Below are 72,089 nucleotides of genomic sequence, written 5' to 3' on the forward strand. Positions count from 1 at the left end.
CAAGTAGAGTCAGTAATTTCTTCATGATCTTTTGCAGGAGTGGAAATTTTCTAGTCTCTGTAGTATGTAAGTACCTTACCAACCCTGATAACATGTTTCCTCAGGTGAAATGAGATAAGGAATAGCATTACCTCCCCTGTTTGAGGTGGAAAAATGAGACAGAGGAGACTTGCTGGAGTCCAGATTTAAGTCAGCTCTTTGGGCGCCCACATCTATCTCAGCAGCATAGACACCACTGTCTCCACCTGTGTGTGGATGTCCTCAGGCAGACAGAAAAAACAGGGCTCTGTTTTCTTCTCCTTTACATTTTGTGTATGTTTGACAGCGTCACACTGTAATGATGTAGTAGGTTGCCTGCAAATAGTGTGCATCTGAAAGTAGAAAAGTTGCTGATGTGCTTTTAGTCAGCTAAATCCTCAGTTAAATGTGCCAGCCAGCTCTGGCTGCGTGGGATGGGGAGCAGGAGTGAAAGGAATTAGATGGGGAAGCAGTGAGCTGGGAATACAGCTTCCTGAGACAGTGCTGCCTCTTTCTTATTTTATATTTAAGGCTCAGCTGATGTGGATCAAAAAAGTTACCTGGGGACAATTCTGAATTATCTTATTCCAATGAGAAACCTCAGGTAAATGCGAAAGCCTGGAGGCATGGCACTGGGACCTCAGCAGCCTGAGCCCAGTCCCAGCTGAGCAGTGCAGTTTCCTCTGTGTGCTTTGGAGAGTGAGCAGCAGTGGGATGTATGACATGAGCGTGGAGTGGTGTGTGGGAAATTGGTATGTCACTTGTAGTGTTAGGCTTATGTTTTGTCATGAAATTATTTTTTTCTAAAGGATGACATTGGAATATTATTAAAGACAAGTTCTGCATTGTGGATGGCTCCTGTATTTGCAAGTGAGTTTATCTGTAAAACAGCAGGTGATGCTGCTGTGATCCTTAAATGTGTCCCATGTGTCTTACAGCCCAGAGGAAACTGCTGTAGTACCTATGGGACACCAGTGGGCATCTTTCTGCTCATCCAAATGGAAGGGTTTGGTGGTCTAGACAGCCAGAGGGGTCCCCAGTTGCAGGGTCTCTGTACCTACAGCATACGCCTCACATCCAAACTTGAAAGCAGCCACAGTTCCCATCCACAGCTGTTGATGCCCCATCATTAGAAGTGTTTGAGGTCAGGTTGGACAGGGCCTTGAGCAACCCAATGTAGTGAAAGATGTCCCTGCCCATGGCAGAGGGTTGAATGTGATGATCCTTAAAGATCCTTTCCAACACAAACCAGTCTGTGATTACTCCCTGTGCAAAAGTCTCCCAGGCCAGAAAAGGGGTTTCAGTATTTCTGTGAGCAAGCAAGATGAGCCACCCTCCTCATAGCTCTTGTAGGCATTGCAAGGGAAGAACGTAATTTACCACAGCATCATCTCAGGTTATTCCTGAGGTAGCAAAGCTTGAGCAGAGACCCATGAGATAGAGCTCATCTTTTCAAATCCAAGCCCATGTCTTTCAGCTGCCTCACCCCAAGACAGATGTGCTACACCCAGCCTCCAGAAAACCTGATTCATGGCTTCACCCACCGCCCACTGCCAGCAAGCCAAGGATTTCCATTGACTTCACTCAGTTTTGTGGCCAGCCCCCGGGACTCAAAACACATTGCAAAAGGCCAGTCCTCTGCTGAATCTGTCAAGGGTCTCCTGTGTTGTTAGAGCCAGTGGAGCCTTGCTGGTTGCTGCCCATGGGGAATTTGGCCCTACGTGCCATTTCTAGTGTGGATGTTGCAAACTGACTTCACCCTATGTTCGTCTTGTGCTTCTTCTTTAGCTTGGGAAATGAGCTGTAATTGAGAATGTAGCTTTTTAGATATCAAAGCCCATTTACATTCATTAAGTTTATGAAACGATGGTTAAAAATAAAACCTAAAATGATGTCTCTTGGGTTTTTGCTGATAAAAAATATGTCAGACTTTCTGGAAAACCCTACCTCTGGGATTACTGCCAAGTGTTTGCTTCTCTATTGCTACCATATTTTGACCTCAAATTTTCTAATTACATCACAAATATTATTATATCATGCAAATTAGGAAACTGTTAACATAGTTCAGGATAAAATAACTGAAAAATAACAGGCTACAGCCACTTTTCATTACATTCTGAAGGTCTTAAAAGTTCTGAAGTACAAATCCTCAGTCCTGTCTGGGTATTGAAGAGCAGATTACCTCACAGCAAAGCAAGCTGGTTACTCAAAGAAGCTGGCTAATCCATGAGACATTATTTCTGTCCTCTTCTGTTGGCATCTTTTGTAACAGTTTATTGACAATGATTTGTGTCCTGTTGAGTAAGCTGTGTTTGTATAACGCCATTGGCACTATATTAGTTGAGACCAAGGGTAGTCTGCCTAGTTAGTCACAGCTATCAAATGCTTGGAACTTAATTTTCACTGTTTTCTGGCTTAGTATCTTTAAAAAATATTCCGCTGCAGGGTAGAAAAAGACCTAAATAATCAACAGCATTGTTTGCAGGACTGGACATGCATTTGCAGCCAGATGAATATGTTTGATGTGCTCTTGCAGTGGAAACACAATGACATCTACTGGCCAATGCAGATGGCTGTAAGAGTGTTTGCAGGAGGGTTACGTGCAGAAAACAGTGCAGATTCGACTCTGTGAGGAAAGGGGATGTCATCCTTCTAAAAGGCAGGATGACAAATCAGAACATCCAGAGATATCTCAAGTAATACAAACAGAAATTGCAAACCAGAAAATATGAGGTATTTTACTTATGTACCACTTGCTTATTGTTAGTTGGAAAACAAATAAACAAACAAGCAAAACATTGACCAAATCCTCAGATGGTGCAAATTTTCTCTATTGTCTTCAGTAGTGGCTGTCAGAGGAAAAAAGGAGTTAAAGCAACTTACACTGGGTGCAACCAGCTGAAATCCACAAACGACTTCCAAAATGAACAAAAGCACCTCCTTTGCTCTTATACAAGAGATACGTGTAAGCAGGGGTTTCTGATATCCTAAAATGTTACAGTCCTGATTTCTGCATGGCACTCCTCTTAAGTGCATTTTTCTTTTAACATGATGTGATCTCTGTAAGTCTTGTGAAGAAAATTATACCTAATCAACGCCAAATGCATAGTGCTCCAGCAGTAAGGTATTTCTCTGGCAAATAGTGTTATTAAAAATAAATAAAGGAGGCAATCAAAACATGTCTGTTTCTGAAAATGTGAATGCTAAGGATAGCAAAGAGAATAAATTTCCTACCAGCTCCCGTGTTCCAAGTGTATCAAGTCTCTTGTCTTCCGTCAGCTCTGCTGCTGTAATTTTTAGTTCTGTTGCCTCAACAAGATGATGCAGTTCAGCAGAACCAGCACCTCTAAAATCATCATACTTGTTGTCTAAAATGGGTGGGCTGTGCCAATTTACTCAGTGAGTGGCACTGGGTTGGAAATGTTACACAGCTGTGGTATCAGTGTAGCATTCGAAAGAGTGTGGATCCACTGTGTGGAAAGGAAGGCTTTGGTTCCAGTTCATGGAAGCAAATCAATCCAGAGCTAAGGGACACAGCACAGACTAGATCCAGTCCAGTGTTGTACAGGCTTCTAGGTGCTAAGAAGAAAATCTAGGCTGTCCAGAAATAGTGAATATTGTGCACAGAAGCAAGAGCAGCAAATATGAACAATGTGTTGATATAAAGTTCTGCGTTAAAGGAGGTCACCCTAATCCGTGGAGACTGGAGTACCATTACACACTGATTTTAGCAGGAGTCAAGGAAGTGCTCAGACTGGAGCCGTATCTTGTATAACATAAGCAAGCAGTCCAACGCTCTGTACAGCGTTGTGTGTTACTCCCTTACTTAGATTTCATCCCTTACAGAGGAGAAGAGGGAATGTGAGCAAAGGGGTAGGGATTTGACCCTAATGCCACAACCCCACCGCTCAACAATGGGCTTTTCACAGTGCTGTTTGCAAGGAAGAAAAGGGGAGAGGGAGGAGGCAGAAGGAGAAAAGGCAAAACAGAAAAGGAAAAAATGGTAAGGTGTTACTGGTTCAGCCTGGGATTATAAAGATCTAAAAATGGTCTTCCTCATAGCAATAAAACAGAAATCTGTAATAGAGATAATCTGACAGTCAAAATATTGTAGAAAGTTCTTGCCAGACCATATACAGCAGATGTATCCTTCTGTACATCAGATTTAGGCATCCCCTCCAGGGGATGCAGGGATGCTAGCAATGGGACAACTGTGGGCTGGATTCCCCTCCTCAAGTAATTTCAGCGCGTCAGAATTGGCATTTGATTCCTGACTGGCAGCATTCAGGATGCAGGACAAAACAGGAATGTGTGTATCTGCGAAGCTGCTTGTTTGGATATGACATCCTGGGTTTTGATTCTGAATGGCTATATTGTATTGAGGAAAAAAAAAATCAAGAGCAGGAAAATGTCTTCCATATTTTCTGATATGTGTAACTTCTTTAAATGGAGCTATTATGGGATGTGAACTTTCATGTTCAACGCAGTGATACCTAATAATGAATAAAAAATAAATCAGATACGGATTTCTGGGTTGCTGTCCTGTGTTACCATGCCATCCACGATTTCTGCAAGTGGTCATGTATGCTAGTGGTTTTCTTACTGCAGTAACCAACCGAGATGCAGCCTGAAAACTAAACGTGATACTTGTGTCCATGTTTAATGCTAACATAAACCTTCTGCCCTCTGGCAGGTGGCTGGACACGTGCATGTGTCCATAGGTGCATTCCACAATAATTCTGGGTAATAATCAAACACTCTGAGGAGTCCCCCTAGTTATTCTCTTCCCTCATTTGACTTTTTCTTAATTTCCCATGAACTTGGTTACATAGAAACTATTAAGAAAAAATTATTTGTTCAGATAATAGAGTGTTTTTTTTTTTTTTTCATCCAAACCACAAAAATCTGCTGAATCTCTTGATCAGCAAGAGGACAGTCAGTGGTAACCTTTGTTCCCCCTCTGAAAGGCACTGCATTGCCTGGGTTATTTGTTTAAAGAGACACCGTGACAACAAACTGGGACCTAAAGATAGTAATTGTAAACATAGTTTTTTTTAACAAACTGGACTCATGGAGATATTTCTATGTTTATCATTTCCAGTGGATACAGGGGATTTTGGTGTATCTTTATTACAAATAAACATCTTCCACTCAGCCAAGGCATCCCAGCCAATGCAGCCTTGTGCTCATGCATGAAAGTCAGGGAGTGAAAATGAGAAATTCTTTACTTAAACCTGAAATGAATCAACCAGTTTTGTTTGTCCAACTTGGGAGAATGAGGAAATACAGACAGGCGGTCAAATATTTATGGATTTATGAAAAATATTGATAAATTCTCAGAAATTAAAGGTGGGAGGGTTGAGCACCCTGGTTAAAAACACAGATGGAAGAACATGTGTCCTCAGGTGTGCCAGATCACTGCTATTGCTAGTTAAACAGAGTGGGGAGGGGCCTTTTACATCATTTTCTGTTTTCTTGTTTTCAGTACAGAGGTCTGCTTGCATATGTAGATGCATAAAGATGCACCTTCTTCACATATGTGTGTAGAGATGAACCAGAGAGCTTTACATGCTGCAGCCTCCACCTGGACATACTTGAGGAGCAAGCTGGTGTTATTCACATTTGGGTGCTTACTTTGAGATGTCCTGAAAGAATCTGCTCTTCGGGAGCACAGAGCCTGTGCCATCATTAGGACACTTAATTCAGACACTAGAAGCGATGAATGCTTTGTTTCAAGCCCTCAGAGCGTTGTCTGTCAAGCCTAAAGACAGAACGCCTGTGGGACAAGCAAAACTGGACACAGGAACTCCTGGGTGAGGGGTGAATCCAGGAGATGCAGGTGAGGGTGAGGATGCTGAGGCTGCTCTGCTCTTGCCTTGACCTCTTGTTGGCCCTGGGTAAATTGTTCATTTTCTTTAGGAAGCAGGCAAAAAGAAGACATCTGCTGAGGAAGGGATGATTTCTAGGTAGTGAATGAGCAAACTGTGGAATGGGTAAACAGCATAGCTATGCTAATTACTTCTAGCCGTTTTTAGTCCTCATCTCCTTTTAAACATGCTTTTTCACCCTGTGGCAACACTCAGCTCCCTGCCTTTGGCCCTGCAATGTGGCACAGTGCTGGGATTTGACTTACCCCCACCTGGAGGTGAGATGGTGGAATACAAAACTTCTATGTTGCTAAATAGCTAAACACAAACAGCCGTCTTTGACCCCTTCCCATCCTTCACCACCCTGAAAAGATCAACCAGAGAATGGAATAGGATGCATGTTAAATATCCTTAAACTTCTGAGCATCTCCCGGTAGGTGGTGTTCATATGACTTCTGAATGTTTCAGCATATCTTTAGTTCTCTTTGATTCTTCTGAGGTTATATGGGTGGTAACTGGCAGAATTATACAAATACAGTCTTCACAGCTCAGCAATCCTTGGATCCAGATTTGGAGTTCAATGTGGGTGGCATAGGAGTAAATGCCAATAAGAAGGCTAGGACAGAGTTGTTCCAGAAACTAAATGACTCAGTATAGAGCCTTTGCAAGCTGCAATTAAAGAGCCAGAAGAATATTTTGTAACTATTAAAGTGTAAGGGGGGAAACCTCATTTTTTTGTAATGCTGTTTATTTTTCCTCTTTAGTAAATGTTTTAATCTTGCCTTAAGGCATATTTCTGTTACTTAATGTCAATCAGAGACAATCGGTATCTTTCAAGTCTTTTGCTGCTAGTGGCATTTGCAACACTCCTGCAGGAACATCTTTCAGTTCATTTTAGGGTTAAGACTTCAGATCTCAATAGCTGCATGTTCCCTTTGTTGAGAGAGCCTCTGCGGTGTATATAGAAAGATTTTACAAACTTCCCACAGACTTTACATTAGTTTTGTATGGGTAACTTATCACATGATGACAAGGTATTGTCCAAAACATTTTAAATAAAAGCTGTCACATTGACACAGCGTGGATAATACAAAGTTGTGCAAACCTCAAAGACAATATGAGCTATTGGGTGACGCACTGAATTGAGACCCAGGAAAGTCTTAAGTTATTGTAGTGTCTCTGCTACTGTCTTACTGAATGCCAGGTTTGCAGGATGTCTCAGTTTCTCAAGTTTCCCATCTGTTGAATGGGAATGCAGCACTCACAGGCAATCCTGATGTAGCTGAAGGCACATTTTGAAATGAAAGAATGCAAAGCAATCAGTGAGTGTCAAGTACACATGCGTGGGATACAAAAGTACTGGAATGAGTTACCAGAAAGAAAAAACCCCACCACTCTCACTGTATTAAAAACCTTAAAAAAACTGACTACAAAGTAAAACTGGGAAATATGGTTTTGGTACATTACTTCAGACTGCTACAATAACAAAAACGTTTTGTGTGCACTCGTGCACATGTGTGTCTATGGGCATACATATGTGTGCTTGAAGGAACATGTGGATGTATGTATATGTATATACATTTATATAAAAATAGGTGTAAGCATATATATGCACACACTATTGGTGTGGCATATCTGTGGCATCCCTATTTTTTTGCTTGTACAACAACAGCACATGTATCATACAGACAATAGCTGAGCAGGAACTGAATGCAGTTACTGAGAGCAAGAAAAAATCGTGTTCTAGAATCAAAAAAGCAGTTTTTTACTTTGTTTTATTCTTTTTCTAATCAATCAGTAGTGTTAAATATTTCTAAACTGGCTGTTTACAAAATGTCAGTAAATTTGATGTGGTCAGTTTGGTCAGCTGAAGAGCTGAGCTCAGGATCAGACTGTATTATACACATATTTCATGGGATTCATACCTTCAGATTTCTCTGAGCTGCTAATGAAAAAACAAGAATCAAAAATTGCTATAAGCAGTTCCACAGGGAGGGAGGAATGACCCCAGATTTGCACCATTATCTGTCCTGCAGTCATTGTCACGACTGAGTTTTCAAGACAATTATCATATCCCAGTGGATTTCAGAGCTTATTAAATGCAGTCCTCCTGGGAAGGCTGAAAAGAAGGGGTATTATCTGAAGACCTGCTAGACCAACAGACTTCAGACCTGCATGGGTAATGTTGCCCCTGGCTCTGATGAGGTATAGCAATTTTCAAAACATGTCGGAGATGCCTGTGGATTTTAGAGCACTTTGAAATCCAGGTCTTAAATGAGAAGTTTTGCTCCCAGGGCATAACTTTGAAAACAGAGTGCAGGAAGACAGTAAATGAGTCACAGCAAAGCCCTCTGGAAGCTATGAAGAACACAATTTTGATATATGAAGCTGAACAACAGAAGTGATACAATTCTTGTTCTTTTGAAGAATTTCTGAAGTATTGATCCCCTCCAGTACAGCTCAGGGTATGCTTGTGCTGCTCTAAGCATAAAAAATAAAAAACGATCCCTCAAACACAGTAAGACTTGCCAGATATTAATGTTGGGATATTTTTTAAAGGTAGGCTTCATTTTGAGTATCCATTTCTTAAACAACCTGACGTTTGAGATCCAGAATGTACCCTAGAACTGGACAGGATTCTCCTATTTGTCAACATGATGCAGAAAACTTTTGAAGTTTTGAAGAGCTCACAAGAAAATCCTCTGTCCTACAGAAAGTTCTTTTTACCATAAGCTCCAAAAGTACATCATTGTGCCATTAAACACTTTGCTTTCAAGACTCATTGACAAGGATTTTAGAATACACATTGTTTTTTCTACCCTATTGATTAATATAAGAATGTTACAGTTTATATATGGTGAAAAAAACAAAATAGGAGAATAAACGATGCTATGACACTTTGTAGTTGCTATCTTCCATTGGTGGAAGGTCTCCAACTTTCTTCTTTTGAAGAGATTGTGACCATCCTACTACCTAATATGTTAGACTGAAACAATTGATAATTTTTTTCCCTAGAGCTTGCTTTTGCAATTGAAAGTCTTTGTGCTTTTATAGCACCTGGAGCTGCTACTGTTCCATAGCATACAAGAACAAATTATTGTTCAACATCTCAGTGTAAAATCAAATCTCAAAGAAGTAATAAAACAAATGCCACTTTCACGAATCAGCAAGGAGTTTGTGATTGCTAACTTAGCTGTTTTTCAGTCTAAAAATTAATCCTGTGGCACCTTGTAAATAACTTTTGTTTTGGTTTAGAAGCGCAAAGCCATAATTCACAAAGCAAACAGCAATAAACTCATTATTAAAAACCATATTTCACAGATGTGATCTTTTCAATACTGAGAAATGTAGCATGTCTTTTGATCACTACCGATCCTGCCTTCAGGTGGTTTGGGAAGGGGGCGGAGGGAGGAACCGATGAACAGTGATAGTGCTGTTGGATGAAACGGGTTTAAGGAACCTTGACTATTTATGTTAAAGCTACCTTTTTTTTATGTGGTATCCTATAGTTCCATCCTGAATCTTAACCATTAATACATGGATGTTATATCAAGAAACCACAAAGGAAAATCTTGACTACCAAGAAATGTAATCCCAAATATTACCAGATCCAGTGAATAATAAAGCCAGGATGACAGGATGAGTAACCATACAGATGCCCCCCAGCCTGCAGTGTGATGCTGAATTTCAGGGTAGGGAATACAGCAAACAGACATGAACAGTTACAGAGCTACCCAGTTTTGTGTTGGATTTGTTTTCCTGATTGATTACAACATCAGAAACTGGATAGGACAAGAGATGACTATCGAGTGCTTCGCATCAAAGGTGATGCCAAGTGTTTTAATGCAAGGCCAGTTAAGTGTTTCAGTACTTGCTCAGTATGTTAAATTCTCCCGGGCACACTGGGTGCATTCGTAGGGCTATCAGAGGGCTAGGAAGAGCCTGAGATGGGAAATGTGCTTTGCTGATAGCATATTGTTTATGCCAAATGACGAACAATGCTGGATTATGCATGCTTCATCTTAAACAGCAATGATCTGGATTCCTGAAATGCTAACAGTTTTATAGCAAAGCCTTGAAACTGAAACCTGTAGCCTCTGAGGAAGGTAAAAGGAGAAATCCAAACACCCTCCAGGGATGACAAAATTCATGTTTGGCTTTGAATTTTGCGGCTCAGCTCTGCTTTCTGCTCTGAAGCGTGCAGCACGGTCTGGGCGCTCGCAGCTGCACCGCCCATGATCAGTGCAGTCAACTGCTTCACTTCTCTCTCAGTGGGAGTGTGCGGGCTCTCACACCAGTATGACCCAGGGGGCTCATGCTTTGCTTGTGGCATGTGATCTGTCATCTATATATCTTAAAAAATTGAGAAGGGATTCCCAATTGATCAGCGATTGGTTTACTCAGTGGAGGGAGGGAGTAAGAGAAAGCAGAGTCTTGCCTGTCCCCTTTGCCACAGTACTGCTGCCAAAACTGAGGCAGCCACACAGAGAACTGAGGAAACTTTTAAAACTTAATTAGGGAAGAAAGCAAAGAAAATAATACTACAGTGTGTTTATTTAGAGCTGCAATGCTGCCAGAGAAACCACATAGCTTGCATTTGTAAGCTACGCTTTTCATATAAAACATATTTAACTAAAACAGGAGACAGGAAGAAGCTTTCTTCTAACTTCATTTAAACACATATTTCTGTTGTGTTTTAAATTCCCCTTGGGTTAATGTGAGGCTGGGCTAAAACCTTAGATGTGATGTCGCCTAGCTAGTTTTACTCCCTGAGTTCAGACTTGGGCTTCCATCTGGAGCTCCCAGGATCCATGGACACCGTGGCTCAGAAGGGGCTCACTTGTGCTCCCCTCCTGACACTCTGAGGCTGAGCTAGGGTTTTGCATTCACACATGTATGATCTTCTCTGCAGCTTTTCAAAATATTATATTATTTAGATTGGACATCTCCCTTGTTCTGTTTCCCCCCTCTGTTACAGCCATCAACATAACAATTTCTGTGCTCTTTTTGTGTTCTTCTGGAAGGAGTTTTAATGGATTTGTGGAAGCATCTTTGCATGGCTTTAAGTTTTACAGTAACTTACTAAGTGAACCAGGAAACCAAAGTTTTACCCATGAATGATGCACATTTTATATTATATTTGAAATAATAAAACATGATTTTTCAAACTGTACATATGTGAATTAACAGAAGAACATTGCATCTTTTATAGAATTTTAATGCGGTTGAACAGAATAGCACATGCAGCAGAGTAACCAAGTGGATTACTAGTGTATTTACCAAAAAGATTGTTCATAAAAGGAGAAGACACACAGTGATTCTAAATACTGACATTTTCAATTCCAGTTTGAATTTTCAAAAGTGGAAAATTGTTTTGTAACACAGGCAATCTTTTGGGTGTTTTCTTTGGATGTTGAAAACAATAATAGCTTAAGGACCAAAAAAGATATCCAGCTCACAGTCTGATTTGGCTGCCTATAAATGAAGGTGTAGGATTTTCCTTATAAATATATCTTGCTTGTCATTACATTGAGTTTTTATGCTCTTTAAACACTCTACCCAAAATTTTGATTTTGGATCAGTTCACTGAATTGAACTCTTTTAGAAAATTTCAGCTGAACAGTAGCTCTTTCTGAAAATGAAATTAGAGAAAATCCTCACAGGTTCTTTGCAAGCTTTCTCTCTTTCACAGCCGCTTACCTGAGAAGTGTTGGTGCCTCTGTGTTTCAAAATCTGGCACTGGACTAGAGAGAGGAGAGTTGCAGAGAGGAAGGTCGGGAGCAGGAGGGTCCATGTACAAGCCTGGCACTCCTCTGGCATGAAGCTGCCTACATTTGGCTTGCTGCAAAGCTCTGCTCGCACATGTTCAAGCAGAAACTTGATAGAGTTTGGCAGCTAAATTCTCTGAAGATTTTGAATGTACTTGGCATCTTTCAAGTCTGCAGGAGGCAAGCAGAGCTTCCTCAGGAATTACTTCTTTTGACTGTCAAAAAAATGTGTTTTGGATGATACAGATCATATGCTTCAGATGAAAGAACAAGAAAACCTACAATGAATGAGCAGCTCAAGCATAAGCTGAACCAAAGCAGAACTTTCTTTTAATGTCCAAAAGCTATCAACACGCCAAGCATGCAACTGAGTGAAGTCCAGAAACAGCTGGCTGTCTCTCCCTTCCAAAATTGTCATGTACTTTATTTATTTCATAAGGAATACTTTCTATTTGGTTTCATCCTACTATGAGATGCACACACGAGTACCTGAAGCCATCCTGATGAGTTACACCAAACAGCATTTATTACGGCCGCTTTTTTCCCCACTGAAATGGAGCTTTTGAATAAAAACCATCTGTCCCGCTCTCACTACAGCACCCTGCTGACCAGCCTGAGGCTCCCCAAGCACAGCCTGTGTGAAGAACACCGGTTTCACCTAGGTGAGACATGGACAGTCAGTTGTCTCTCCAGCCAACAGCAAACATGGCTGGTATCTTCATCAGCCTGTATTTCCCCAAGCTCTGGGGAAAGAGCTGGTCCATTTTTTAACAGCATCCCCGCATAATAGATTGCATGCCCAACTTTTTGGTTGGTTTTGAAGCAGACTGTCCCATGCTAGGACTGACGTTACTTCTGTTGAATCAGGGACAAAGCTCTACTCCACTTTGACAGAGGCAGAAGCATCCTGTGAATCTCTGATTACCCATAGCTTTTTCTAAGTCATTTATGAAACTATTCATTTTTCAGTTGTTTCCCACAAAGAAGGGATAATTCTGCGTCTTTTTAGTTTACGAGGCACACTAGAAGATGCCGCAGAATATTTAGCAGGCAATTTGTGCCGTCATAACAGATCTTTGGCTTGGCTTCTGAATCAGAAAAGTCTGCAGAAAAATCTATTGGTCTGGAATAGTGTGCAAAAATGAACTGTCTTGAATCTGTTTGAATATTTAGAGAGTTTATTAAAAACTTCATAGCTCTGAAGTAAGAGATGCAATTTTGTTGTGATCTGCACAATGCAAAAATAAGAAACATGGGACAGGCCTGTATGCTCATTTTTTTTTTTATAGCAGGAAATCAGATTGTAATTTAACATTTATCCACAGCTTAGAGAAGAAGATTGCAGATTATCCTGTTTTGTTAAACAGATGACAATACAATTTAGCTTTGTCAGGAACTACCAACAGTTCTGGAAAGGAGTATCACGCCACTGCATTCTATATTTAATAATTAATTTTGATTCACAAAAAGAACGCCTCTCAAGATGCTCTTGATAATTAAAAAAATTACAGCAATTATAACAGCTCAATAAATACTTCAGCTTCAGCTTCTTTAGTCAGAAAAAAAAGGAACATGGAAATGCTCCTCCAGTCTTTCTACATTTGGAGTTAGGACTGTAGCAAACAATATGGCCCCTCTGGCAGATTCACAGGGTCAAAATCTAATTTGCTGCTAGCTCAGAAGGATGGGCTAAGCAACTAGAGAACTTTGCATCTATACCAAAGATTTCTTGTGTATCCTGGGAAAAGGCTGAGATGCTACACACACAGTCCTAGCCACGTAAATAAAAATTTAGTATATTGGCTAAGCCACTCTGCCTGCCTTTGTGCTGCCCTATGGCGGAGCTGATACTGCCTCCGCCGATCCAAAGGCACTATGGAGTATGGCATGGAGATGATCCACTCTGATTTTAGCTTAACTAGCACTAAGCCAGTGCTCAAATCCCCAGCTGGATACAGAATAATCCTTTATGGGGTGTCTGAATCACGTATACCCCAACACATCCTTCTATTGACAGCTGAAAAGATATAGGGATTAATTGCCTCCACTTGCCCAAAAGAGGTGGGATGAATCCTCCTGAGGTGCCTCTTTCTTTGGCGCAAGCTAAGCAGCACCTCCCAGGCTGTGGAGCACCCGGGGTGGCAGCACAGATGCCCCAGTGCCCTGCACAGAAGCAGTGCTGCCTGGAGCATGGGCAGATGTCTGCAAGAAGGATGTGGAGGACTTGTACTCATGCATATTAGCTAAAATTGTGTCTGGACTCAAGCTGTGCCATAGATACTTTGACTACTGGTGATTGAGAGGTCATTATATGGAAAGAGTACTTCTAATATAATATTATATCTTACTGAGTTCTGATGGTGAGTCCTTTTGCCCCCATGCACAAATGATCCGGCATTCAGCTGCCTCTACAGCCTCTCCACATTCCCTGATAGCGTACAGCCCCTTGAGGACTTTGGGATATAAAAATTGTTAATGGGCAAAGGCTGACAACTTAGCCTGTTATCAAACAGCTTGCTGAGCTTACAGCTCTATCTTCTGTTCCAGGGGCAATTTACTAGGAAATTCCTCACTCCTATGGCAGCTCCTAGGGAAGGCGCAAAGAGGGGGCTCAAAAGCCGCAGGTGTAGCAGCCCAGAGGTTCACAGATGCTGCGTGAATTCTACTCTACTGCTGGGCGGGAACCACCACTTTCTGCCTCTGTGGACAGAAAGACAAGGTGTAAAAAATGTTGGAAGGAGACATCTGGCTGATGCATCCTGGTTAGTGTCTGAGCCTCAAAGCAGGTGCCCAGCAGAGGGCTTAAGCAGGCCACTGAAAGAAGAGGACTCCTAAAAACCAACAGTAGCAGGGAGAGAGCTGTCAATGTGCAAGGTAAGTACGGTGGTCATTATATAAAAATAGATTTAAAGAAATTCTGTAGATTAATGCACCCTGAGGTGATTTAGTGGAATTGCATCACTGTAAATAAAACTACTAAAGCAAATCAGATTTTTAACCTCAATCCTTTAAAAATCTGAACATATGCAAAGACATAGGGGCAGACAAAATACATTATGTCCAGAAATCCTTCCTCAAAGAAATGCCTGCAGAAAATACAGTCAGAAAATATAGCAAGACCAATCCATTTGAGGATCCGGACTCCCTGGCCAAGGCCCCTCCGCTCACCCCGAGAGCATCACAGGCACAAAGAGAACTGAAAGCTTCCATGAGAAAAAGTGAAACTATAACCATTTTTTTTTTTTTTTTTGGTAACTTTTGTGTTACTGGGAACTTGTGTTTTCCACCACAGAAGTGCTTGGGAGAATAAATAAACATTAAGAAATGGCAGCCAGTGAAATTTTGTGCAGTTTGCTCTTTCCTCTGTTGCTCACATATAATGACTTGGGCTTTTGATAAAGCAGTATATTTTTATGACATTTCTGAGTGACCTGGGAAAGTGGAATGGTCCCAGGGCCTATGGAAATGTTTCCGTTTCGTTTTGAAACGTCAATCATTTGACTGGCTGGAAGGAGCTTAACAGGCCCCCGAGAGGGGGCAGGACTCGGGCCATGCTGCCACCACCTGATTTTCAGACTCGTTGCTTTTTCCAAAATATCCATGACCGTTGTTGACATTTGAAGATTTTTCCGTGTGGTTGGGTTGGCTGTGATGTTAAACAGCTGAAAAAAACTTTACTGAGAGCTGGAGAGCTGCAGCTCGGGCTGCAGGCGGACGGTAACAGAAAGCGGGAGCTTGGCGGTGGCACGAACCCCAAGCAGCCCCACGGACGCAGCGACACTCCTTGCTGCGTCGCCTCCCCTCTCGCACCCCTGCTTCAAAATGCAGATAAATCAAATGTCAGCGTGTGAAGCTTGGTTTTAGTGGCCTAATTCATTTGGGCCAAATTCTACCCGGGTATAAAGCGCACAGTTTGCTCTCCTGGTGGCAAAAGCAGAGCTGAAAATTAACAGGGTTTTTAATTTTTATCACGGCCCCTGCCATCCTGCACACATCTTTCTGAAACAACGCGACTTGCTTATTCAGCCTCCATCGCTATTGCAATCGGTGTTTGGTAACGTTTGAAACCCTGCGCAGACGACCAGGGCCAGCACTTTCCACAGAGCCCGGCGCCGGGTCGGCCCGGCGCCCTGCCCCGCACCGCGCACAGCCGCGGCTCCCCGGCACCCACCGCAGCGCCCCCGGGCCCGGCCCGGCGCCCCGCCCCCGGTGCGGCCGCCTCAGGGCTCCGCCGGCCGCCGCCATGCCGGGCGCTGCGCGGCGCCTGTACCGGCGGATCCTGCTGCTGCACCGGGCGCTGCCGGCCGCCCTGCGGGCGCTGGGGGACCGCTACGTGAAGGAGGAGTTCCGCAAGCACAAGGCCGCCGGGCCCGCCGAGGCCCAGCGCTTCCTGCGGGAATGGGAGGCAAGTGCCCGCCGCCCCTCGGGAGTCTGACGGGGGCCGCCTCCCGACCGCGGGCCCGGCGGCCGGCGCCGAGCCCGGGCCTCGCTGCCGGCCTCCCCCGGCCGGGAGCCGCGGGGCCCGGCGGTGCGCAGGGGAGGCCCAGGCGAGGCCCGGGCGCCCGCCCCGGCGAGGGGGAGCGTCCTCTCGGCGGCCGGGCCCTGCCCCGCCGGCCCTGCCGTGCCCTGTCGCGGCCTAGCGTCGTTTAAGGATACGTTGTCGCAGAAAGGGCGACAGCAAGTGCCCGCTGGCTCCTTCGCTGGTGATTGCCACCGAGTGTGGGCGGCTGGCTCGTGTGCTTGGAGCGCCGGCCCCTGCCCCGCGCCCCTCGGGCCGGCTCGGACAGTCACAGAGTTCCTCGGGAGTCTGCATCCCCGGGCGGGTTGTCTTCTGTGGTTCTTGCTTCCCTGCCTCGTCTGTGATTATAACTGTGCTCACACAAGTATATCCAACAGAATGACAACAATTCTATAATTAGTAATATATACACATATAAAAATAGATGTGCACAATTATCTGTTTTTTATAATAATACATCATATAAATGTGTATATATATATTTATAACTACATACATAGATAATTGTCTAATTATAGTTAGCTAAATACTTAGGTGTAAATAACTTCCCTGTGAACTTGTGTTTCATTTTTGGGTGATGTTTTTTCAGAGTGTTTCCTAAGGAAATGCTGCTCCTGCTTAGCACTCCCTCCCCCCGCACCCAGTGGGTCCCAGGGAAGCAGGCTGCCCCCCGAGATTGGAGTGTAACAAGTGTCACAGCAGCAGGAGAGGGACATGCGAGTTGCTTCCCCCCCCCATGCCTGAACTTCAGCAGGTGCTAGCATGTTAATTGACCCCCAGAAATCCATATGGCAGGTGAATGTTATAGACACTTTGCAGAGGAAGAACTTCAATTAAAGCATGAAAACAACTGCAAGAGGCAGATCTATAGACAAGCTTCCCATCCGTTTTCATGCTCGGTGAACTACTGGTTTGGTAGTGGTTTTGAAACTCAAAACTATTTTCCTTCCTGTGGAAGGGATTTGTGTTCTGCTCTGCCCTGGAAGCTGGTTAGCATAGGAGTGTCCGGTGCCTCCTGGCTTAACAGCAGTAGGGTAATGGGGAGAGACCTGACCCATCCCTTCTACCTGCTGTACTTGAAATCCTGGGGGTAAAGCAGCTCCATTACCCTTGTGCCCGGGCATCAGGAACCAGCAGGGAGAACACTGCCTGGTATCCTCTTCAGAGGAGAGGAGTAAGTGTATTTTAATTGCCTCTTGCCAAATGATATGCCCTGAAATCGGGAAAGTTTGTTTCTACAGCTAAAATGCTTGATGCTATTGTAATTCTCAATTGCAGTTTACTTGATGTTGCCAAAATGTTTCCGCATCACTGCTTCCAATTTTAACATGAGCTAAAAAGACAAGTTACAGATTACTATTTTAGGTGCTAAAACCTTCCTTAAGATAGTTAAAGACAAGGAAGAAAATGTGTGCATTGAAATATCTTAAGTCATTTCTGTGAAGTAAACAAATAGTGAAAATGTTTCTCCGTTTTAAAATGTTTTAAAAGGAGATAGGGAAAAATGGGAAAAAAATTAGACTACAAGGAACAGAAGTTGAATTTTGAAACCTGACATTTAGTGCTATTAGCTATGATATGTTCAAGGAAAATAAACTAATAACTGTTTTGAGTGTGTGCATATAAAAAAATTTCCAAATATGTTTGCCTTCTTACAAGATGCTGGGAGATATTAGCACATAGTTAATGTCGCTCTTCTCATGTTTAATTTTTGTTTTATTCTTAGGGTTTTTTTCCCCCAAATAATAATCTGTTTCAAGGGTGGAATTTAAATCAGACTTTCACATTTTTGACCTGAGGGACTTGCTCTGTGGTTCCCAGCTCCTTGAAGACTTGAACTCGGTAACTGAGGAAGGTGGACTGTAGACAGCTTGCATTAGGTAACAGAGAAGGGTGCTCTGCTTCGTGTTGGAGTCCTCTTTGCACCCTTTCCTGGGCAGCAGGACACTCTTAATCAGAACTACATTGGAGGCTTTAGAATGGTTTGTGCAGAACACACCAGATACCTGCACCAGCACCCAGTTCTTGAAGGGCATATGAATCACACAGTGGTGTGTGAAGCTGTGATGTGCTACTTCGCATACATGAGCCGTAACCGTATTTCTTGCCTCCATATCTATTTTTATTAAAAAAACCCAAACGAAACAACAACAAAAAAATAAAGCCAACCCCAAACAGATCACTACAACATTAACACAAAATTAGGTTTATATTCCTTGTTGTTTTAGCAGGTTTTTTTGGGAAAAATGCAAAGTTACAGCTCTGGTAACAGTATTTTGGCATGTCGCACGTTAAGCACTTTTCTTCCCAATTTTCTTGCTCGTTAGGGTACGTGTATACCATACTGCTCTTTAGGGTTGTCAGTACTCAGCTTCCTTCTGGAAAAGTTCTTTCCTTGTATGTTCTGTTGCATGCAAGGTGTCTGGTGCAGGGTGGCCCGATGTCTCACATTACAGAAAAACAGTATTCATAATTTTGTATTAAAATAGTTTATATTAATGTATATTCACCAGAGGGTTAAGATTATGGCTGTGATGGTTACATTGATGTTTCTTGGCTTTGGCTAAGGACTTCAATATGGACTATAATCTTAATAAGCCACCCCATATGCTTCTTGAATGAAAATTTCCAAGGATGATTTACTTTAACATGGAACTACTTTCATTAAAACTCTTCACACTTTTTTGGGTAGTCAGACTTTCTGTGTGTGCTTGAATACACTAGTTCATCGTCTGCTTGTGGTATACTTTCTTGTCCTCCAATTGAATTTGTATTTGCTAATTGTTTGGCTGATAGGCCTGGTAAGTTAATGGCATTATGGTTGTGCCAGATGATCCCCTCTGCCCCCGCCCCCCCCCCCCCCCCCCTTGGTATTTAAATCATGCTGATGCAAGGGGACTGGGCATATTGACTGTTTGTCAAAGAAAACAAGCTGAGCAAATTCCTTTATTTCTTGTGAAACATGGTGAAAAACCTGCAGGATTTTGCTGTTAAAAGCTTTAAAAAAACCTGTTAAATGAATCTTAATTTTACAGGGCATTCAAACAACTGTAGCTTCTAATATTGCTGTAGTTCTTTAATATTAGGTTCTGCTCCATGGCTTTTGGGAAGAACCCAAATCTCAGTGCAGGACCTGAATATTCAGCCTAACCCTCGGATGGGAGTACGGATATTTTGAATATCCTTACAATCCACAAAAGCACAGGTGGAACATTAAAGGGAGATTTCAAAGATTAATTTTAAAAAGAAATAAGTGTCAAAAAGAGGTAAAAAGGCTCCCAAATGATGTTGTCATAGTATGTGAATGATTCATATAGTTTTCTTGTAAAGATGAGAAGGGATTCCCTTGTTTGCCACGCACTGGAATTGAGGGGATTAGTGTTAGAACCCAACCATGTTGATGGCTGATGTCATTTTATAAAAAACCTAAACTGACCTGTTTGCATTTACAAAATAGGGAAACTATCCTTTGAATATTCTTGGAAGACTTCTTAAGTGAGTTAGACTCATAAAAATAGTCTGCAAGTGTGTATACATTTATATAAAAGTAAGAAAAATGTAAAATTTACATTGTTCTATCACTGGTGTTGGATTGATGGGTTGTGTCTTGAAACCTGCTGGAAAGTATTAAATGGGGATACAAAGAAAGCAAGCTTTGTGGTTCAGGATGGTTGTTCAGATAGATTCAAATTAAGTATATAAATTATTAAAATACATCCCTTTCTATTTTCTAAATATTTAATATTTTAATTAAAATAATTGGTACTCATTTACAGGAGGTGGCTGATATAATTAGATTGATAGTGATTATTACCTTGCAATGCTATTGAATTAATGTTGACAGATATGATAAGTGAATTAGTTCAACAGTCTTCTAAATCATGCGGTAGCTGATGAGAATGCTTACTTAAGAATAGGTAATACTACGATGATATTGATTACTTTATTCCAGGTTAGAAATGATATCATTTAGACTATTCAGCTAAGTAATTTCAGTAATAATTTGTTTTACATAATTTTAGTTAATTATTCTTTTAATTTTGAAAATTACCATTTCGTACTTAGCTTGACCCTGTAGATGGGAAGGTCTGGACTATCTTGAGTTGAGCAGAATCATTCTGCAAAATTACATGACATTTTCTCACATCTAACAGATTGAATAAATTGCCTTTGAAATGCTTTGTCCACTCTTGACTCTGAAAGCCTTTTTATAAGCTTTCAAGTGATCTGAGACTGATTTGGGAGCTGGCATCTGCTGTTGTGTACTCAGAGGAAAGGTGACCTTTTTTTCATTCCTGATAACAAATCTAAGCGTTATATTGGTAAAATTAGGGCGGAACTCTGTGTCTTTGGAGAACCTGGTCATGTAACCTCTCAAGAATGGCTAATTTTTGACTCAATATGATATTTGATATGATACAAATAATTGTCATTCATCAAATTAGTTTTCAATTGCCCATATCATTTGCAGTGTTTAGTTTGCTGGGATGATCGTGGGATGGTGTCATGATATTTTCTAGGACATAGTTGTTCTGATACATCTCTTTCTGCTTTTTAATTCTTTGGGGCAGTGTGATCTTCCCTCCACTACTTTCTTGATTTATTTTTCAGCTTCTGGCACTCAAAAATACATTGAGATGTTGAAAAGAGAATTTGAAGAGCAAATAGCCAAAGAAAGTTGGACAGGTGGAAGAGGAAGCTGTAGCCAGTACTGGAGTCAGACTGGGATGGGAATGGGATGTGTGGGGTGCCCTTTGTATTGTCTTTCAGCAAATGCAGAGGTTGCATAAGTCTAAAACTGCTGCTGACTTTCTGTATTCTGCTCTCAGTTTCAGTGAAATGCATTATATGTGTGATCTTTTCTTTGCCTGACAAAGAAATAAATTTTTTTGGAAGTGAAATATGACTTTTGCCATTTTATGACTTTAATAGAAGTTGTGAAATAAGATTTAAGAGTAGTATTTAATTATAACATTACCGGATACATTGGAATTTGCTTTTAGTCATTTTTGTGGCTATCTGGATGAAAAGTTTCTTATTAAGAGTAAATTCCTACTGAGACTTATGTATTTAGCCTCCACTTAGGGTGTTCACTGGATATTAATTTGTAAGAACTAAATTGGAGACAATTTCCTCTATTTTCTTTGGTATTTCTCAAAAGGCAGGAAAGAATTTCTCACTTTTCGGAGAGCTGCAGAGTTGTGGCTGATAAATTGAAGAGCATGTGGGATTCGGGTATGACCAGCCATGCCAAATCAGCCTGTTCCTCTGACCTGGTGTTCCTGGTGGCCTGTTTTGCTGTAAGATTTGAAGGCTACCTGTGTAAGATGGCAATTTTGCCTTGGTGCAGCCATGATATAGTGAGTTTCCTGAACCAGCATTCATGTGCAAATGTCCCTTTGAGCAAAAAAATTAAAGCAGAGGTTGACCACATGGATCCCTATAGCATAGTTTCACGGTAATAACAACTTTTTCATATCATGGCATCACTTCCATCCTTTCAGTGCTCCTTCAAATTTGGGTTTAGAAGCAGGAGCTGGTGTCTGCTCCTCTTCCACAGAGAATCCAGGCAGTCTGAAAGCTTTCTCTTGCAGAGGAAATTGGGGAACCCGGTAGGTACCTGATGGCTTGTGCATGATACATGCCCCTCATGAGAAGGGGCATTTGGTACTTGTCATCTGGAGAGCAGAGTCATTCACTTTCAGATTCATCTGCCCACTGCTAAGGCCAGTGGTTTCTTCTTTTTTTTTTTTTTTTTTTTTTTGTGTGTGTGTACATATTGGTATAGAATAGCATTTGATTAATTTCTTTTGTTTAACTTTTTAATATGTAAATAGACTGCATTTTTTTTCTCCTCTATCAAAAATGGTGTGGTGTGGTCTGGATTTGATGGAGAATAAGACTTAAAGGCAAATGTGAGATTTTGTTTTAGACCTTTACTGTATTTTCCAAATTCAAAATTTCATAAGTTGTGACATCAGTACTCTCAGTGCTTCTGTCACGTTACTATGCCTATTATTTCTGTATTATCCTATCTATGATTGCATGTAGCTAGTCAGATGGCTGTCCTGATTACCGTGCCAGCCTGCTAGTTGAAGTTTTTATTTACAACTGCTCTGACAGGGAAGGAAATAATATCTGAGTCATTGGGGTCACGTCAGACAGAAATGTCAGTCACTTGTGTGTGCTAGTCACCTCAAGTTATAATACATTGCACAGTAAATTCCACTGAAGTGGTGGAATATTGTATAAATATGTGGAGTGCAAATAGGTTTATAAATTTCAGATGATTTGACTGTTGCATGTGTTTGTAAAGTATATGACATACCTTTGATATTTAAAGTGTGGCATTAATTAAATCCCAACTGAAATTTATTGGCAGAGTACAGCAATTTTTATTAGTTATAACTTTGGGGGGAAGTTTAAATTGCTGTAGAAGTGGGGTAAATCTCTAATATGTGTAATGTTTATTCCTTGCATTGAGTAGCACTGGCTTGGGAAACGAGCAGGGCATATTTATGTTAGTGCTCTCAGATCTGAAGACACTCTGGAGGTTTTGTGTATGCCTGCTCATAGAAACGTTCCTAATGAGTATGGGTTTGTGACAGCCAATGTGTGATTAGATCTCTAAATAAGAATATAGGAATGGTCAGGCACAGTAGAAGCAGAGCCAGCAGTTGAGCATTTACAGAATTGTCAATTTAAGAGGTAACTCAGGTTTCCATCTAGTGGTGGTTTAAAATTCCCTCCAAGGCATATAAGATCCAGCATATACATAACCATGCTAGCTAACATACTCTTAGTACTTGTGGATGTGTTTGAAACTTAGGAAATCAAAAGCCTGTATTATGTATTAATCATATACATAATAGCACATAATTCTCAGGGCCTCTAGATTTTTTTAAGTTAGAGCTGTAATGATCAGGAGTTTGTTATTTTGGCAGCATGCGTTCAGATCCCTGGGTAGTCTTTGAATCTAACAGTGTATTTGCTGCAAATTAGCTTGATTTCACTTTTTCAGTGTTCCTTGACAGCCATTTCAAAAAGTTTAACTTGGTACAGGTTACAGAAAGAAAACTGATGTCTTAAAAACTTACATTTAAGTTGTATGTGTGCGAGTCCTGTTCGATTTGTCTTAGAGTTTAAAAAAAAAAAAAAAAAAAAAAAAAAAAGAAGAGGAGGAGATGTGTATTTTGAGTGCTTTGCCCCCATCAGATAATATTGATGTAAATAATCCACAAATCTGTTGAACTTTGTTGTATTTTAAGACAATGTTGTGGGTCAAACAGACAAACTGAGTATGAATTGGAATTGCAAATTTATAAGGATTTCTGCTTGTTTGTGTTTTATTGACACCTTCCTTCTAGCATTTGTTTGGTACTTGTGTCAATATTGTCAGCTTGTAGTGTTCTGTAAGCATGGTAGGCTTTACTGTGTTTTCAGTGCATTTCCACTACAAACACTGCCAACTTTCCACAAGTGCTGTCAAGTACCATATTTTGTAATTACTGCAGTAATATTATGAGTGCTGTAATTGCACATACTGTATAGATGTGCTTTTCTGTCCTGTGTAGACACAAAATTGATATTCTCTGCGAGTTAAAATGAGATCTGGAGCACATCTGAGTAATTGCTTTGGAACTGTTTTTTTTTTTTTTCTTCTTTCTTTTTCCTTCTTTCAGCATAATGCGGGGTGTCTGCACAAGTAGCATTATACAAATTGCAGGAATTTTAAAGTCCCAGATATGTGTTTCACATCTGAATACAGAGCTGTACTTAGGACACACTGATGTGTTTGGACCCATTAAGGGATGGAAGCTTTTTTTATACAACTCACTAATATTAAAGTCAGTTAATCAAATATGGGTTTTTTTGCAAGAAGCTGAACCTCAGATTTTGGCAGTATTCTTGTATTTAGTAGCATCTTTCTTAGGCTTCATGTTGCTTTAGCCATCTTCTGTCATGCCAAGAGCTTTGGCTGACTATCTACAACCATACATCTTCTAATCGATGCCCTGCTATTTATACAGATCACTCCTGGGAATATACTGCACAGAAAATTTCTGCTGAAATGGTTTTATTTCTATGTCTCAAAGCTGCTGAATTCAAACTGCATTTTTTGAAGGATATGATTGGGAAAACGTGTTTAATCATAGTGTCTGGTAAAATATTAGAATTTATAGGTTTTTAAAGGTTATTTCCATAAGTAATGTTAAAGAAGTATTTCTAATGAAATGTTTATTATACTAGAAGTAAGTTAGAAGTAATATTAGAAGTAGCGTTACTGAATGTTGATACGCTCCTTTTTTGTTATTTCAGGGGTATTAGTGAGAGACAGAGCAGGAGGAGGTGAAAGAGAGCATGATGCACTTTCCCTCCCTCCCTGCAGTAACTAGCTAAATCTGTAGAATACTTTCTAAATTGATCTTGCACCCATCTTTCAAAACTGTCCGGCAACTGATCCTTGAAATATAGATGCATATTCCCTGGCTCCATGGGAATTCCTGAATGGTGTAAAATTTGTACACTAGTTTTAACCTTATTTATACTGTTTTTTTCTTTTTCCTGGACTATTCTATTCCACAATTTAGAGGAAATGAACAGATAATTAGGTTAATGTAACATTTTTTTTTCCTTTTCTTTTTTTTTTTTTCTTAATCTGAACTAGAAGCTTGATGGAAGGGTTCAAACTTGGGTCCCCAGCACCATTGCTTCTTTGGAGGTCATGCTTGAAGGTATTGAATCGGTTTGTTAGTGTTGATATCTGCATGGAATGAACCAGAGAAACTGATTTATTTTCTGTGGACCACCAAATACCATTTAGCTCATAATCAGTTTGTTGCTTTTTACAGTTGTGTAGTGGAAGCATATGGTCTTTGTAATGAAGCTGAGTTTGTATGCTGTTTGATGTATATGCAGTCTGTATTGAGGGAAGAATTCATATTACATTAGCAGTGTTTGAAACTTCTTTACCTTCTGACTGAAGTTTGTAATGCCCTCATGTGTAGTCTGATAGCTAATTTTTGACTTGATAAATGAAGTAGCTTTGATAGGACTGCAGTTTTTGAAGTGTACACATGATGGCACCAAATACTTAAATTGGTCAGGCTTGTGCCTCTGCTGGAAACCAGTAGTACGTTTTCTAATACAAACTAGAATTGTCACGGATTCAGTTCTTCTTAAATTATTACAGCATGTATTGAGATTTGTTAACGTCCTGCTGTAGATTTTTGAGAAGGCTTTTTAATGCAAAAACTTTACTGTGGTTTCCACCTGGTTTAGCCTTAATATTTTCGTGATGTGCTTTCTGGTTTTGATTTGCATTGGGGTAGTTTGCCACCCCAGTAGTGAAATGCAGCAGCAGCCACCCCAGTAGTTCGCAGTGTTTAGCATGGCTACATGGCTACTCCTTGGTATCCTAGCAGGAAAAAGGGCATCTACAACACTCCATTACCCTTCAAAGTGTTGCCCTAGCACTTCTGTTTCCCCAGTGGTGCTGGTTTGCTTTTCTGCAGCCCATTTTGCTTTTGTCTGTTACAGAAATGTATCTGAACTCTGCAAAGAGATCTTGTATATGCCTCTTTCACGCTTTTTTTTTTTTTTGAGTGCTGATCTCTCATTTTATGATGATTTTTACTCAAACTGCATTTCACAATTTGTAGATGAGTCAAACGTGATGGAGAACCAGCCGAAGATAAACACCCTGCACTAACGTCCATGATACTTAAAAAATTAAATAATATCCTAATCATATTCTAGGAACTTTATAGACTGCCAGCGTATGACTACGTTTTTCAACAGATACTGGCATGGTGAAAGTCCCCTGCAATTAGAAGGTTCTTGAAGTTCTTCAAAGTCTTTTTCTCATAGTCTTGTGATTAAACAGTCCAACACGATAGGTTCGCTTCATTCATTCCTCTTCAGGCTTTTCTCTGGCACATTCATCAGTTTAAATACTTTCTTCTTTGTGTACTCCTAATAGATGTGTATGTTTGACATAGTGTATTGTATTGTGTTCCTTTATTTTTCCCCATTGCAGTCTTTCTTTCCGAGTTGTCATCTTGTAATCTAGGTCAGTAATGTAAATTTTCCAGTAAGCCCAATGAAATACCATTAGTACCTCCATCAGTGATTGTACCTAGGCTACACCTTGGACATACACAGCAGCTCCCTGGTTTCCACCTGTAGGCTTCTAATGCTGTGGGGCTGGAAGGGAGTTTGGAACTGCTGTGACCAGGTCCCCAGGGTGATGAGGACACCAGGGCTGAGTCTTTCTGTGGGTATGGCTTTTGTTCACCAACAGCAACCTCTCATAATTTCTCAAAGTCTAGCAATTGGATGATTGTTGTTTCAAATTAACATTGGATAATTGTAGCTGGATAACCAGCTGGTTCTTTAGCCGCGTATCTGATGTCAGATGTCATATATTATGACAGATGACATAAAAGCACACCTTAGCTTGCTACTGTGGTATCAGGAAGGGAGATAATTACCACAGTATCTTTCTGCTGTGGTTTCATCTGACTAACTTGGCAGCTGAGAAGAGTCATTGCAGAGTTCTGATCAGCCACGGTAGCCCCCAGCAGAGTATGCCCAGAGGAGATGGAGCCTCTGCATAGACAGAAAACTCTCTTTTTAAAAAATGTATTTTATTTATTTTATTTTTTTCATATGGGATCTATTGAGTTTTAAAGTGATTATATTCTCGGAAGCGTACAGTAATAGCCCAATATGCATGTTTTTTTCACCAGAGGAAAAACTTCATTGTTAATTGTTAATAATGCCACATTTTAGATGCTGTTGCAAAGTACATTGGTATTGCATAGTGCATAGGAAGTTTTCTTTAAAAATGAAAATACAGTATGAAACCATATTTATTCCTGGACATGGGTAAAACATTTAAACTGAATCTCTTACTTTTTTCCCCTGTCCCTTCCAAAACAAGTATGGCATGTGTTAGTCATCCACTGTGATGTTTTAGGCCAAAAAGCTATAGTCTGCCACAGTTAGAGGAACCATGGCTTACAAGAATAGCACCTCATGGAAAGCGTAGGTCAGCTTTAGGCTGTGGTGAAAGCAGTTTGCTGAAAAATTAAGGAGATTCTGGTGCATCTTGAAATGACTTGTTCTGTGGATGTACTTAATTTACGGTACTTTAAATTTGGTTTAGTGCTTAGAATTAATTTTAAGGTGTACAGCAAACCGTGATATTCAGCTGTTTTCTAGGCCTCTTGAATTTTTACATTCAGCTGATTGTTCACAGTGAAGTGAGCTTTTTAACATCCATTACAGTGAGTCATTGTAAGAATTTATTTAAGAGATCCATGATGTGAAGAGTTTTAAATAAAACCCCATATATTATGTCCTTAGTGGTTTACAGAGATGAGATCTTGTATAGCTGTGGGTTTTTTTCACTAGTCCCACTGCTGATGGAGTAGTGAAAAGCAATTTCTTAGTCAGCGCTAGCAATGCCATTCTGGTTCATGGGCAATTCAGTACCATCACTATAACTGAAGTGAGTTACATTGTTAAGAAAAACATCATCATCCTATCAGTCAAGATGCAAGTGAAAGTTGCTTTGTGAATAATGTGAACTCCGATTTTCCTTTTTTTCCCTGTCTTTTGTTTTTTTAGTTGGTGAATCTGATTTTTGTGAAGTGCTTGTCTGCCAGCAGATGCCACTCCTTAGCAACAGACTAATTTCCCAAAATTGACCAGATAGAGGAAAACAGTTGTGGTAGACATTTGTTTTTAGAAACCTTGATGGCAGTTTGCCTGGGATTGTCTTTGTTTTCCTTGATAAGAACAACCTATGCTATAAACAAATATTTATATTTTACAAAGGAGCTGTTTAAAGTTTTGTTACCTGCTGATGCATTAAACCCCAGGGCTGGAAAAATGTCAGTACAGAGAGTAAGATGCCTTTATTGCTCAAAGTTTTGTGTAGAGCAGTATTTTAGTTGAATAGAGGATGACCCAGGAATCTTTTAGGACTCAGAAGGCTTCCTTATGGAAGCATTTTGGGTGGTGGAAAGGTGTCTGTATTGGGATTTCTGTAAAGGTGTAATGAGGAGGATGACTTAGAAGCCCAAGTCTTGTTGACTTGCAATAGGACAAGTCCTTATAAAACCTTTAGGCATATTGAAAAACAGCTGGCCAAGTTGTAAGTGCACCTGCCAAGAAAGAACTTAGAAGCTGTGCAGTGAAAATAGACAAGGGGATCCTGGACAAGAATATTGTTTGTCTTTGCTAAATTTTGGAAAGACATCATCCTGCGATTAGATGTCCTGGGATCTGAATATGGCATATTGCTATCTCCAAACTTTAAACAATTGTCTTCTTAACAGCTGATGTTTTGGATGTGGGTGAGGTCTGTCTTGGCCTCTGTAGACATCTACAGTAGAAGACTATTTTGATAATTGGTAAATATGGTTAGACCAGCAGACCTTGGACTGAGGTGATGGATGCTGTCTTTCTAGCTCCGACACCTTCCATCTGGATGGATCCAGTCTGCCAGTAATGGAAGGCTTCCCAGTATGGCTAACAAGTTCTTGATTTTTCACACTCATATCCACCTGTGTGTGTTGTTCAAAAGGTTTAGTTTTATGTTCCTGGTGAGATAAGGTCTGTTAACTATATACATTCCCCCTGCCCCCCTAATGTAAAAATAATGTGGACCACTGCTTGTCGCTGGCGGGAAACCTGTGAAGATCTGGGCATGCCACACGGACCCTGGAGAATTAACTGTGAAAAAAGCCATCTGGGCTAGTATCATTGCATTCCTGCATTTTTCCTGGGAAGGGGCTCCTTCAAGTTGTAGTTTGGGCTGTATAGTTTGGGTTTTGCTCACAAGGCAGCCCGAGAATGGGCAGGATCAGAGCAGACCGTATGTCAGTTTAGATATGCCCTTGCCAGTTTGCTGCAGTCTGTCTGGTAATTTTCTGGAAATGGCTTCATTGTAAGATGAAAACATTTTGTTTTGCTTTGTTTTCTAAAATGTAACTTTCTGTGTCTGAGATGTTTCAAAACTAAGATGTTTTAGTTATTGTATGTTTTTTCCAGTGGTAAAGATTAATTTCTGTGGTTGTTTATATTCAACTTAGTCTGAATGGAAAAAACATAAAGGGATGCTTAAAAATGTTTGAGTCTAGTGGGGAATAGCAAAACCAATTAAAATGGAAACATCAAGGTGGAAGGTTAGCATTGACAGCTACAGGTTCTTCTCCTGAGTGTATATTGTATGATTCCAGATAAATAGATATTAAGCTGTTTTGCAAGAAGTGGGGAAACATGGAAACGGTATTTCTGAACTGAGTGATGTGTTCATTAAACAGTTGAGGTTTGCTGTGTATTGAAACTCACATCCTAAAATAGCATTTAACTAAAGAATTGATCAAAAGAGGAATGTCACTATTAACTTTTCAAAGTTGAACAAACTCATGGTCGTAGAGTGATATTTTGTGTGTGTCTAGCTTGAAAACGTATTTGGGGATTTTTTATCAGCATTTGTTTAATAATTACTTTACCACTAACCTGTTTTCCTAAAGGGCAATATGGACCTTGCTTTTATATTCATCAGCTCTTCCTAGGAAATTTTATAATCTGCATTTTGTTTTATTAATGTAATTTTCAGGAAAATTTTTTTCTGATACCATCTGACGTTACAGCAAACTTGTTTCTATCAAGGACGTTTTCTGTACCATTGACTAGTATAAACTATCCAGTGATAACAGGTGTTTCACAAACTGAATTTTCTAGACATCAACTACTTCCAGCCCTTTAGGATTGAGGTTTTCTTTGGAATACATGTAAGTATAGATACACACTATACTAATATGGTGTATTTCAGGGGTTCGATGCCATCTGCTTCATTGAGTATTTAGCGGTTTTGACCTGCAGCAAAGCATATTGCAATCATAAGATGCTTTCAGTGGGTTCTTCTGAAATTGCGGATGTGCCAGACAGTCTTCTCAATGAACAGTAGCAATGTTGTGCTGCCTTCTGTAGGGATGTGGTTGAGTCATGGCCACCTAATCGGTAATATCAGTCACAAAAAATTGGAAGATTTTCCCTTTTTTTCTTGAGTTCCTGGTGGCAGAATTATCTATTGTTGATAACACTGGTAAGTCCTTTAGGTTGGGAGGTGGCCAGTTCAGTGGTGATGCCAGTAGAGGGGCAATGAGTGAAATTTGAAGGAGTGAAATGAAGCGTAACAAGATGTTGGCTGCCTGGATTATGGAATAGTTCCCGAAGGAAAAGAGAGGTTAGTCTGAAGAGCTGTTAGGTTAGTAAGAAGGAAAACCATCTTGGATTTGCTGTACTTTTAGTAAAAGGTATGTCGGACAAAATAATCAGCATTCCAACATGCTGCAGTTTGTAACACTGTGGTTGAAACAGAGGCAGGAGTCTGGAGGGGGTCTGCTAAATGCTTTATAGTTTTCTTGGCCTTTGATTTTGACTGCTAAATTGACATACATTGAACTTTCAAACTTTGTTACTGAATGTATGCTTGATTTTGCAGTGACTAGCCTTTTTGAAGGCCCTTGGATACTTTTTTGCAACATAACACTGTGGAGAACAAACTGAGAAATGTTGTTGCCCTATTGTCATTGATAATTGGAAGGTATTTGTTCTGTTAATAAAATAAACACGTACAACAGAATATGAAGAATACTAGGTACAGTACTAATTTTTTTTGGTTTTTACTGAGTAGAATTGAAAATTAACAAATAGAAGATAAATTTGTATCTTGCTTAAGGACATAAAATACTTTTTTTTTGTTGTATTCAATACAGCATGGTTTTAGATGGTAATTTTTACTTAAACTATTCGTAAATATTGCTTATGGTTGAGACGGGAAACTAGATACACAAGGAAAGACAAGGAAATAGAAAAAAGAAAATAGTGGGAGTTTTTTAACTGGAAGAAAGTTGAGGCATTGCTGTATGATAGTAAGGGGGGAAAATAGTGAGGATTAATGAGATCACCAATCTTGCTATTGCTTACCTCACTAGGAAGTGTGGAGAACTTGCTGTAGGTGAAGGTGAAGTTCCTTTCAGCTCTTTTACTGAAGTATGAAGGTAAAGTCATTCATGTATCAGAGAGTTTGGTTGAGAGAAAGGAGTCTAAATTTTGCAGTTGAAGAACTTCAGCATTTATCTGTTTGCGTTGAATCAAAACTTTGTACTAATTCTGCTTGATAACATTGCTACATTTTGTCCCTTTCAGGTGGTGGTGTACTCTGCCACCTGGAGTCTTCACAGGCTGAGTGGTGAGGTTTTGGAAAAAACTATCCCCATACAAAAACTGCACATCACAGAGGAGATTCTAAGCCAGTACCAAGCAGTGTGTGAAATAAGCCTTTGATTTGGGAATACTTCTTTTGCAGAGTGGGGTGGGATCTGTTTGGTTGTTTGGCCCCAGCACTGCCAGGCTAAAGCAGTGTCTGTACTGCTGAATCGGATGTGCGTGGGGCAGCTTTGCAGCTGGCAGTGAAACAGCCCATGCTCACGTTAAACTCTTACCCTCCAGCCACATCCAAACTCCAAACTGCCTGCTGGGAGCAGTCCCTGATCTGTGCCAGCTCACCGACTGGGCCTGGGAGTTGCCTGGGAGAAAGCTAGTTATCCTTAATAAAAGCCTGTGGCAGGAACTGTGGCACCAAGCTTCCAGGGTGGGTGGTTGAGGTCTGGTACCTTCTCAAAGCATTCCCTGTCAGTGGTTTCAGTTGTTACTGCAAACAGAGCTCGGACTCCTCTGCTGTCAAGTGCAAATGCTTTTTTTTTTTTTTTTTTTACTGGATTTTTTCTCCCTTGCATTATCAGATTCTCACGAATCATTAGATTTAACTTTCTCCAGATCAAGAGTTGTCATCTCTGGATCTGTGTGTAGATCTGAGCCATTCTAAAACACAAGTTCTGAACTTTCTAGTGCTATTCTGTTGCTGGTCTGGTAAGATAAGGGGAGAGTCTCTAGACCTTTATGAAATTGCATGTTAAGCTGGGCACTATGTCTGTGTAGCAGCAGTTGTGAATGTTCTGGTCTGAATAGGTGGAAAATATATTCCTGGAAGGAAAAGAAAGCAAAAAAAACCCCACGCTGGCAGTCTTTCTAGCCAGGAGGGATTGCTAGACATGTGTTTTGTTACTCTGCGTCCTAGATCTGAAAAATGTTATTTGAATACTACTATTTCTTTAAAATTTAATTTCTGCTTCAATTAAATGAGTGTGTTCACTGGTATTAACCCTTTCAGTGTCCTCCTGAGAACATGTATCAGCTGTTGTTCATACTTGTTCTTTGCATTGATAAGGCAAGTAAGTGCACTTTTTCATCATTCCCTTTTACTGACCCACTTCTGAAATGTCATGGACCAAGTTTAAACTCTCATGGGCCACAGCAGATGAGACGATGACATTGTGGAGTTCATTGTGTGCAGTGCCTCTAAGAGGATGTGCTGCATGTGAAGAGCACCCCAGAGAAGCCTGGTTAAATTTGCTTGGGTAGTGATGGGTGTAGAGGAACTCCCAAGTTCCCTGGAAAAACTAGAGCTACTGTCATCTTACACAATAACCCAAGGATGAGCAGACAGAAAATACATTTTGTTTCTCTTTGGGTAATGCCACTTTGTGGATTAGGGCATTTCTCATTTATGCTATGTTATTGTTGAACCTAATTTGGTGAACTGGTATCTTTAAGATGTATTGCTTGTAAACTTGGATCAGATATTTTTTGGGTGCTGTTGCACAATGTGTGTTGTGTTTCAAGTGGAAAGGTGGTTTTGTTCTTCCTTTTACTTGCATATTGTAGAAATAAAGCTTTAATGACCAGTTGAGTGATGAAAGTAATAAATACAATCTGTGTTTCTCTTCTGAGAAATAGCTGCAAATGAAGCTTTGTGTTATGAAAGAATAGGATGGAAACTAGCTTATGCATGCATTCAGTAAAAGCTCATGTTTTGATACAGTTTGAATGAATCAGCAGATTATTTAGTGATGATAATATTCTATTGCTGATCTCTTAAGTATGTGAACTTGTCTGTCTTGGTGAAATTTGTAGGTGGTTTAGTTGTGTTTATACATTTGCCTTGAGGGGAGAAAAGAACTTTGTTAAAGTACAATATATTCAGTACTGGAACATTTGGAAAAAAACCCTTAAATCTGGTAATCCCTGAAACATAATGTCAGATTGAAATATAGTGTCAGATCTTATTTGTAACCTCAGACTTGTATTTTAAATATTTTTCACTTAAGAGATAGTTATTAAACTGTAACTTGGTCTAATCTTACCTTTTTAATGAGTAGAGTAATAAAGCAGAGGTAGCCTGGAAGACCTTGGCTGGAAGGGACCTCTGGAGCCCCCTGCTCAGAGCAGGGCCATCAAATGAGGTTGCTCAGGGCCTTGTCAGCTCACAAATCCTTGAGTTTTGCTGTTTGGTGTAGAGGATGTGGAGAAAAGATTTGACTTACAGTATAATATTCAAATGTTAGCTGAGAAAATTCCCAGTTTCTGGTATTCAAGCAAAACTAATTATAATTGTAGAAGTCAGAAGGTCGTAATTTAAATCTGCATTCACAACTAAATGAAGTACAAGTGCTAACTGAGTACTCTGATAGTATGTGATCACTGACATGCCTCGGTATCCTTGGCGGTACAGCTAGTCACTTGTTTTCATTCCAAGAGTGCTATGTCCCAAAGAATTGAAAATCCTACTGTGTTGGGTTTTGCATAATTTGTTTAATATTATATATAAATGTAACTATGTAGGTATGATGTTGGCTGTGTGTTTACATTTCAACCATATGTTCAGTGTGCTTTAGTTTAGTTTATCTGATTTTATACTAAGACAAAAGTCAGCCATATAAATTATATATGTGGCTGAAAGAAGGGTTAATGTGCTAGGCTAATTTTTCTTTTGAAAATCAATTCCACAGTATCCAAAAGACTTAGTTCCAATATTTCATGGCATTACAGTTTTAGAATGCATTAGCTAGACTGATATCTAACAGTGCTTCACTCAATTTATTTAGTAGTCTAGCAGAAAGCATGCAACAGTGTGTAATGGATTTAATTGCAGTGTGAATGAGCACTTTGAATTTGTTTTATTTGGCTTTGTCTTTTTTTTTTTTTTACCTTCAGATGTTCAGTTCTGTTGTGTGAGATGAAGTTCTCATGACCCCTTGTACAATATTTAGCATATCCCATTTGTTGATTAAAGCTTTTGGTACAGTGATGCATCTTTCACTGGCAAGTTACCAAGTTATTTGCCAAAGGTTTCCTTTTTCCTGAGTAATGAAACTTTTTTGTTTGTTTTCATTTCTGATTAGATTGCTTGTAGGCAGCATTTTTGAGGGGAGATAGGATCCTAAAGATGTTTCAAAAAGGTATCATAATTTTGACAGCAATTTTGGCAGAACTTTCCCAGGGAAATTCTCCACCCACCTGATGAAATAAAGCATTACTAAGCTGGGTTCTGCGAAGGAAGATGTTTTGCAAAGCTGTTATTTGTAAAATCACTGCTATAGTGGATACAGCAAGCAGCTCAGTGAACATGAGATCTGTTGTATTTTTCTCGTAAATAAATACAGTAGAATACGAATGATCCCATTGCTCCACCCCCCACCCCCCTGCGCCCACTGGCATACAGTTGTGTTTTCAGTGTTTTCCTCTTTTAAGAAACCAAAAATTCATGTTAAAATGTTATGTTTTGACATAGAAAAGGTAAGTTATGTTTTGTTCTGGTTTTCTAGGGCAGCAGTCAATAGTAAAGGCTAGTCCTGCACTCTTCATGGCTGGTGGACTTTGTTGTTGAATTTGCTTTAGTGCATATGCCTGCGGGTCAGAGATCCAGGGAGGTGGGGTGAGCTGGGAAGCATGGTGTGGTCAGGTCACCAGAGTGATGCCTGACCATGGCCCTGGAACCAGCCTGTGGAGGTGTCTGCAGCGTCTAGCTCATAGGGACAGTTCAGCAAGCAGCCCACAGGTGGATTTTGGTGTGAACAACTGTTTATTCTAGTCAACCCATCTTTTCTGCGGTAGAAATGGGGCATGTGCTGGGGTGGTAGAGGAACCCTCGCAATGATGCCTTCCTGTGCAGGGCCAGCACTCAGAGCTGTGACCTGCTGCCTCTGCGTGCTGTGCTCACCTGCTGCATCTTCGTGATACTGGTGAGTGAGAGGAGTTTCCTAAACTAAATCACTAAACAGATTCGGTTTGACTAGTCTGAGCTCTCCCTGGACTGGTGGCTTCACAAATGCGATAGGATTGGATGGAGGATTTCTCCCCGCCATTTAGGAAGCATGACTGTTTTTCTTATATTCAGAGGCACATGAAACATTATGTGGGACAGGAAAACATGCTGATATTCTACACACACACACCCCCCCCACACCCCCCCCAAGACTGGAGTAAGCCCCTGCTCACCAAGACCCCATAATTTACTGTCAGTGTGGTCCAAGGGAAGCATTGCTGTGTGGTAGGTGATGTAAATGTTATTCAAGATTATTCTACTGGTGTCTTCAGGCAACTTATTCGAGATTTTTTTTCTGTTTACTATCTTGGCCTAACTCTATAGTGAATCCTGTGACTAAATTAAAAAGCAGAGTAGCTCAACTGGGGGTTTATCTTAAACAGGTAGCTCTGAAAGCCATACTGCAGGGTGGAGAGTGAGGCAAAGCGGTCATGCTGATTTTCATGTAGCTGCCTGCTTGTGGGCAGATGTACACAAGACTTTCTTTTCCATATTTTTCTTGACTAGCAAGAAAAATACATTATACCTATAAACATCTCAAAAATAATTCAAGCTTTTATTGTTCATATAGCATTGCATTGCTTTAAACAAGTCCAGAGTAATTTTAAAGCAATGAAAATATAAGTTGAGATAATTAAAGACTGAAAAGTCTTGAAACACAAACTAAACCTGTTGAATAGTTTTAGTATCCTCTGACTGGTAGAAACCTTCAGGCCGCCTATTTATTCGCATCGTCAATGGATATCAAGCAGAGATTTTTCTAGAACTTATATATAGTCAGTTTGAAAACTTTTTGCTTCCTGATCATATAAAGTAGAAAAAGGACTTGTCTCTCAATACAGTATAAACAAACAGTGCAGCAATTTGACACTAATGATAGAACTATCATTGTATTAGTGTGGAGAGGGCACCTGAGCGGATGCAGATGTACCATACCAAAATGATTGAATGGTACTACTTCACTCAGAGCAGAGGTAGTTTATCTTGGGTTTTTTTGACATACAAGCAGAACTAATACGCTACACTTCCCATTCTTGATACCTACTCCGCAAGCAGGCTGCTTCTGCAAATGTTAATGCTTTACCCGTAGCTGAAGACCGTGGTACTTGGCTGTGAAAGCACTTGGGAGGCTGGCAGCTAGGCCACAGGGCTAAGATGGCTTGACCAATCTTAACATGGTGCATTTGTGTTTCTGAAAGTTTGCCTCGGTAATTTCCTGGTGCTGGTGTTTTTGCATTCTTTTAAATATGCTTTCCTTTACATTCTTGAGTTAAATTAACTTCTGTTCCAGTTCAACATGTGTTTTGGGATCAGATAGCCTCTGATTGCACAGAGAAAAAGGAGAGGTTCTAGGTGGATGAGAATTTTTAGAAATAAGTAGGCAGTCTGGATTTTTGTTGCAGAAGCTTAAGGTTTTTTTTAACTGACTGTTCATTTCAAAATGAAGTATGTACTACTGTAAGCTATTTCACTTACTTGATTTCCGTCCCTTTATTACTTCCATACCCTGTCTTCCCTGTCATTTGCTAATTCAAAGCAAGATCCCTTTCCCAACTATTAAGTTGGGAAACCTCCTGCAATAGCAGAAACAAAAAAGAAGGAACAGAACGAGGTTTAGGTGAGTTAATTTTGAAGTATTGTATAGAGATTACAGGAGAACATGTTCAGGCTTGAATTCAATATGTATTTGATCTCCCCAAGAACAGTACAGAATACTTTGTGGAGTTTTTCAGAAATGCTTTCAAATTAGCTGTCTCTACAGTACTTCACTGAAGTTTAAAACTTGTTCAGCAGATCAGTGAATTTGCCTTTTTCCTTTTGTACTTAATCCCTTCAGTCCTGTGTGACAGCCCAACCCATACTTGCTGTATTGTGACAGACGGTCTAAAAATCCTCTTAAATGTCAGAGCCACTGGATAAAAGGATAAATAGGTAGTGACTTGCAGATGACTACAGAAGGTTTTTGTTTTTTCAGATTTGGGGGTTCCGATGTAATCAGTAGAGAGAGATGTATGCTCCTTTATAGCAGCTCTCAAACATACTGATTACATATTTGTTTTCTTCAATTAACTTCTGTGGCTACTTCTGAAGCAGTTCAGAGATTGTATAAAAGTCTGCAAGTTAAAAACCCTCGGTAGGATACATAGATTTGTAGGCTTTAGAGTTTTTTGACCTTAAGAAACTGCTAACAAAATCAGCACTATTTTAGAATTATGTTTAGAATGGGAACTTTTAATTTCTCTGACCCTTTTTGTCTGCACCATTGTATCAGAGGACTTTCTGGCTGCATGTGTGTTATATTACAATATTTCAGGAAAACAAAACAGAGTAAGGGACTTTCTATTGTAATTCTGAGAGCAGTAAAACTAAGGAAGAAGGAAAGGCTGTGATTTGTTCTGTTGATTGGAGGATATGACTTTCTAAACAGTTTATATTATTAACTGCATTTGACAGAGGTATGCTTATGTGTATACAAAGTGTATATTTCATCCAAAACTTGAACATCATTTAACATCTTTTGCTGCAGCAACAAGAACTTTAAAAATTTGCACTGGGTATAGCACAGAGACTGATGAGTTAATCTTTTTTGCCTTTTATTAACTACTATGAAGTACATGTTACTTGCAGTAATAAGCCTTCTTTCCATGGAGGGAGTTTACAAATATAAACCTGTATTTTGTTAGTTGTCTTAAGGAAAAAGTCAAGTTACATCGGTATGCATTTATTTTCATAGAGATGCCCTGTTGCTGCTATTTAAAAGCAGGAGGGATTGAATTGTAACCTAATGATTATGGTCAAATACACAAGAGTTATTTCTATAGAGTAGTACTTTCAAAAGTACTAGAGTGAACATGATACTTAACCTGAGTAGCACCCTTATAAGAAAACATCTGTGTTTCCCAGTGCCAATATTTTTTTTTATTTTTGCAACCGTAACGAGTCTACCTGTGTGTAGGCTTTCTTTCACTGATGACCAGTCTCTGTGAAGAGCACACCTCAAAATGTTTGTGCCGTGTTGAAGAAGCAGGTAGATAAACTTCAGTGACTCCTTGCTTGTCTATTTGAAACGCCTCCACAAGCACCCAAGTAGGGCTTGTCCCTCTGCCCTGTTGCTTAGAGGGACTGTGGCCAAGAAAATGAGTCTTTGGCTCAGTATTTTCAGTTGCCAGATTTGCTTTGCTAGATTAGTATCCCGTTGTATTGGAACAGGGAACGTAGAATATGTTCACTTAAAACTGGAGAAGTTTCTGTCTGTTTGTCCTAAGGGATGGATCTGACTTTTACAGTGATGACCTTCTGGTCTGTTTATTGAATATGGTCCTTGACTTTTTACTTAATTCATTCAAGCACATTATTCTTCTACAGGTCCATTAAAGTAAAAAATTCAGTGTACCCTGAGCAGAAGGGTTATTCGTTGTGCCAGGGAAATCAATACAAGATGCCTATTAGCAGATTAAATTTTTGTTTATTCTTGAGGTTTTCTTTGTTACTGTATTTGTTTAAGGTTTTGGCTCTAATGAGCATATAGGAATGTGAGTTATGGAAAAATAAGAATACTGAGTCTCTTTCAAATATGTATATGTAGACTTCAAATGCTTCACTGGGTATAAACTGAGTAGGAGAACATACGTGGAAAGTCTTTCAAGTGTCATCTGGGATACGTAATCTTTTGTATATTCTTAGTATCTAGCAGTCTGGAAACTAATGTGGTTGTCTTGGAAACAGCCTTTATTTTCCTTTTGTGAATATCTAGATGTGAAATCATTGTCTTCCTTGAAAATCTGGAAGTAATACTTCTGAAAGAAATAACTGCAAATTTAACATGGTTGTCCTCTATTAAAAGAATTGATACGGGAGTCTGTAAGTGATGTTTGCATTGTGTGCTTTAATTATAGGTGTGTGATTATGTTGCTAAAACAGTCTTTAGTTTTTTTTAGGTAAAATGCCTGTACTTAGTGGTGATATTAGTCTGGGAATTATCTGCAGTGAAGCACTTTGTCAAGATTTCCTAGCTTAATATTTAAATGGAAGTGTTACAGTATAACTGATGCATTGAGGAAGTTAAGTTTCTAAAAACGAACTGATACTGTCACTTCCAGACTTTTCCTTGACCTGCTTTAAATTAACAGCATGTGATAAAACCTTGAATATTCTGTGAGATTGTAGCATAGTATTTGCCAGACAAAGCATCAGCAGTAGACAAAAGCACAGGGTGGCTTTCTTACTAGCCTAAGAGCTGCCATGCACAGCGTAAAATGTCGAAGCAAAATAATTATTTCTTGAACTCAGTTTCTGTATTTCAAACCACTGAGAATTTGTTAGGATTTATATGAAAACGTGAAACAATGTTCTTGAAAGAAGTTTAACTTTTCCAGTCTGTAGCTTGTTTGTCCAGTCACAGCAGTCTGAGAGTTTGGTATTAGTAACAGTGTAATTAGATCAGAGTTTTTACAGATGAAGGTCCAGACTGAATAGTTTTCCATGTTTTGTTGTTGTTAACTATGTTAAGTTTTAATGGGGTTTTACTATACTTCTCTTTCAAGTATTTTTGTCTCCAATACCCATATAAAAGGCTTTCAAACACTGTATACTTCAGAGAATTTTTTTTTTTATCCTTTCATAAAAAAGTCCTTTTTTTCAGTGGAGCTCACACTCTGAATGATAGAACCTGTCCAAGGGAAGAGATTCATGTTCTTTTTGAGTCATTGGAACCCGTTTGTGTGACCATCTCCATTGTTCTACCTCCTATCTCTTCCTCCTGTGCCGTTTTGTGCTGCATCTGCATTTTAGATTGGTCTATTTTCAGAATGTAATTAGTAATTTATTTTTTCTTAAATGTTCGTTTTTTTGGCTAGTATGTTCAGATTTTTTTCCCCCCTTCCTTCTTCCCTAGAATGAGCTCAAGCTTGCTATTTAAGGCCTGAGGTGGAGCTTATTAGCGTGAGTGGAGAGGATCTCAAAGACTATGGTTGTTAGGAGATGATGCAAAAAGCTTTTAGTGACCTAGATTTTGGCCCTGGTGTACAATACTGATGTAAGCATTGTGCATCCAGAAAGAAATAATTAATCACAGCTTGTTTTCCCACAAATGACAGTAAAGTGACTCTGATGTACTGTAGTGCCGTTGTGCTCCATTTCAAACTTAATAGCATTTATATATGTTTACCTTGATGGTCAGGCCACAGACTTCCCACTTTCACCTCAAATTATGATCTCATAAGGCTTTCATGAAAAAAAAGATTAAATAACATGTTATTTAAGCTATAAACAATGCTGAGTTAATCCTTGAGTTTTTTTCACATTCCTCTAAATAAATGTCATTTTTTCCAGTTTAACAATATTAGTAAACTGTTTAAAAAAAAGTAGTCTATTTTATACCTTCCTGATCAAATAATAATTCTCCATGCTGATTGCTAAGTATTACATAATTATATTGCCTGGCTCCATTTTAGCTGAAAAATTTTTCATTCTCTCCTCCCAAACTGCAAACAAGCAAGCAACCAAAAAAACCCCCAACCCTTATATGTTAACAGTTCTGTATAGTTGCGGTATGTGCGTTGTTGTGTTACTGTGATCACTATCCTGAAATCTGGTCAATAATCACATATACTAGCATCCTTCCTAAATCTCCTGGGAAAATGTGATCCTGTTAAAGTTCTTGTGGCTCTTCCTTTTAGATTAACTTTTAGAAAACGTTGATATTTTCTGACTGTTCCCATTTTTTACAATCCAGTGACTTTGTCCTGGAGAAATCTGTTTTACCTCTGTGCATTGTAATTAGGAATGGTGACATGGTCTTTCATCCCCAGAAATTAAAATATATATAATTCAAAGTTTTCTAAGGATGTGATTTGCTTCAGGATGTTGCTGAGTCTGACTTCAGCAGCATTGCTCAAAGATAAAATAAACTCCAGGGGAGAGATTATAGATTAATTCAAGGAGAAGTGGCATTTTTGTTGCCTTTTGTAATTAAAAAAACACAGAACAAAACAACTAATGAACACTTTCCTTTTACCATAAGAAAGGAAGAAGGTTGATTGAAGCCAGTCATCTACAGCCAGTGAGAGAGAGAGATACCTAGCTGCTTTCGCAGTGATGAGACCCACATCTCTGGAGGACAGTGTATGCAGTCATCACATGTTTAAGATGGAAGTTTCTCTTTCTGATGCTTAGCACGAAGACAACCTACGTCTCTAATTTCACTCAGACATGAAATATTTAGATGTAGACAATCCCATTGCAAGTGCTAGGCTATCCTCTTGGCTTGAAATAGCCTCTACAAATCTTTCCATCTAATAATGGACTGAAATACAAAATAGCTTATCCAAGCTGCTTTTTGCACAACTTGTTTTTAGAGCTTCTCATTAATTAAAGTTAGCTATATTTGTTAGAAAAGGGAGGATTTTATTTTACCTGCATTATTTTCCTTTGGGGGTAGGAGATGTATCCTGTAGTGAGATGGATTCTCCACATTTATGTTCTTGAAGAGTATTTGAGGAACTGGTTTGGCCTCTGGCAAACCATGTCATTTTTATATCTGCTATGTTTTGCATTTGTGATTAAATGAACTTTGTGTACTGCTCTGCTGTCCGTGTTTTTCCTTCCCTTTCTGGAGTGCCACCGTAGTGGCTGCCTCAGCAGAGGGGCAGGGACAGTGACTGTGAGTTAACAACTCTGGTTTAGTCCCGTTCTGTTTTTTTTTTTTTTCCCTTTGGGGATTCCTCAGCTGCCCTGCTCAACAGGTGGTGATGCACAGGCAAAGAACAGGGATCTTGCCCTGGGAGCAATGCAGTGTGCACTGTTGCTATATTAGAAAAAAATGCTTAAAAAAATCTGGTTTTGTTCTTTCACGTAATCTGAAGTTTAAAAAAAATTGTATGAAAGTGTGCTTTCCTTTAATTTCTGAAAAGAGGGCTTGCATTTTTTTAAAATAGTAATTTTTCAGCTTTAATAAAAATAAATTATTCTTTCTGGCAAATTTTTTGATTCTAATATGTGCTTAAAGTTTCAATGTAGTGTACTTATGGTTGGTCATATAAGCTACTCAGTCAGTTTAAGTGTTCATGTTTTTATAAATAGCAAACCTCTTAATAAAACATACCTATTTAATATGTTATGTCCTAACTTCTGCTTAACTGAACCCTTCTATTATTAATGGAAAATATGAAGGATGGCTGAAATTTGAAGTGTAACAGAAATGGCAGTTTTTAGCTTGTCTGTTTCTTTATGTCTAAAAGCTGTCAGAAGGTGGTAAACAGATCTCAGAACAGCAGTGTTTATAACCAAATTGCTCTCGTGAAGTATAGATAAATCGTTTAACAGAAGAGCTAATTAAATCTGTAGCCTGTAGCGTAGCCACTGACATCCTGTCCATTAGCAACCCTGGTGCTTCACTCCAGCCACAGAGCTTGAGTTTATAGTATGTTTAATTTGAGTGACAGAGGTTTGTGTGTAAATGCAAAGAGAATTAGAATATTATTTAAGTAATACCTCAAGATAAGCAGTGATGAACACAGGACCTGAAAAGTATTTGCTTGCTTACCTCTGTTGTTGCAGCCTTTGCTGCCTGCAGCACCGTCTGAGTTCTCCGACTGCAGCTATGGCTACCTTAGCCCAAACCACGGGCTGTTCTATGGTGTTCTTTAACATATCCATGCTGGGAAAATCTTCCTGGTTTTGAAACCAGAAAACTTAGTGTTGCTTTGCACGACTGTGCCTCACTTGGTAGATATTAAACATTTTGTTGATGGATTCTGTGCTGTGACATTGGTAATGAAAGGGATGCTAGAACAAGAAAACATGAGGAAGAACATTGGTTTCTATGACAAATAAGTTTGTAGCTGTAGCATAACCATATTTTTATGATGACAAACTTGTTTGTAATACTTTATTTAACTGGAGCACAATGTCATTTTAGAGGCCTTAATGTTGCTTCAGAATGTGAGTTTTCTGCTGCACTGGAGCTGTAGTATCTGTGGATGAAACATTTGGCCTTATACCTTTTGGATGTTGGTGTTTTCCAGGGTTACATGTAAAGTCCTACAGCATTTTCAGAAATAGAATGCTCTTTGAGATCTCCCTCTTTTGCTCACACTACAGTTGTTATTCCAACATTTTTTGCACAACTACTCAGTAACCACTCTCCCTACATCTAGGCTTTCGGCTGGAGTAGCATTAAGCCAGTGCTGAATGTTTGTGGAAATTCCTCTTGCTAAGAGTTGCCTCTGGTTTGCTGTTACCTGAGCATTCATCACGTGTGACTTAAATACCAGAAGAGAAAGTTGTTTTTTGACATTCTGTCAAGACTTGCAGTAGGAGCTGGACATCTTTATTCCCCGGAGGTCCTCTGCTGTGCTGGGTACCTCAGAACAAAATTCCCATCTTCATTCTGTTGCCCTTTTCCCAGCAATTACTATTTTAATTTTCCACGTAACAAATTGATAACACCAGCCATATGTCATTACCTGGTATTATTCAAATACCATCTGATGAGGATTTTCAAAAGCAGGAGGAAGGCTTACTCACCACCCTTTATAGTATATTGACTTTTTTTTTTTTTTAAAAAGTGATCATGGTGTGTCCTTTACAAAAACGAAGGTGGTTTGAAATGATCTGGTCATATATTGTTCCTGTTAGAGGATGTGTGACTTCACGTAACTGTTTATTCAGATTAGATAATTTCTTTGACAGTAATTGTATTTTATGCAATTTTAAAAATATTTATTTGTTATTTAAAATGGTCTTATAGGGTGAAGTATAGGATGGCTTAATGTGTATACGAAAATATCCACTGAAATTCTGTATTAAACTGAGCTTAAGTGTGGTAGAATTTTCTTGGTTTGTTATTATATTTCTAACTATACTCACAGCTTCAGGTAAAATATATGAAGATGCTCTGGAATTCCATGAGGTGCATCTCCTATTTAAAAATCACTCTAGAAAGATTTTGTCTTTTGCTGATACTTGGTTTAACAAGCAAAACAGTTTTGTAGTAAAAATACAGTAAATCAATTGCAGAAATCTATCTGAACATGCATAAAGTAATTAATTCAACATATCTCTGTACAATAACAGGAACAGGTTGTTCCTTGCTGTGCTGTTTGTTCATAGTTGTTTCTTCATGCTACCGTCCCAGCAGCATGTGTTTGATTTTGCTCCTAGTAGTAGCAGCAGCATTTGAAATGCTGCAATTTTAAGTTGACTTCCAGGGAGTGAGGAGGGTGGCCTGTCAGGCCATGCTTGTTTTTTTGATGTCACTCAGAGAAAAATCAACTTAAAATAGTTTGATAGTGCTTCTCAGTGCCTGACTGTGCCCTGTGTGTTTAACACATCTCAGAGTAGCGGCTTGTGATCTGGTAATGTTGTTTATCAATGTTGTCATTAATTTGACTGCAAGTGGAGATAGCCTTTTGGAACGGATGAATATATTAGCTTTATATTTTAACTGCTTGAGTGAGATTAAAATTTTAGACCTTTTCTTAAGAGAAAATCTGGCAAGAAAGTGAATCATACAGGTAGTTACTGTAAACAGACATATCCTGCCTTTTTCTGTCTAAATGAATCTTACAGGATTTTTGAAGCAGTTGTCTAAAATGTATCATTGTACATGTTGAGGACACCAAAAAACCCAGAAATTATAATTACCATTCTTCCTGGTGAGAATGGGCAAATAGACTCAACCCATTTAATCTTATGATTAAATCATAAATGTCTATCAGCATTTTATATTCACGTGTGAGATAAATATCAGCATGCACTGGACCAGGTAGGAGTACATCTGGCAGTCAGGGAGAGTGGGGCTTTTGGTTCTGTGATTTAATCCTTTCTCAACTTTGAAAACAGCAAGGCTGATACCCTTTCTGTAATGTGTGATATTTTAAAAACTCAAATTTCACCCATCCCCTTGCCCTTTTGATGAATTTGTGCATTCTGTGGATGCTTATGAATCAGAGAGCAGAGGAAAATGGTGCACTTGCTTCAGTCAGTGAATTTGAATAAAATCCCCTGTGGTTATTGACTACAGCAAATACTTTCTGTGTTTTTTTAGAAATCACTTGGGGGTTCAAGAATTTAATAACGTCATAGGATTTTAGGAGAGCCTAATGGCTGGATTCATCTTGCATGCTGTAGATGCCAACATGATCTGTGGGCAGAACCAATATCTCTAAGGAGTGCATCAGAGCATTCAGGTGAGGCATCTGCCTCTCTTCATCGGCGATACAGAGAATGTTTCAGAGTGTCTCTCTGGCCGCATGTACTGTTGGCAATGCGGAGACCTGGCCAGTCTGTACCTCAGACTGTTATCCTAATTTAAGACTGGGATGGATACTGGGAGGAGCCGGACTCTGAGGGTGTCTGTGATACGCATGGCCAGCATGCTGGGATCGAACAGTGTATAAATCAGCTTTTGGTGGTCAATGGTTAGAAGAGGTTGTCTTGACTTGAGCTTGATTCTGACCCTCTTTGTTTCTGGTAGCAGTCATATACAAGGGGCAAAGGCTTTAACCATTCAGCTTTTTTTTTTTTGTTTGGTCTTTTTCATGTAGGTGCCCAGAAAGTATACAGCTGGTGCAGGCAGAGCTACTTACAAAGAAACAGCCAACAATCCTGAAAAACCTAAGGGGCAGAGATTGCCCTTGACTGACCTGCCACGCTTGACCCTCCATGCAAGGGAGGAGAGAGCACCTGTGTACCTCTGCCATCCTTGTGTGTGCTGAGCCTAGCTCTGTGAGGATGCAGGCTTACTTGTCTTCCATTTTGTCTCTCGTGTCTCTGGTTCTGTGAGCACAGTGTGAACTGTAATTGAAGTAAGATGCCCTGGGAAAATCTGCCAAGGATTTGTGTCATGATTGACAAAGGAGTTTTGTTATATTTGGAAGATGGAGTTATATGCAAAATAAAATGAAAGGTAGAAGTGAAGTAATTTTCCTTGTTTGATAAAGCTAAGTAAAGGTTTGTTTCAGGTCAGCTGGTAGGGGAGATGACACTAAGAAATAGTTAAGTTCTGTATCTGTTAAGTTCTAATGAAAACTAGAGCATACACAAAAATGCTGCTCCTCCTTATTGCCTGGGATGCACTGTGATCGTCATATTTTGTGACCAAAGGTATAGTATTGCAAAAACAAATGTTAGCTTGCTTTTTGGCTTGTTTTTTGGGTGGGTTTTTTTCAGGTTTTTTTTGTTTCATTATGCTTTTAAAGCTGTTACTAGACTTTGGAGCTCAACATATTAGAGTTCATGTGCAGTTAGCAAAATGGTGCGTTTTCTGTGTAGAAGCTGAATCTTAAATTACAGAACTCTGTACTATGTACTAGCAATTTATGTGGTACCTTTCTGCAGATCACTGATTACCTACTAACAGTATGAATTTCTGAGGGAACAGTAATGTGTTAAACACTTAAATATCCCAAGCTTTGTTCATTCCTCATCTGGCATTGCAGGCAGGGAAAATGAGGTATGCCATATAGTTGATCTTTCCCCAGTGCTTTTGTAAAGGCTGAAACGTATTTTCTTTGGTGCATCACTGCATTTGGTAAAATGAGGTGATAAAGTTCTGTTTTCTGTCGTGAGCCAACCAAAACCCAGCGTGTTTTCAGGGTCCAGTTTTGAGGTTTTGTTCACATTGCAAATTGATGTGAAACTGCAACTGTTGAGGCTTTCTGGCATGTACTTGTTCAGCTAGAAAATGAGTGGGGAAAAAAGAGCCAGTGGTGACGTGTCCAGATGGGAGCACGCTGGTGTGCTGTGAAGCAGAACACCTGGCATCAAGGCGTGGGGAAAGGCAGTCCATCGCTGTGTGTCTGGATTCAGGGCAGCTCTGAGAGCGGGTGTTGCGGCTTTGTTGAGGACCAGCACTTCTGGATTCTTGAACGCTGATGCTTTGTGAAATGTGATGGTCTGATGTTAGATTAAAAAAAAAAATAAAAAAAAATGTTGCAGACTCTTTACCAGTAATTAATTTTTTTGGAAAAGATGGTCTTCTAGTCAACAAGGTTTGAAAAATTGTAACTGGTCTTTAAATGGCCTTCAGTTAATCCTCAGTTCTGTGGCCGATGCCTGCGGCAGTAGCCCCAGGTTGCTCTCAGGTGGTTGATTGTCAGTGGTGGCGAGGGCTTTTCTTCTACTGTAGAACCTGCACAGGGTTTGTACACGTAGTTAGGTGTCTTGATAAGGCATGGAGAGTTTCATGTGGTTTGCTTTCAGTATTGTTCCTGAATTATGCGCTGTGAATGTTGTTTGGTATAATGGAAGTGTCATTTTTTTGGAGTCCAGAGTCAATACTAACTAGATTGTTCTGTGCAGAAATTTGAAGATGGAACGGGGTGGAATAGTTGGTGTGTAACACGTTGGTGTGTTACTGATCTGCTGACATCTGTCCCTCTGTCTGGGTGAAATATTCTGTGAATCATGAAGTGAAGGCTTTTTAACCCATTATTATTTTTTATCTTGTTACTGTTTGATTGTTCAGTCATCAGGAAAAAATTTTTTTTAGTTCCTTCTAAACCCTGGACTAATTCTACCATAAGGTAATACCACTGTAGGATTACTGCAGGAATTAACTGTAGTGTTGCTGTCCTGAACGCATATTTAATGGAAAAAGGGGAGAGGTGTTGTGAGGAAGAACCTCAGTGTTACAAAACTGTTGTTATTTTTCTCATTAGGTAACTGTTAACACAATGTTCTAACACTACAGATTTCTCTGTTAGGAATGAGGAATCAGTTTAGTTCAGAGTCTGTATTAATAAAAAATTGCATTTGTTTGCCCAGGTTGTTTTATCTATCTATTTTCTTTAAATAGCCATGAATTAAGCTTTGCAGGACTGGTAAGATCCTGCTGACTTTGGAAAGGCTTGACATCGTCCATAAACAATGTAATGCATTTATGTTAGTAAATATTATCATTTTATAATTTATCACATGCTCATGAATAACATTCTTCCTTCTTACCGACTTCTCCGGAATTATTAGAGATACAGCTGAAGCAGTGGCTTTAGTAGCTTTGTTAGTAACTGGATTAACAATTCAGTATGCAATAATGATGGTTCCTTTAGCTGAAAACTGGAAATTAAAATAACGCTTATATCTCATTGCTATAAGCCTGTGCTTTTGAATACTCCTGATATTTAACCCTTTATTAAAAAAAAAGTGTTACCATGTAACACGGTTGTCATTCTCATTCATTCAGAGTACAGGTGTTTTTTTAGTTCAGTGTCTTATACTATATTCAGAGTTGTGCTTGAAACCTTAAGGTTGCTTTTAAGAATACTTTACTAAAGTAGGAGAGAAGCCCATATTTTTCCAATAAAAATCAACTTTTGAAATCAGTGTCTTAATTGTGGGCTTTGTTTTTAAGATCCTCTTATGAAAAATGGAAGTCTAGGCTCCCTTCCAACCCAGTGTTGAAATGCGTGCTTAAGTTTAAAACAACCAGGTAGGTTCACTGACTTCAGTGAGTATGCACGCTGTGAGGCTTTTCACAAATTCACTCACTACAGCTTCTTGAAGAGCTGCTGCAGCAGGGCTGGTGCTGGGCAGAGCAACCCGGGGGGCGCACAAAATCCATACTGATGGGCTTTGAACACAGTGTGTCAGTGGTAGCACCACTAACTGAATTAGATTTGCAGAACTGCTGTCCTTGCAAAACATCAAGTGTTGGACTTTAGAAAAGTTTTAATGGTCAAAGATTGCTCCAGAGTGGTGAGAAAGCAATTTTCCAACTGTGCCCACATTATTGGTGCGACCTGTTGGCCACCTGCATTTCTGCTGTTGAGAAAGTTTTGCTTTTGTAATGGTCCTCAGCCTGGTATTGATGTAATACATACTGACCATTTTGCCTATCCACTGACGTAAATGCTGTTATTTAAGAAAACATTGTCCGAATGCTTTCTGTTACAACAGGATTGAAAGTAAGTCTGATCAAACTTACTTATGGTTGACACAGTACAGAAATGGGGTTATCATTTTCTTTTTTCCTTCGGGAAAGGAGCATGCAGTATGGAGGTATCTGGCCTTGAAACCCCTTCTTAATCTCCCCTAACTTTTAATATTGCTAATTTATTCCAAAACAGACTGGCAGAATGACAGAAGTCTCACAGTTGCTGAGTTCCTGCTGCCTTTGGAGCAGTCCAGAGCTGGGTGCAAATGACCTTATCAGTTCCCAGAAATGCAGAGAGGGGTTAGGCAGAAAGGATTAGGGCATTTGTCTAACTATAGATTGCTTTTTCTAGTACATACCTTCAAGAATAATGCTCTTCCAGATGTTTTTACAGAGTGAACCCTATTGACATCCTGCTAGATAGAAAACATTTTAATAGTTGTAACTACATAAATATAGTTGATCTATAATTAAACTTTGTTATGTTTTCAGTAGTAGTACGTGATATGACAGAATTAATCTTACATATGATACATATGTTAAACTAGCCACATGAAATTGACCATAGATACTAGAGGTGTCTTAATAACTCCTCTTTCTTATAAGAAGTGTATTTTTTTTGTCATTTGGTGTTGATTAACAAACTATTGTAGAAGATTGAGTAAGAGTGTGCAGTTATGGTAAAATGGTATTAAAGTTGACCTGAATCATTTTTTTGACCTTTGTATTCCTTCCTCCTTAGAACTATGCAGCAGTGATACAGCAACAAATTAATGAGGACAAACAAAACTTGAGAGAAAAGACTGTATATGGAATCCAGCTCACAGAAGAAAAACTTCATGACTTCCGTGATGAACAGATTGGGCAGCTGAAGGAACTGATGGACGAGGCCACCAAACCTAATAAAAAGATTGGTATTTCTAAAGACTCAGAACACAAAACCTGAAAGGTTTTAAAAATTGTTGTAATGCATAGAGAAGCATTTTGAAAACTTCCTTTTCCAGTCAGACTTGAATGTGGTTTCTGTGGAATAATGGGCACTGCAGATGCCATAACTTGTCTGAAACGGATGTCTCTGGCTGTTTGGCTTTATATGCAAGAATAAATGTTAAAATGGTATAATCACAATGATTTTATGTTAATTGCAATATTTTTCCCCCCCTCCTAATGGAAGGTGGAGACTTAAAGAATTTGGTAAAAGTAAATTGACATTTTTAAAATAGGAAGTTTTTTTTTTTTTTTTTTATCTTTGTACTGATAGGGCACAACGTCTTTCTGTTTGTCTGTCATTCTCTGCCTTAATGGAAAAGATGCAATTAGCATTTGTTTTCTGATGTGGATTCAGTAGACAAAGAACAAAGATACGGTACTAGAGTGGATTTGTTTTGATGGGAAGAAATGAGCAGTATTAGAAAAACATACTGCTGTTGAAATTGAAAGTTGTTTTTCTTCTTGAGCTTTATTGTGGAATGTGTTTTAAAATAACTGATGTAGTTCATTATAAAATTGACCTTGAAGGAACCACTGGCTTATGAAGAAAATCCTGCATTTTTTTCAAAGCTAGACTTGGGTTATTGTTACTATCTAAAATGTTTAAAAAGCATTCATGAGTTGGTTGTACTGTAGTTAGAATTCAAAGGCTTTTTAAAAGCTCGGTAACCCATCTTAGTCAATATTTTATATAGGTCAGAATTTGTAAACTCCTCAATCACAGAACTTACTTGTTGATAATACCGTATGACAAAAATTAGTAATTTATTTGTAATAAGTCAAGTCTTTGTCAGGACAGTGTGTGCCTGCCTATTGTAATACCCTGTTGGGACTAAGGAAAGTTCTGGCTTTTTATCTGCTAAGAAAAACACACCTTCCTTTCTGTGCAAAAGACAGCTTTCATTTTTGCATTTCAAACCTAGTTTTATATTATTAGTTTTGTTCTATTTCTGGACCTTTCCCTGTCTGTTACCCACAGTGTGTTCAAGAGAACATAATTTCTTTCCTCTTGGGGGATAACAGCTTTGACAAGTAAGCACAGTTCCATCTGTCTCAAGTTGTAACAACATGCTGTTTGCCAAAGCTATGCTCCTGGATCCTAACGGGGGGCAATTTGTGGAGCAGCCTGCTTCTCTCTCCCTTACTTCTCTTCCCAATTCTTTACTAGGATTTTAGGTTGCAGGTTGGCCATTTCTATTAAAAGTCCCATTGCAAGACTCCTGGGTAAGGAATACTTACAGTTGCTTTGCTACATCTTCCTCTGGCAGCCGCAACCTTTGTTGCAGGTGCTGTAGGGACATCATTTAGTCTCAAGGGCCTAATCCAGACAGGATCGAAGAGCAGTGATGACATCCAGACTGCAGGACTGAGGTTCACAACTCCTGGTTCCTGGTGCTTCAGGGGCATGGTTGGAGAGAATGGCAGCTCCCTTCTGGCCTGCTATGGACCGAGATCTTGCCCCAGCGTGAAAGTGGGAAGCAGATGGGATGTACGCTCAGGGAGCTTGAAAGTTGTCTCTGATACTGCCATTCATACATATCTAAAGCTATTTTCCTTTTAAACTTCAAAGTCTGTAAAAGTCCAACCCAGCTCAAGAGTTTAGGGCATAAGGATGTATTCTGTTGCACGTCTATCAGATGTACATTAACCAGTAATTTCCATTACTGGATCTACGCAGTTTTAATACCAAAAGCAATGTTTGGGTGTTAACAGAGTTTGTTTCCTCTCCTTGATCACTAGCACACATCTGCCTGCTGTCCAGTCAATATCCAGGTTGCTTCAAATTTATTCCCAATACTGCAATTCAGAGCATAATTATCTTTATCAACACATTTAATGAAACTTGTTAGTTCAATGAAACTAGCTAAAATACTTGTTTTGCATTTGTCTACTCATGTGTGTACCTAGATAATGTGCATTTCTAGAGGCTAAATTAATTTATAATGAAAATTCTCTAATGTATGAAAAATCTAAGCTTGTAATGAGACCTAAAGTGAGTTGGAGGTGAGGGTAAGCATCTTTAGATCCACAGTCCCTTTTTAAGGAAATCTGACATTTTTTTCTGCCATTCCCAATGATAGCTCATATTTTGTACAATGTTTGCATTCTTGTTTTAAACAAGTCTTACAAAACCCAAAATTCTACAACAGGAATGAAACATCTCTAAAGATTGCTGGCTTTAAGACAGCCAGTGCTAATATTAAGGAATGCGCTGATCCAAGAAGTGCTTACACAAGTGTTGGGCATGGGTGGCCCCACAGAAGCTCTGCAACACCTACACCACCATGCATGAGTGAAATTCTTTGATTTGCAAGTGTAGTTAATGACAGTTAAATTGAGGAAGAGGATGAGATTCTCATCCTGTCCACAGAAGGGTAGAGCAACAAAGATGCTTTGTCCTTAGTTTTATTTTTTTAAGGTGTAGGGTACTTTCTGTGGGGAATTTTACACAGGGTTTGATGGATAATGAAAGCATCCATCAAAATTACTTGAAAACTACAAGCAACATGCTAATTCAGATGGCAGAAGAGTTGCTTAGAAAAAAGATACTAACCACCTTGTAATGAAAAATAGCTATGGTCACTTCAGAAATGAGTACAAAGTGTTAAGCTGTGTTCCGTGTGCGTTGGTGTGAATTGCTGTTTCACAACTAAACACTGAAAAGCTCCTACCGCCCTTAAAGACCTCTCTCCATTCAGCTTATCCATTAAGAAAGATCCTTTGTATTTTGTTGATCTTAAATCCACTTGGCTCTTCTAGAACTAAAAGAGAGGGATAAAATTCACTGGTTAATTTGGTTAAACCTTGTCTCCTTGTCTGTGGTAACAGTTAATGTGATTGCCTCGCAGCTGGTAGGAGTTGAAGGGAGCTGAAGTTTTAGATAGCTGGAAAAGGCATGAGCTGAAGTCTTTATCGACAAGCAAGCAGTTCTCAGAAATCTGTCATATTAAAAATTACCAGTTTTGATATGCAAAATATGGTTATGCATCTTACAAAGAACAGCCAAAAATTTCATTCTTTCAGTGTTTTATTATTTCTGCAAAGTAGGTTTATGCTTTTTTTAACTGGATGTCCAGCAAGAGCTATTAGAACATGATTTTCTCGCTTAAAAATAAATTAAAAATTTAACATATTGAAGGTAAGATTTAAGAAGTAGTTTCATTTCTCAGCTATTTGAACTTCCTTTAATATTTTTGAATTATTAGTGGGCTTTCTATTTCTTCATCTTGGATATGTGTTTATGAGAGGCTAGTTATTCACCAATGATTCAATGGCCAAGTTTTCATTGGCTTCTAGGTAAAAAAATTGAACAATTAGTGAAGGAGCAATACCATGCCTTTTCCTGCCTGTTACCTATTTTAATTTTTATTCTCTATAGTCAAACAAATAGCAAAGAGAGGGCTGAATCTCTCAGCAGACTGATTTACTCGAAGTGTGAACACAGAGGGTCCACATACCTTTGAGGGAAGGTGAAAGCTGAATCACTGTAAAAGGCATCTTCCATTCGAGGGCGAAAGATGTCTCTACATGCTGCCCTCCTTAACTGTTGATTTTCAGACCTCTTGGAAAGGGTTTCAAGGTAAACCCTTCCTGCTGGAGGATACAGATGCAGCAACACAGGTTTTGTAACAGAACTGGCTGACCCACCTCCTAGTGACGTGTGTCCCGGTGCTGGACTGGGCTTGGTGCGTCTGCCAGCGTTGGGTGCCCAAGAGCCTTGCAGTGAAGAACCGTGTCGTGGGAAGTCTTCTGCTTTGAACCACGCCAGGAAGTTCACTGTAAAGACTGATGTAAGCCACCTGACTGGTGACAGGGTGACAACAACTGCATTTGTAAATCATCTGCTCTTGTTCATGGAGGTTACAAACCTGCTGCAAAACCACTGGCTTTGGTAGGAGCATTTTCAGCAGTTCCAGTGGCCACAGCTCTGCCCTGGGAACAGACTCGACGGTGCTGTCCTTCCAGCTTTTCCAGTGGTTTGTGCCTAATGATTAAGGCACATGAAGGTAACAGAATTGAATTTAATTTGGATACAACCGTTATATAATACAAAGTATTATTTGTTGATTGAAATTGAGAGCTATAAGCCAACATATAAAATCAATGTCTGAATGACTTGAGAACAGAATGGTTTTGCCACTTGCAGCAGTGTGTGTTACGAGTAAAAGGTGTTTCATCAAGGCCATTTATGTGATACCTGCTCCCACAAAACAGATAACGTGTGACTGGGGAGTTCGGTGTTTAATCTGCACTCTAACAATTTCAAAGCTAGTACTTGAGGCTATAAAACAAAATTCCCATATTTAATAAAATGACCTTTAGTTACTGAATGTCTTTCAACTTGTTATAAATGCTGAGGAACAGTTAGAACTGATTTGAGAATTTCTATTTCATTCTATTTAACTTTATAATGTGAGCACATGCTACCGGATGGTGGGAAAATGGACCTGCCTGAAATATCTTAAAATGACAGTTTCATGCCTCTTAGGCAAAATCTTGCAATCCTTTACCACTGGAAAACTGCAACTTAAAATGGTATTGCACAGTGCTCCCAGGAGGTACTCTCAGGTACAGTAAAAAGGAAAATTCATTTGGGGCTTTTCTTTACAAACAATGAAACTCAAATCTGCTTTGTTTTTCTTTTGAGTTAAATTATGATATTTCTGTCCGGTTCAACTATTCCAAATTAATATTGTGAATTGGAAGATCAGTTTGGAAAATAAATTAAGTACATTTTAATGTGCATTGAGGTACAAGAAGGTTTGTTCGGGTGCATCTGTATTTCAGCCTGCTTTTGTTGTCCTTGTCATGCTGTTGATGGCTGATTTCATGTGGTGGGACTTTGCTCGGAGAGGGAATCAACACCTCTTACACATGTGACTTGGATGCCTTAATGACATGTGACTAACACATGTTGCTGCAGCGCAGGCAGGAGCATGACCTGTACAAGTGCACATCTGCAGACCCTGCCAGTCTTCCCTAGGCTCAGAATTCCCCAGTCTGTCCTGGGAAATTCAGTTTGTCCATTACAGGTTCCTTGCATTTTTCTTCTGAGCGTTCAGCAATATTAGCATTTCATGAACACACATGAAGTATCAAAACTGCGTGGCTGCAGGCGGTGGCGGTCAGCAATGGCTCTTGGCTTCCCTGAGCTCAGGGGTGCAGCACTGCCTGCGTGCAACGTGCACCCTGTGTAGCTGCGGCAGGTTCACAGCAGTAACTCAGGACAAGGCAATTGCTCTGATTTTGGTGCAAATGCAGCAACGCAGCCGCATGCTCTTGGGGGATTCAGTACAGCGTTGCCTTCCTAATCCCACAGTAGTGGGATGGTCTGTCTGAGGAAGAGTGGCCCTGTTTTGTCTTCTCCATCACTTTCTTTACCATAGCTGATTTGTGTCACGGCGTGTGCTTTACTGCGTGAAAGTCCTACAGAGGCAAATATGCTATTTCCCACCTGCCCTTCCCAAGCTCCTGTCTTGCATCCCAGAGCTCAGGAGGGCTTTTCAGGTGTCACTTGGCTGGCGCTACTCACCCCAGTAGCCTGCTTCTAAAACTCCAGAATAAGCAAGTAAGTTAGGAAATGTTTTAACCTCTCACTGCTCACCCAAGCCTCAAGTGAGCCTATAGGATTAGAATTGTGAAACTGAGGAAGGAAACACTTTTCATTGTTGCTATGGAGACTGGAGTTTATGTAGCAATGATGTGTTCTGTTTCCCATCTCCTTGATCTTATGCCAAAACAAACAAACAAAAACCCCCACAAAAAACCTCAACCCTCCCCAAAAACGGAAGACCAAAAATCACTAACAAAACCTCTGGTACGTGAGATTACAGTTTGAGTGACCTCTCAGCAGCATGGCAAAGGGAAACAAAGATGACAGGAATAGGGGAAAAAACAAGTCTTGTGTCAAGACAGTCCCTTTTTGCAGAGAAGGGACTAGAGCCATAGTGGACACAAGAGCAACCAGCTGTTGCAGGTCCTTTGGAGGATCCAGTGTTCCCTGTCCAGAGCCACTGATCGGTGTGCCTGATCACACTGCTACAATAGATAGATTATTGCAGTATGTGCTTAGGCATAGTTTTGAAAGCAGCTCTGAAACTTCAAAAGTGGCACATCTTAAGCATAATAGATTGCTCTTTAAGAAAAATACCCTATCTGTACCAAAAAATGAGACTCTGCCAGACTAAAGGTATTTTGATGTCACAGGATTTAAGCCTTGGAGCGGAGGCGCAAGGCATCCCTAACACAGTCAAACAGGTTTCAGAGCACCATGGAGAAATGTCCCTTTTGGTCTATGAGCACTGAAGTCCTGTCCTGAAGGAGCAAAGAAGGCGGCCACGTGGCCCCATCCCTAAACGCTCAGATCCATCAGCAGCCTCTTCTGGTTGTCGTGATTCAGGACATCCCTGAATCCCTGTGCTTTCCTGCAGGGGTGTGTGCATTAGTCCAGAAACAGCAGCACACCAAGTGGAGATGCTCCAGGACGAGTCAGTCAGATGGAATTAGCTTTCGTATTTTATCTTCTTTTTCTCTGCTCACATTGGCTCTGCAAAGCCACAGCTGGCTTCCAAAGCATGAGGTGCCCTCCTGGCTATTTGTGAACGTCTGCTGTAGCCTCTGTGCATTAAGAGCAGCCAGGCTGAGTGTGTACAGAGCTTTGTGCTGAGTGATTTAAAGACCGGCTAGTGGCTCTCAGAATTAAAAAACCAAACAGAAGTGAGATGCCAGGGGACAGATTATGGGAATTTACTAGTTTGATCCCTAATCCCGAACTGTGGTAGGGATTTTGCTAGATAGTACAATAGAAGCCCACTAAAAGCTATAGACCTGGTATGCCAAGGGGATACTTGGGAGTTAGCGGCAATCCTGTAAAAGCTATTTGGATGTTATTGACATCTTACAATGTGGATAGTTGTTTTGAAACCAATATTCAGCAAGTTTATAGGCCAAAATATGATTCTGCCCATCTGAAAAACTGGATGAGCTATAAAAGTCCATGTAAAGATCAATCTCAAAGGGAGCGCGAAGCAGCTCCTGAGAAAACATCTAGAGAACTGGAAGGGGATCTGGGATATGTGCAGGAGGTGCCTTGAACCCCAGAGTGTCTTAAAATGCCAAATGCAAGTTAAGAAATTGGTACTGCCTTGCAGTCAGCTGTTCTTGCCCGTGGCTGTGGGGTATGGTGGTGCTTTTCCCATGCGGAGCGAGCCAGGCAGAGCTGGTCACATGTGGGCTGGACCTGCTGTCTCTTCTGCTCTTACCTGTGACAAATCGTTGTAGCTCACAGGTGACCAGGGAGTCAAAGGGGCTTCTGGGAGCAAATGCTGAACTTTGCAGGGCAAAACCTACTTTGCCAGATTTCCATGAATTCTGATAGTTCAGTTGTGGCATGAATTTCAGGGTAAGTAATTTCATCTTGACCCAGCTTGTTTTCTTGGTTATTCCTGTCAAGTCGGGGTGGTGGTGGTGGTTTTGTTTAATTCTACGAAGCTGAAATTGCCCTTTGGCATGGGAATCCCAGGTGATCAGCTGTGCTGTTCTTTGTATTTCACTCTGCCTAATTCAGCTCTCTATTACCAAACTACTTGATGAGTTAAAATTTGTAGCTATTTCTTTTCAAGTTCAGGAAGAATTACAAAAACTGATGGTAAGGTTTTTTAAGACCACTATATAAAAGTTCCTGTAAGTAATTGAGATGTTAGAAATCTGAAAATGCCTGGGCTATACTCCAGAAAAAAAAAAGTGGCTTAGGAAATGAATAATGTTACTGCTTACTCCTGAACATAATGTATGTAGCGAGATATCTGTGCAGCTCTTTGCATGTGTCACATGAACCTTCTGTGTGACTTGTAATCACTTCAGGGTCTCATCATTATCACATAGCCCCTTCTATTAAAACAAACTGATCACTATGTAATTAGTTATGATGTAGTTGTTTGTAAGAGCAAAACTTTGTTCCCTGCCTAAAGGGAGCTGGGGAGAGCTATAAACACAAAATATCAGTGCTACCTGTGGGATTAAATTGCTATTTTCCAATAGCTGTGCTGCTTAAGAGGATATTGCTGTAGCATAGATGCTTTGGGAGCAGAAGACATGATGTGTAGCTGTGATTAAAAGCTAAACCACACGCTCTGACTTTCGTTTGGCTTCTTTGTAAATCAGGTGTCACTGGGTGTCACAGCCTTGCAGCATCATCCAGGGCCCAAAGGAGTACATGTGCTGCTGGGAGCTGGGGAGCATCCCTATATGGGAAAGGGGGACCCAGCTCCAGGGCCATTCCCCATGATCCCTGCTCCTGGCACCTCCCTGGGCAGAGTGACCAGCTTCAGGGGGTGCAGCCACCTCCATCCTTTGCATCGTGAGAAAGGGCACTTCTGGCACGGCACAGAAGGCCACTGAGAGAAATCCTAATGTCATCCTGCAGGGATTTGCCCATTGCCTTTGGTAAGCTGAGGTCTGGACTGCAAAGGGTTCACGTCTTCCTGGTGTAACACACCAGTGAAGCATCCCCTGGCTGCGGTGGGGGGAAAAAAAATGGAAGAAACTGAAAATTGCATCAACCCAAATCTAGTCCCAATTGTGTGTGTTTGACTATATTTTTTCCAGTCCCACGGTGGCATTTCTTTGTCAGAACTGTTTGCTTTTCAGCTGAAAACAGAAAGACTGGCTTGGAAAAAAGATGGTCCTTAGCTCTTCCCCTTTGCAGGTAAGCCAACCTACTTAAGGTTTGCAAACCTGGGTAAGATTATTAAAATTGATGCTATTTTGCTGCAATGTCTGAAGCTTCAGGGAACTCAGGACTCGCTGCACAAAAGGTCTCCCCTGCCCAAATGAGAAGGGGCCTCTGATGCCACTTCAAGGGATCTGTGTGGCTTTTCTAACATTTTTAATATGCTGCAGAGGGATTAGAAAGGAAACTCTGAACCATCTGTCTGTCCTGGACAGCCAAGTGAGCCTTTCTGGAGATGGCTCGGACTCCGGTGTGGGCACGCTGCTCAGGTGGTCCTTTCCTGTGAGCGGCTTGTCCATCACCTTGGGCCCCAGTGCGCTGTTGGTGCTGCTCCGCAGGCATTCAGAGGTCAGAGATCAAAGCATTTCCAGGCTGGTTTTTCAGCCCCAGGGCACTGCATAAGGCCTGTAACACCAACTTTTTAAAGTGAATGGCCTTAAAATGCCACATCTTTTAAATAAGAAATGAACTTTTAAATGAACATTGGTAATAAACCTGAAAACAGGGTGTTTTTTAGTTTTTCTTTTTAGAAATGATTCTCACTCTGTGCCAATGGAAAGTTCTGTTACTTGTCTCGGAGCAAGTACCAACATCTGCTGCGTAAAAGGCACGTCTGCTCAGCAGGGGGAGAGGGGGCAGGCACAGAGATTGCCCCTGGAGACCATGGTGAGGTGGGAGGATAAACAGATGTAAGAGGTCGCAGAGGATGTTCAGGGGCACTCGGTACAGCTGCTCTCTGGGCATCCTGCAGCACACTGCTCCCCCGCCCCGTGCCGTCCCTGGTCAGCAGCCTCCTCAGCACGGAGGAGAAGGCTTCCCGAACCGCAGGAACAGGGCTCGTCACTAGGTTCATAGTCTCTGCTGTAGAGGTGAAGGGTTTTCTCTACTTTTTCTTTGACGTTCTGCTCAGATTGCATGCCATGAAAATTCAGAGCTGTCACAGAGCCTTGGGGTGGTGTGCTGGTGGATACCTTGTCCAAGCAAGGTTTTAAGTGTATTTTTTTTCTCTTGCTATAGGATGGGACAGACAGCTCCTCCTTCTAGTCTTCTAGTTGCAAGAAGCCTTGCAATGCCTTCGGTGTGTACCATGCTTCAGTGGCGTTTTCAGTCCAGGAGATGCTGGTGTTAGTGGAAATCTTTCTATGAAATATTTACAGAGGAACTATATTCCAGTGAATTCTAGTGCCGCTCATGCAATTCAGATGATAAAAATGCCCTTTGTAATCTATGGAAAAGGAACCCATCAGCACTGTAGAAATAAGATTTGCAACTAGCAGAATTATTTACTAGCTGGAATGCGGGACATCAGCAAGTGCCATTCCTCCAATAAACCCCAGATACAGGGGAGAAGGTGTCAAAGCTCACCTACACCTGTGGAGCCAGGTTCCTACTGCCTTTGTCAGTGATGGAGATGGGTCAGCACCTTGGCCCAAGAACCTGGACGTTCTTTCAAAGCAGCGACAGATGGTGGCCAAGGAGCAGGGTTGCTCACCCTTGCGCAGCTGGCATTGAGAAAATCCAAAAGCTGCAGACAAATATCGGGCTCCTCTGCTGCAAGGTAGAAATTGCAAGGATCTGTAATGTCTGTCTAGAGGCAGAAACAATATTTCATTTGGTTAAAGGGAACCTTCCCGTTCCTTGAGCACATGCATAAATGTTGGAGCAGAAAAAACCCCCACGAATGAGTTTTCATCAAAAGCAGAAGTGAGCTATGAAATTGTGTTCAATATAGCAGTGATTTTCTCTTTTCACTGCAGGATAGGACTCCAAGGGATGCAAGACAGAAAGGCTTGAAATGAAATTCTTTCTTTTCCATGGAGATTTTGTTTTAGTTCTTCCTCTGTGCCTTATTTTCCTTCCTTGAAAGTCAGCTGTTGTGCCAGAAGTCGCTGGCACTGCTGTGGCAGCCCCCATCCCACAAGAAAAGGAGGTGGCAGAGGGTCAGTCTCCTCCTTGCTGCTCAGCCCGGTTGTGCCCTGCTTCCAGGACACACCTCTGGGGCAGAGCTGACTTTGGGGGCAGACACCATGTGCAACACCAGCCGCCCCCATGTCGGTCTGTGAGGTGGGAGCTGAGCTGCCTCCCTTTCGCGGAGACATCCCGGGGGACCTTGTGGGGATGCTGCGGCTGGTGATCGAACTGCCCCCAGGAGCCAAGGATGTTTGTGCTCCTCAGTGCTCAGCTGGAAGCAGGCCAAGCTCTTCCCACAGGGAGCTTTGCTGGGTGTGGAGGTTTTTCAACATATTTTTACACAAACAGGAAATAAATCAGGTGCTTGTATGAAGTCTCAGATAGCCAAGTTTAGCCAATCTGATATAATCATCCAGATTAAACCAGCCATCGTCTGGAGGCCATGGGTGATCTCACCTCTGCCTGTAGGGATCTCTCAGTGGGGATTTTAGGCAAGGACCGGGCAGGTAAGGTTGTGTTTTGGGAGTTCAGTAGGGAGCTCTGTGTACTGGTGTTGCAGCACACGCTGTGGGATGGAGGTGGTTGACCACTGATAACTTTGACCAGGCTACTCTTCTGCTGTAGGCAATGCACTGTGACCTGTGGGTGTCACTGAGATGGCTACAGCTCCTGAGTCCTCCTGGGACCCTGTTCCTCAGTGGAGCATGGCTTTGGTGTTGCGAGGGCCCCTGCCAGCCTGGGGAGGTGGCAGCTGCAGCGAGGGCAGCTGGGGGGTGTCTCTGCCCAGGAGCTGTGGTGTGGTGCCCTGCCCGCTCCCGTGCCACCCGGGGGGCACTGCTGATGGCACAGCAGGGGCCGAACCAGCACTTTGCTGGGTTGGAAGTGGTGAGCCTCCTGAATACTTTCCAGTTTGCCAGTAGCTCACAGCAGCCGGCGTTGGCTGGCTTAGCATTAATAGCAGCTTTTGCTTCCAACTGGAATCCCATTACAAACTCCCTCTCTGAATCAAGCTGGTATTAAAGAAGAAACAACTGCCTTAGTAGTCAGTCAAAATTAACAATGAGTATAATCTTACACATTTAGAGAGATAAACAGCTCACTTGAGGAAAGCAGTAATGGCAACAGAAAGGATTCAGAGTGCCTCCTAAACACAATGAATGGGGAGAAGGTGGTGGCTGAATGTGACAGGGGTGCCATGCCCTTGAGCAGACAGGCAGGCAGGCAGATGCAGGTATCCATCAGAAACACGTGTCGGCTGCCAGCGCAGCGTGCCCGCAGGACCTTCAGCCAGTCCTCTTTTTTGGGGGTAAGAGGAGTTCCTGGTGCTGGGAGAACCTAAACCCTTGCCACACCTCACCAGCAGTGCTGTGTGCCAGGCTGCCACTGAGGTTTTATCTCAACCAACTGGGTTTCCCCAGCACTATGACTTGGGCTGGCGGGTGCTTGAAGTCCTCGGGGCTGATCCTTTGGTCTCATGGTGGCCCTACCCATGGCCTTGGGCCATGTCATGCCTATGGCCTCCAAGCAGGAAAAAACAAACTGGAGTAAGAGCGAAAAGGGCTAAGAGTGGCAAGAGATTGTTTCATTTGTTTTATATTTTCTGCTTTTTCCCCCTGAGTTTTTTTCTTTCGGGACAAAAGTGGAGTAAGGGATTAGATAAGGACGAGTTGAATGAAGCAAGTTTGGATCAGGGGAGGTGAAAGGAAAAAAGGCTGGAAAAATAAAACATGTGCTTTGTCCCAGGACTTCCCCTCACATGCATGTCGAGGGCAGAGAGCACAGGGTAATCCAGGCAGCTGGGTTATCAGGGAATAATGCTGTCTTCGATTTACAGGAAAGCCACCTCCTGTGCTCCAGCTGTCCTACTTCGGGATATGAGTTCAGCCTTGGTGAAGCCAAACGTGCTCCATGGCTGAACTGGTTTTCTGCACCCCGAATGTGCGTGGTTCTGAGATACTGGAAAACATTACTGCTTCCTCCTCTCCACGCTCATCTGAGTGTTCTCAGCTGTTAGCACATGGGCTCCTAAGTGACATTTCCTGTAAAAAGGCTGTTTATAAGCAGATGTGCAATAATTTCAGGATCATCCTTATTTTAGTGTAGCCTTACATGAATTTGTCTTCCAATCCTTTGGATGACTGATTCCTCTTTGAATCCCATATAAAAGCACATGGTGATTCATCATTAAAATAATAATCACTATACTGGCTGCGTGTAGTTTAATCTTCCAGCAAATAAAGAAGTGATTGAAACTTGCTATTATCAAACCAGACCAAGTTTGTTCAGAGAAAAAAATAATTCTGTTATTTTTGTACAATTTGGTATAATGAGCTGTCTCTGTGCTATTATCTCTGAGCATTAACTGGCTCTATTATGCAGGATAATACTCAGAATAATTATTACTTATCTGCATGTACATACATTGAATAATAAAATAATTAGACCTTTTAAAACAGGATAGAAAAGATTCCATTTACTGTAATTCTAACTTTGTGATTATAAGGTTGGAATAAATAATGTGATATTTTATCATCATGTCAAGCCAGTAAACGCTGGATTTATAGATATTAGTACAGGCTCTGTGTAAGGTATGTATTTTGTCAGACTTTAGACTGACTAGAGATTTATGTTAAGATAGGAAGGATCTGGGCTGTTGAGATCTGGAGGTGGATGAAGGTTGCTGAGAACAGCATGCTTTTTGTAATAACAGCATGCTCCTGCTGCATGCAACTGCATTTTGGTGCAGGGTCTGGCAGCACGTGCCCTGCGGCAGCCTGCGCGTACGGAGAGTGGGATGCGCCGTGGCTCTTGCAGAGGTGGAGACTCGTCTCTTCTCGGGGTGAAGAGCTGGTCCCTTCCCTCCTGGCTGGTCGAACTCTTCCTGCAGTGGGGTGAGCACAGCCTGCCCAGCAGCTCGGGTTGACTTCTTGTGCGGAGTTGACCCAGCCATCTCAGGAAAGCTGTTGGATGCTATTGGCACATGGGATTCTCCTGAAATAGTGCACTGCTATGGAAGCTAGTTCTCTAGTGTGCCTTCATGTGCTTAGGCTTTGGGCTCTGCCTTGATCTCCCATCTGTACGTTGGGGCAACCTCTGCTTCACACGAATGTTGGGAAGACAAAAATGATAATAGTGTTAAAAAGTGGTGATAAATCACTGTACAGAAAGTTAAAGAGCTCCAGGCCTGGTATTTCTTTAGGCATGTCTGAAAGATGCACTGTGTGTCTTTCAGACATTCCCCAGGACATCCCTTCTCTCTGCAGGAGAGGGATGGGGACCCCAAATGTGACTCTCGTGGCTGTCAGCTCGGGAGCAGGACCTGTGGGGTGGCGTGAGGCAGACCCCTCTGACCCCAAAGGGCTCTTCAGAGCTGTGAACCAAATTGTACATATGGGTTAGGGATTGTATTTTAACATGATTGCAAAAGCAGGCAGATCCTGGGGATCATCAAGGTCTCCTTGTTGCACTGGAACAAATGATTTGGCATCGATGGGAGGTGGATATTGCAGGGGACAGTATTAAAATGTTGTAGCGGGGAGGCGAGTGGCACTTCAAGCTTCACCTTTTCAGCTGTTGCTCATTATTTTCAAGAGCTGCATTTCTATATATCATATGCCAGATTCTCTTGCCTTCATTCCCAGTCCTTCATGAGCAGGTGGACCTGAGCCAGGCTGGCCGTACGTTTATTCTTGGCCTGTGATTGATTTTGCTTTGTTTGCCATCTCAAAAGCATGACCTTCTGACTTGCATATATGCTACGCAATGGTCCTGAGGAATGGCAGTGGGTGTTATCAATTTCTTAATGGCTAATTATTTTAACAGGGAGTTTGTTTGCTTGCCTGTTTTTTTTAGGACACCTCAGGAATAAGTGAACTGTGTCAGATAATGAAGAGAAACCAATTCATCTCATGCTTTCTTGCAAATCCCAGACACTGGGCTAATGACACAAATCATTACGAACTCGAAGCAGACTGGTGGAAAATTTTAATTCTGTTTGTTGAGAGCTGTAAACGTAATTGATTTACATTTCCCTCCAATAAGTTAATTTGAGAGAGTGTTCCCATTGTGAATAATATCAGATTCAAGGCTGTATGGCTTACAAATCTCAATGACTCCACTGGAGAAAATACAGATCACTCCTTGCTGCAAAAGGATGAAAAGGATAAAGACTAATGACTGGTAAATGTTGGCTTCCTGTAAACAGAAAATTACCAAATCTGACAAATGCTATACATTAGCACTGTAACACAAGAAGCAGCATGCTCTCCATTATCTCTGGTAAGTTAATGGATCAGTGCTGAAATTCAGAAAAATAATCAAAGAAAATCTTCTTGGGAAGCAAAGTCTCCAGCTTGATTCAGACTAGTGTTGGATTTAAGAACCTCTGTTTCCTGGAAATACTACAATTAACTGAAGGTTTGTTGTATGAAACATTTTGCCATCACAAAATGGAGATTGGCTGAAGATGAAGATCCCTACAGAAGGGCATCCCTTTAGATAACATCTTTTGCTTTAATTTTGGTGGGGTCAGAGAGAGGGAGGGAGGGAGCTGAGGGCTGAAATACAGCAGACCCAGATTCAGATCCCTGCTGATGCTGCATATCTTAATCTTCACTGGCTTGTCTAAGCTCTCTCTGATGTGTCTGTCATTCTTTCCAGAAAAATCTCTTTGTCATTTCTGCATGGAACTAGAACATGTGTGGTATTTTTCTGTGTGAAAGAGAATTCTTGTTTTCTGGCCAACTATGAGCTCTCCCCGAGAAGGCAGGGGAAACACAGATGCTGTGAAAGATCCCTTGCATGCCATGGTTGCCTCCTGTCTGTATGGCAGAGTGAAACAATTCAGAGACTAGAAGGGCTCAGAATTCAGTTTCATCAAAAAACGCTAAAAATTCCAGAACTAGCAAAACCTCCCCAAACGCCATAATGACGTGTGGGACAAAAGCACCCTTATCGGCATGGTACAGATAATTGGGTGAAAAGAGCAAGGAGGAGGGCCTCAGTTGCAGTGAAAAGAAGTTTAATTAAATAATGCTTTGAAGTGTTTCAGCAAATATGAATAATTGCAAATGTGGAGAAAGTTTCCTTCTGACACAGCCTAATCATGCTGACAGGCAAAATAATTCCCCTTCTTAATGTGATTAATGCAGGTCAGGGTTTGCCATGTGTTTTTGCAAGCATGGCTTGCATTAATCGCACAGCCGTCACGAGCATCTCTGCCCTTGCCAGCGCTGGTGTTCACAGCTCCCCTTGGTGTCGGTGCAGCTTCCCCTGCAGCAGCGAGGCAGTCGGGCTGGAACGCTCAGCCTTGCTCACCTGGACGGACAGGCGAGCTCCTTTGGTAAGGGTGCTTGGGGTCCCAAGCCTGTCTTCTAAGGGAAGAAATTTTGTCATCATCTGCTGGTAAAAACATAGGAGGAAGGCTCTTTTTAGCAGCAAATTTTGAAGATATTGGTAATTGCCTTTCATATTAGCTTTTTGTCAGTATTGCTACAAAAGCAGCTCACTGACATAGTACCTTTTAAGTATCCCTAGTAATCCTAACCCTTTAAGAGTCCAAATTTACATCCAAATCCCTTACATCTTCGCTCGTAACACTGAACCTAAAATTATTTTTTATGTGGTTATTATGAAAGTGCAGTTAGCTCTCACTGTAAATCTGATTGTATCTGGACTAGGTCTTTGAAAAAGGAGAAAACAGTAATTTTGAAATACGTCTAAAAATTCTGCTGCTTCACTAGAAAACGCAGGCTGGATATATTCTGCCTCAGCCAGTGAATTTTAGGAATGCCATTGTGCCTTTGGGATGCACTGGACAGAAGCTGTGTGGATGGTGCTGGTGTAGCCGCATGGAGGATGAGCAGGTGGTCTTAGCTCCTTCTCTTCTGCCAAAGCTGCAGTGTGAAGGATGCTAATTTCTCCAGAATTCCATCTTTGCAGACACAGGAAATACTACGTACCTTTCAGCTCAAGGAATCTGTCCAGGGCAGCCAGAAACAGCAGAGTATCGACTGCCATGAGAAATGGATGGCTATTAAAAATTTGCTGTGAAATGCAGATTAACATTAATGAAGTGTTAAGATTTTGTTAAGTTACAAAGGAAACAGAAAAGGACCTTGTGCTGAGAAATTGTACTTAAAGTCAGCGGTGACTGACTGTTAATCACAGAGTTAGATAGGGTGCAGGGTCAAGGGCTTGCCCAATATTGCAGTCCTGAGACAGACAGGTTCTGTCCTTTCCCATTTCCTAGCAATCTCCAGTGATTTCTTTCTAAACTTTAGCTTCCCAGAGACATGAGAATAATTGCCCCACTTTATTATAGTTTTGTAGGATCCAGCCTAGTGAAAATTATATAAAGAAGATTCTCCAAAAGTGCAGATATCTTTGCAACATGACCAGACTATGTTTCATCCTGTTTTTCTTGCTGTGAGTTTAATGGCACCTGATCTGTATGAAACATGCCCCAGTCTTTAAAACCATCATGTTTTTCCCTTTTCAGTCAACTTTTCAAAATCTGCTTTACTCATGAAGTGTATGACAATATGTTCTGAATAGGTCCCTGGTAACTTCTGCTTAAGATGAGGAATGCAGATCTGACCTAATTTCTGTTGTGAAAACTTGTATGCCCTTGGAAAACACGTATGCCCTGATTTTGTATTGGTTAGCTCATTTAGAAACAGGTTTATAGCCTTTTGCTTTGTTTTACAGCCACAAGCTCCCGACGTTTATTTCTTATATGAGCAAATTTTTGTGGCTTCTGATGATTCTGGTGACTCTTGCAGCACACTGCACAGGGAGCTGGTGGCTTGATTCTTCTGAAGCCATGCTAGCCGGAGGCTGCTCAACGTGCTTGTCTGGATCAACATGCTTCAGAACTGCCCCGGTCCACAGATCAGCTTGCTAAGCCTCACGTTGTGTTCCTGGGAAAAGGCAGATTCATCTTGCTGCAGAGATGGGTCATATCCAGCGTAACTCATTCATCAGAGCTTTCTGTCAGGAGGAATGTTTCATTGGTGGGGAACAAAAACATTTTTAAATCTGTCCTTCACAGGATGAGCTGTTGCTCCAGGCTATTCATCATAGTGATTCATTGCAACTTCATTTCTTCTGGGAGGTACTCTCACCGCTGCTCCAGGCCACTGTGTACCAGTGTCTGTCAGGAGGGGTGGGCTGGCTTGCTCTATGGGGAACCTGGTACTGGTAGGATACTAAGATGTATAAGAACATGGAATTATTGATTGCTTTTCTCCTCAAATTTCAGTTGAGTTTGTTCAGACAGAGGAACGCACATGGTGTGTCTTGTTAACCAGTTTCCTATAAGTGTACTAGTTTTTCATGGCTGAAACCAATGTGTTTACTCATAGTCAGTCCAAGAGCAGCTCTGAAGGACGCCGGCTCTCATAACACATCCGTTTTCATCCTGTGCCTCAAATTCTGGAAATCTGCTAGTTAAGTAGGTGTCATATTTGTGCTTTCTATAGCTCTTCAATATCCATCAGCATATGCCCCTATATGTCTTACACTGCTTTTTATCCATAATTTTACTAATCTTTTGAGACAGTGGAACAGAAGCTCTGGAAACAACAGCTGGGAAACATCACAGCTGTCTGCACAGCCCTTTACAGCTTAACCAGCTGTAAATCCCGGAAAGGGCTTAGAAAAAAAATTCTGAAATACCTGTCCTGTCATCCCCTTCCTCTAATCTTTCATCATTTGCTTGGCCCGTGTAAAATCAGCATTGAAGTTTAACTCACATGGAGAAGTGCTGAGGGGCAGCTGAATCCCAGGACCGAAAGCGTGCCTGCCGGGAGCGCTGGTACAAGCGCCCGGAGCTGGAAATGAGCCTTGGAGGGATGGAGGAAGCCCCATCTCCAGGCTCACCCCATCACTGCTTCTGCTCCTCTGCACGGTGGCCGAGAGGGAAAGGGGTTGCCCTTGGCCACTGCAGATTTCACTGCCCGGAGGCGTTGATGTTCCCACCAGTGCACAGACTCTCCTTGGTGCACCGCAAATGTCGTGTCTTGCAGTTAGCTTTGGGCTGCAAGTTGATTTTCACTTTGAACTTATGTCTGTTTTGAACATACACATGAGGAAATAAAGGAGTGTGGAAGAGCCAAAGTAATGCCCAGTGCTATCTGAATTTCTCGTAGGAAAAAGACTCCATCTACTTTTCTGATGATTTGCTTGCACAGCAGCTCCTTTGAAGGAACAACTGTTTAAAGTTTGCTCTGTCTAATTAATTTTGGTAATTTCTCAGATGAATAAAACATATTTGGACTTTCATTTCATAATTAACTTATTTTTCTTAAGGTAATCATTCCTGAGAATTAAACAGACCATTTCATTTTTGGGTTAAACAAAATATCTGGGTATCAGGTTACCCCAAACTGGTTTTGTTTTGTTTTTTTTGCATTTCACCCAGTGATCTAAAAGTGTGTACAGGACATACTGGAGAGGCTTAACAAGCTTTACCAAGCCTGACTGTTTCTGCCACTGACAGATGGGATAAATGCTTGCAAGCTAGATCTCTAATGTCTGATTTTAAGTATATTTTATGACAAGTCTGTTCTAACTTACCCAAGGGATACAAGACAATAGCAATGGGCAACAGAAATTCATTTGGTTAACTCCGGTAGCTGTGCTCATGCAGCAGGTAGCATGTCCTTCATGCTGAGTACAGCATTTCAAACAAGATGGGATTTTTAGTGCGTTGTGTTATAAGTTCATAAAACCAAAAACAATTTACTTAATTTCAAATTAACCAATTGCATTATTTTTAACAGAATCTATAAAATAATATTTCACACATAAATTTAACGCTGCACAGGGACATTAGCATTGTAGATACAGATGTTGACTTAAGTAATTTAGAAATCAATATACAAGTGCTATCTAATAGATTACATGAGGATTAATTAAACTAAACTGATCTCTTTTGGCCAGACACCTGAATTGCATGTCCAAAGAAGAACGCCCGCCCGAAGAAGAGCAACGAAGCTGGTGAAGGGTCTGGAGCACAAGGCTTATGAGGAGGCTTGTCTGGAGAGGAGGAGGCTCAGCAGGGATCTTACCGCTCTCTACAGCTGCCTGGAAGGAGGCTGTAGACAGGTGGGGGTCGGCCTCTTCTCCCAGATGACGAGTGACAGGACAAGAGGGAACAGACTCAAGTTATGCCAGGGGAGGTTTAGGTTGGATATTAGGAAAAATTTCTTCACGGAAAGGGTGGTTAAGCGTTGGAGCAGGCTGCCCAGGGAAGTGGTTGTGTCACTGTCCTTGGAGGTATTTAAAAGACGTGTAGATGTGGCGCTTAGGGACATGGTGTAGTGGTCGACTTGGCAGTCCTGGGTTAACAGTTAGACTTGATGATCTTAAAGCTCTTTTCCAATCTAAATGAATCTCTGATTCTATTCCGTGATGATCATGCCCCTTATTTGCAAAAAGATTGCCCCATCAGATAACAAAAAATATGGCATTCAAATACTTAACTTTTCTCTCATATATAAAATACATATTTACTTGCTTCATTTCATCTTGGTGTTTACAAACAAGAGGTTAAAAAGTCTAAAAAGCTGTTTCACTTCTCTGGCTTACTCCCAGTATTTTGGAATTTTGCACGTTTTATGTGTGGGATAGTGTTTCATGCCAGATAGAATCAGAATAGACAAGTGCCCATCCAATAGCTTAGCCCCAGCTATTCGCCTGGGGGTCATGATGAAATCTTCTGAATGTGCAGTGACAGCTGGCTATTGCTGGATAACTTCATATGCAGACATGTTTTTTTGTCCAAATTGAAAATGTCTTGTTACCTTAGCTTAATGCACTTTCAAGGATGGGAGTGGATTAGCAGAGGGCAGGCAAAACCATTTGTTGCAGACCTGTGAGCTAGAGAAGGATCTTGGGAGAGATAAAAGGCCAGAGGTAGAGCCAGTCCAGGCTCATTCTAACGGCATGGGGGAGGGGGGGACCCCACCTGCAGGAGAGTGAAATGGCACCAAACCAGCAGGGACACAAGAAGTATTATCAAGCTTTTCTTAATACAAACACCCTCTGGGTAACTGTAGTATAGCTGCTACTCTCTGATGCTCTGATTGCTATCAGGTTATCTTAGGGTGGCAAACGTTTGTGCTAGATGTGTTATGTATACGTACATCTCTTGAGCAGCACTACTATCCCACAGGGGGTGTTGTCTATATGCACCCTATAGACAGGTTGTCCAAGTGGGGATGGTTACAAGTTTCACCTATACAAGGAATCAAATATCTCAGATACTAGAAATAATACACTTCAAGTCCTTTTCTTGGTTATTATACCCTCCTGCTTGTAACCCGGAAACTTGTTCTTATTATAGACGGGCTGTGATCTAGTGATCATGGGTGTGTGTGGTAGGCAGTAGGGCTAAGAAAAGAGCAAGGGACTGTGTGGTATCAGTCCAGCCACTGAAAAGTAGGTCAAGATTTCAATGTAATATGTTAAGGTCTCTAAGTTTACTATTTTTGCTTTTCTTATTGTCACTGTTCTTTACAGCAGTGACTTGTCTTTCTAAGAGCAGCGCCGGGGAGCGAGCGAGCAGCCTGGGCTGGCACTGGTGCAGCCGGGGGTGTGACTGCTGGGAGCTGTGGCCAGCTGAGCACCTGGCCAGCGGCTGCTGGTGCCAAATGGGAGTGTGCTGACTCCTTAGACTCGGGGCCTGAGGCCCTTTCCAGTGCTTTCAACTGCTTTTCGTTCCTCCATGTTGCAGAAGAGTTAGGTGGCTGAGGGATCAAAGCCTAAATCTGGGAGGAATCTCTGCTTTCTGGGTGTGACACGCTGTGAAGCTTCAGGGATGAAAGCGAACTCATGGGACAACATAAGCATGTGACAGCACAGGCAATGAAAGCTGTCTTGTGAGGCACAAGCAAGGAGGTGAAAAGAGAAGACTGTGTACACAAAACAGGGAGCAGGTGAAGACTCAAATACGGGGGAACCAGGTGAGTGGGAGCAGTAAACAATAGTGTGTGTCTCACTGAATTCCTCAAACAAATCCCAGCCTTTCTCAGAGCCAGAAGGTAGGAAAATAAGCGGAAGGTGAGGGGAGTGTGGGCAGTGGGGAGAGACAGAAGCTGTACTACTTGCAGGGCCTTTAGCCTAGAGCTTCGTTGGAAGGAGAGAGAAAAGATTGAAAAG

At 40.9% G+C, this 72,089-nt stretch overlaps 1 protein-coding gene across 1 annotated transcript; it reads left to right on the forward strand.

The window, feature by feature from the left end:
• The first annotated feature begins 15,858 nt into the window (after positions 1-15,858).
• Positions 15,859-53,422, forward strand: SDHAF3 (succinate dehydrogenase complex assembly factor 3). Its single transcript, XM_037385610.1, has 2 exons — positions 15,859-16,058; positions 50,037-53,422. Exons 1-2 carry the CDS (start codon positions 15,897-15,899, stop codon positions 50,238-50,240), a joined length of 366 nt encoding a protein of 121 aa, XP_037241507.1. The 5' UTR covers positions 15,859-15,896; the 3' UTR covers positions 50,241-53,422.
• Positions 53,423-72,089: the final 18,667 nt, after the last annotated feature.

The sequence above is a fragment of the Falco rusticolus genome, chromosome 4 (genome assembly GCF_015220075.1).
Source record: "Falco rusticolus isolate bFalRus1 chromosome 4, bFalRus1.pri, whole genome shotgun sequence".
Classification (NCBI taxonomy): domain Eukaryota; kingdom Metazoa; phylum Chordata; class Aves; order Falconiformes; family Falconidae; genus Falco; species Falco rusticolus.

Coding starts and splice junctions, on each gene's coding strand:
- SDHAF3 (XM_037385610.1), top strand. CDS start 15,897: ATGCCGGGCGCTGCGCGGCGCCTGTACCGGCGGATCCTGCTGCTGCAC. Junction 16,059..50,036: donor GCTTCCTGCGGGAATGGGAG/GCAAGTGCCCGC, acceptor CTTCCTCCTTAG/AACTATGCAGCAGTGATACA.